The sequence below is a fragment of the Lytechinus variegatus genome, chromosome 15, assembly GCF_018143015.1.
Source record: "Lytechinus variegatus isolate NC3 chromosome 15, Lvar_3.0, whole genome shotgun sequence".
Classification (NCBI taxonomy): domain Eukaryota; kingdom Metazoa; phylum Echinodermata; class Echinoidea; order Temnopleuroida; family Toxopneustidae; genus Lytechinus; species Lytechinus variegatus.
Window position 1 is genome coordinate 12,789,774 of NC_054754.1, and position 67,730 is coordinate 12,857,503.

Sequence of the window (67,730 nt, forward strand, 5' to 3'; positions counted from 1 at the left end):
ATGAGGCATCTTTCCCATCAAACGGGTCTTTCGTGATGGAAGTGCATGGATCTACTGAATCTTTGAAGCATCAAAACCAATTCTCCCGTCTCAACAGACTGAACAAGGTGAGTGATGAACCTACAGCTATGATCACCAGTAAGAAATCAATATCTATGAAAGATGCAGAATCAAATTTACCAGGAGTTCTGAAGAAAAGGAACAAGATGCCTTTTGTTTCACCTGAGAAGAGGTCACTATTTAAACCAAAACATGGTTCAGATAGAATCAGTCAAGGCCGTACAGTGTCTATGACAATTGTGGATATGAAGAAGTTTGACAAGGCCATCAAGAGTAGGGTAAAGAGAAAGATCAATGAAACCATAGACAGAGATGCCCAATCACTTGAGCTAGACATTTCAACTGACAATGATGTCTCTTGTTCATCTCCAAACAAGTCTGTGGGGATGAAAGTGGATGTCCGTGATTCCTTGTACAATCCGAAACAAGATGACTTTCTTCAAAGAATTGATGAAATGTATCTTGAATCTGATATTAAAAGAAAGAAGCCTTGTATGAAAATGTCTGAGGGATCTACATGTAGTTCACATAGAATTCATAAGCAACAGAAAGGGATGTCATTTGTCTCACCTGAAAAAAAGTATAGGCAAACAGCATCGGTACCATCTAAAGGAAAGAAGAAAATACAAGAATCCATTAATTACAGTGGGACAAATATGAAGAAACATGACAAGATCAATGTTCAGACCAGACCAGACAATAGTTCATTAACTCCAAATGACTACGATGTCTCTAGATCGAGCGGTTCACCAGGGCTGGAAGCAGATAGTTTTTTGTCTGGTATAGCATACAAAACTAAAGATTCCACTCGAAATCTGAAACATGATCATCCTAGGAGTGAGGACAATGTGGATTTATATGTACAGGAACCAGAGCCAACTCTGCAGAATGAAGCAGTGTCACCCAAAGTTAAACAAAAGATGGAAGCTGTCACTCATCAATTTGGTTTTGAGATACAGAGAAAAAGTGGAAGAACTCCAAATTTGAACTTCAAGATATTGGATAAAATGTATGAGAGAAGATTCAACCCAAGCCAGAGAGATAATCAAGAAAAGAAAAGCAGTGATCAAGAAAGATCTCGTGCTGATTTGAAGTTAAAGAGAATGGCTGAGAGGAGGTTCAACTCTACTGAAGACTGTCCTGAAGCAGTGGTGAACATGGACACAGTTGCCAGGATCAGAAGTTTTCAAAATGGACAGACAAACTCAAGGAGCTCCAGCCCACCCTCCATCCAGAGATGTGCTTTTGCTCGAGATATCATTGCTCCAGAATCAGATGACATGAGTGACAGTACTGTTGATGAAGCAGACAGGAGTCTGTTAGAGAAAGAAATCAGTAACTTCTTTGAGGGTAAGAGGGGGCAGGCTTGTCTTGATTTCAGAAAAGGTGCAATGACCTTTGATGTGACACCAAGCTGTGTCCGCCAAGACACCACGTCAGCAGGAAATGGGCCTGTCACCAGCACAGGACAAAATGTGCAAGACCTTGATGACGTCGTAGTCACCGATGACAGCAGCTGTAATACAACTCCAAATATCCTTCAAGAAGTGAAAGATAACCAGACATTACTCAAGAGTGCATCACCGGCAGTCCAAAATGATGCTTCAGCTTCGACTGAATATAACTTTGGCGAACACTTGCCTATTGATGTTGACACGGATGAACCCCTGAATGATGCATGTACACCCTACCAGCATTCAACTCCTACTGGTTCTAACCATCATCATGAAGCAAAACCAAAGATCACATCCAGCAATTCACCTGTACCCTGGGCTGCAATAGAATTGAATAAAGGAATGTTTGTGATGTATTGCCATGAGGAGACTGCACCGTGCATTCTCAAGGACCTTGAAGGTTACCCAAACATCATACAAAGGAGCAGTTTGACAATGACCTACCTCAGTGATAAATCCTTGGTGAAAGTGCAAGGAATGGTGCTTCTGGAAGAACACAGATTGATCAGACCAGATAAAGTTCCAATAAAAGAAGGTAGGTAGTCCAATATTTTCCCTTCTGAGCGATTGAGTTTATGTTTGACCATTTTGTGAAGGAAGTATTTTACTGTAAAGGTATTTGTGTAAAGAGCAAATCAAAAACATCAATCAAACACATGTCATTTCTTTCATAAGTATGTTTTTGGTAGAGCATGATGACAAACCACACACCAAATTTCACATGAATTGGTTTATGGTAGTCCAATGTATGGACAAATTGGTATAAATTTGCTCTGTTCATGAACTGTTTGGAACCAGTTATTCACACTGGTTTTTCAGTTGGGCTAAATTGGTATACAGCTGCATCTTGGGCCCCTATGAATAATTACTCATCAACCATGGGTTGTGTACGTTTCTATGAAATATCGAGATATGGTATCATCAGGTATGCTGAAAAGAATATAAAAATCACTTCGATAATCCATTCCCTTATGCTAACCAGAGCTGAATATTGTTGGCAAATGCAGTGGAAACAGTTCATGATTAATGAACCGCATGCATCAATGGATGTATGAATCATGGCTTAACCACACATCGGAGACTGAGCCTGCATACATTCGTGCTGGGGTCTGTATGTGTTCTTGCATAATTAACCATTCTTTAAAGGGGTAAAGATGTATTTCCTTTAATAATCTTGCATTTCTTTTTTTTTATTCTTTTTTTTTTTGCTGATTGTAGACAAAGCTGAGAAAAGAGAGAAACGTAGCAAAACAAAAAAGAAGACCAAAAAGCAGACAAAGAATAAAAAGGAGAAAAAAATTGCTAAAAGTGAAGCAGAAATGAAAGAAAAAGAGGCTGGAAATGAGACCAAAATGACAACATCAAATGGGAAAACGGGAAATAAGGATGCAAGTATGGAGGTTCAAAAGAAGACCAAAAAAAGGTCATTGAAGAAGACACAAATGAAGGATGTACATGAAACTCTGAAAGGAATAAAACAGAAGCCAATTAAAGTGACCAAGAATAAAAAAGGCAAAGAAAATATGGAAGGAGTGACTGAACAGACAAAAAGTGAAACAATTAAACATGAAAAAAAAATGGAAACAGGGAACAAAAACAAGGCAATGAAGAGCAAAAAGAAGACTAGGGATGATAAGTCGATCAAAAAGAATACGGATAAACACACCAAAGAGGGCGTCACAATGGATATGAAAAAGAAGACCAAAAAGAGAAGTAAAGACAGGCCTGAAAAGGAGAATACCAAAAAGGATTCAAAGCAGAAGAAGACCAAAAGCAAGAAGAAAGTCACGATAAATCAAGATAGTGATACTGGGAGATTGACAATTATCGATGGATCAGTTACAAAAGGTGCCAGAAAGAAGAGTACGCCCACTGGGCAAAGCTGAACAGTGAAATTCAACCAAAGTTTGAATAAATACAGGTCAGAGCAATTCTCATACTCCATAAATCTTGGATTATAAAGATAAATTTACATGTAATCAGAGAATTACCCTGGGGCAAAGGATACCCCAACACCCCCCCCCCCCCCCATATTCCACATACACCCCCTGTATTAAAGAAAATGAAGCGAACGCCAGCTGATGAAAGTTGTTCAACAGAGACAGATTGTATGATTACATGACAATATTGAATAGGGCCTTATTTGTAATTGATGTTATCTGGATCATCAAAGCCTTGTTTATGCATGCACATAACGCCAGTTCGTAGTTCCTTTCTGCGCATGATCAAAAGATTCTACGCATGATCAGAGGAAGGTCATTTGTACTAAAGTGACTTTGTGGTATAAAATCTAATGAGATAAGTATCAACTTTGATGTCTTGATTATTCATATATTCTTTTGAATAGTGGTATTCATGTACATCCGCAAGATACAACAATGTGTCCACTAACGACAGGTATTTCACAGTTTGTGAAGGTCATTGTGCAACATACTATGATATGCATTCAAAGTAGGAATGCAACAAATACCTTAATAAAGTGTTCATTAGTGTGCTATTCTAGTCACCTGGTCTATTCAATTTCTTCATCCTGCTATGTAAGGCAAGCTTACGTAATATCTTGCTTTGAAATCTGCTCATCATAATGAAAAGAAATGAAAGGTCATTTGACCAAAATTGTCTAGAAGCAACTACAAACTGGTCTATTGACATAACCATACTGTTTTTGTATTTAATTTTTGGAGTGGTTTTGGGTCGAGAACATTAATGTACCTTGTGCACCAGAAATATATATAATGTAGAAAGGCCACACCATGCTGCTGCTGTTGAGACTCATGAAGTCCATCTGTGATTTATTAATTGTACTTTATAATCTCTAAGAGGCAGATTAGAGATGACCATTCAGTCGTTTCGTGAAATCAGGGCCCTGTAATGTAAAATACACTATCTGATACAACTAATCGTTCAATGAAGAAAAGCTGTATATTAAGTCTATGGAAAAACAATGTGCAGAAAGTTCCAATTAATTATTGTAAATATTAATCATATCTTTGTGTTACACCGCCCGCAGATCTTTGTATGCTGTATCTTCTCTGAGAATCATCTTGGACACTACTTCAGCAACGTGGGAAGGTCCACAACCATCATGAAAGGCAAGGATAATCTGGGGGCTGTTTCATAAAGCTGTTCGTATGTTAAGAGCGACTTTAGGAACGACTGATGCAGAGCTGGCAAGTAGTACGGATTTTCAGTATCTAGTACTGAAAAATAAGAATACTACTGATGGTTTCATGCAAAATACTGATTTCTAAAGTTTCCGTTTTAAGTGTTGTCTTATGGTATTTCATTGAAAATACTGATGTCATCATCAAAATACTGATTTTCAGCTTTAAAAATACTGATTTTCAGCTTTAAAAATACTGAAATGTTCTCTTTCAGGTTGGCAGCTCTGCTGATGAACCTTCTCACGTGCCAAACCATTGGCAATGAATATACCATTTACCACAAGAAAGGATCAACAGTCATTCTTAAAGTCGCTCTTACCTTATGAACAGCTTAATGAAACACCCACCAGGACCCTGTTACATGAAGCTTAGTGATTAATCTAAAGGCAGATTTTTATGATTGATCATGCACAAAACTTAATAGAATCAATTGTAGAAGTCGCCCCCACAATCAGTCTCTTAGCCTTGTGTTACAGGGCCCTGATATTGATTTCTAATGTGTGGGTCCCATTGCAGGACTTGCATTTAATTTGAAAGGACAAGTCCACCCCAACAAAAACTTGATTTCAATAAAAAGAGAAAAATTCAACTGGCATAACACTGAAAATTTCATCAAAATCGGATGTAAAATAAGAAAGTTATGGCATTCTAAAGTTTCGCTTCATTTCACAAAACAGTTATATGCACATCCCGGTCGGTATGCAAATGAGGAACTGATGACATCACTCACTATTTCTTTTGTATTTTATTATATGAAATATGAAGTATTTTGATTTTCTCGTCATTGTCATGTGTAATGAAGTTTCATTCCTCCCTGAACACGTGGAATTCCATTATTTTAACATTTTGTGCTTCAGGCAAAGGGGAATTAAATCTTTGGAATAAGTAGGCTTGTGTCGAAACAGAAAAATCAAAGAACAAGAACAAAGAAAGTTTGAGAAAAATTGGACAAATAACAAGAAAGTTATGAGCATTTGAATATTGCAATCACTTATGCTATGGAGATCCTCCCATTGGCAACACGACAAGGATGTGTGATGTCACATGTGAACAATTTTCCCTTTGATGGACTATAAAATACCCTCAAAATGTCTCTTTCTGCTTTATCTTGTGGTGATACAAACTCTTTATCCATGATGTATTCTTTAAAAATCGGTATTACATGCCCTCCTATAGAAAGAACACATGATCTACTGATAGATGTGATAAAAGAGGCAATTTAAGTGAAATATGTACTAAAGAAATAGGGAGGGTTGTTCATCAGTGACATCACACATCTTTGTCTAATTGCCAATTTGAGGATCTCCATAGCATTAGTGATCGCAACATTCAGATGCTCATAACTTTTTCATTATTTGTCCGATTTTTCTCTAACTTTCGTTGATCTGTTCCATTGATTTTTCTGTTTTGAAACAAGCTATCTTGTTCCAAAGGTTTCATTCTCCTTTAACATACGATTTTGATGAATCTTTCAGCATTGTGCTTGTCTGATTTTTCTCTATTGATTCAAATCAACATTTTTCTGAGGTGGACTTGACCTTTAAGTAAGAAAAATCAAACACAAAGTCCATAGTAGACACAGTTGAAATTCAGGTAAAGATCGGTTTCTGTAGTTGCGTTGGATCGCAACTCTCTCTCTCTCTACAAGGAGTGTTGTGACCCGGTGGATTAGTCTCCGGACTTTGAAACAGAGAGTCGTGGGTTCAAATCCCAGCCATGGCATAGTTTCCTTCATCAAGAAATGAATCCACATTGTGCTGCACTCAACCCAGGTGAGGTGAATGGGCGGTGGCGGACCGTGACCCGGAGGAGATAAAGCATTGGGGGGGGGGGCACAGCATCGTTCACAAACAATACCTGGCAGGAATTTAGTCCTTGAAATGCCGAGCGCTGGAAAGCTGCTTGACCTACAGCCGGGTTAATAATATCCAGGTCCTTTGGAAGCGCATAGAGATGTTATTCATTATGTGTTATGCGCTATATAAGAACTATTATTATTATTATTAGGCCCCTTCAGTACAATGGTATTTCTAACTTGTCATACTCAATTAGGAACCCAGAGCAATGTTGTTCACCCTGATCTATGACCATATGCAAACATTTTCTTTTTTGTGTGTCAGAGGGCAAGTATTATGTAACATGTTGAAGTATTACGTATACCTGAATTAAAAATCAATGGAGCATCACGATTAAGATTGCATTTCATAAATGTAAACATTAATATTGAAATATCTGGTGGTCACAGGATTTTGACATAATTTGCTGTATAAAAAGTAACTTAATAATTCCCAGGGGGAGAGCATTCCCTGCCCCCCCCCATGCTTGAGTGCTCCCCAAAGAGGGAAGATTGTCCGTAATGAAATGTATGGAAATCAGTATGCGATGACTGGGTTAAAATAGACTGCAGACCTTTATACCAGGGGCTGCGGAACGGTTTTCAAAGTGGGGGTGGGGGGCTGACCATGCAAAAAATCACAATCAAATGATAATTTTAATGTTTTTGTATATATATTTTTTTTAGAGTGGGGGCTGAAGCCCCCGCACCCCCCCCCCCCTGCCCCTGGATACCATTTAAGAGATTGGGAGGGTGGGGAGGGGGAGGAAGATTTTCAGATAGAGTGAAATGTCAAGTATACCGGTAGTCAAGTTTAAATGCAGACACGCATAAGATTTGTATCACACAATCTTATTAATATACAGTAGCTTGCATCCTCTTCACATGAACTGACCAACGCAATGATGTCTTTTATTCTTTTATATTGCATGCAACTGGGAATTTAAATCTTTGTGAAACACCCCTTCCTCGGTAAGGAAAATGGTATTACGGCTACCCACTGAACCACTCATAATTTTGTAATTCTTTTTATTATTTCTTAATTACAGGGATTGGAGCTCAAGAGGAAAATTGTTTATTAATGGACCTGTGTTGATCTTGTGCTATTCCCAGCCATTTTTAAAGTGAAGAATGACGAGCCTTTCTTTAGGAAAAGCGCCTCTAGTCAAGTACAAACTTCGATCAATTTACCAATGTGCACATTCAGACCAAATTTAACAAAGGCAGTGTGAAATATATGTGCTCTAAACCATGCAATATTATATCACTGTTTTAATGAGCCCCTTGTTTATGTAAATGAGTAGTGGGATCATTAAGCCTTTTACCTGTGAAAAGCGCCTTTTGATAAAAGGATGCAGTGAATAGTGGACTATCAAAATAGGAGCTTTTAGAATGAATAATTAATGCATGAAATCATAAAGCAAGGTTTAGCCCAGACTCACCATTGTGACTTCAGACCATGAATCCATTTCATTAAATAGATCCACAAATTGTGCACTCTCCAGCAATTGATAATCACTTATAAATCAAGCTGAAAGTGAGAATTCAAAATCCTAAACTAAGGATTAAAAAAATGAGTTATTTTGAACATTGTTTTTCTTTTTAATGTTATTGTTTACAATCCAGAAAGAAAGGCAATAAGCTAATAAACTACGCAATTTCTCATTTCAGTTTATAACATTGTCCTTAAAAAAATAAATAGGAAATGAAGGAAACTGTTGAAAATTAAGCGATAGTTATTAATGGTTATATTTTATAAACCAAGTGAAGTTCCTCAAGAGGGGGCTCTTTTACTACTGAAATCCACTGGCCTGAATTCACAAAGCTGGCTTTTAAAACCATCAGTTGAACCCATGTATTGTGCAGATTTCCTGTTATATTACTTTTATTTACCGCGTATATTAAAAAAGGTCAAATGCTGATGCGCGCTTTTGTCACAGTGCGCCAAATTGACACCTATTGTTATAGTTCAAACAGTGGACTCTGTAATAAAATAGCGTACTTGACCATGGCAACAGGCATCAATTTAACACAAAGTCACAAAAGCACGCATCAGCACTGGACATTTTTTAATATACACGGAAAGCGTAATTTATACAGGAAATCTGCAAACCATGGGTTCAACTGATGGTTTTAAAAACCACCTTTGTGAATCCAGGCCATTGAGTTTGTAAGGAGACCAACTGGTTCCCGTAGCCAACAGGTTAGACAATATTGTTGAGTCTGCATTTAAGTTGATCTTCTTAAAGTCAAATTATCTCCCAAGTCAAAGCAGTTTTTCAGACCACATAGTGCAAATAGGTGTTATTTAGGTACCATGTCAATAGTCTGTGTCGCGTCTTTTAGCATGAATTTCACTATAAAGGCACTTGGTATCTTTTCATAGCGGCTTTTCTGCATTTCCCATTTTGTCTACTAAATATATATATGTGTAAGAGTTGGTGAGGTCGCTTGCAGGATTCCTCCACAAAAGGCATGGCTTTGACCTTCGACAAGGTCTCTTTTTTATCAGTGGAATTTCGCCAAAGTTGAACTGATTTCTGTGGCCCCAAGAGCTTTTTCTTTTCTTCTTGCCTCACTTGTATTTTCATAGTGAAAGACAAATATTTTGGACATAATATCTAGATAATCACTGTTTGAAAATATTCCCAAGAGATTTGACTGAAGAAGACTTGCTTGTACTTTCGTAGTGAAACACACAATTTGGACATTGTATCTAATCACTGATTGAAGATATTTCTAGTAGCATCTTGATTGGTTACATTTTCAGTACCCATGAGGCTTGTGACACAAAGCTTGGCTATGTATTATTTAGTTTATTTGTATGTTTGATTTTATATAATGATCAATATAATCAGTCATGGAAATCAAAGAGTTGTGATTGATCCGATCAGTCGCAACTATGGAATGCCAGCAACAACATCATCTAAAAGACATGTTTGTTCAAAACATTTTCTAGAAATGACTTGTATGTTCATGCATTTACTGATTTTTGTAGACAATTCAGTACGCTTCCCTTTGTTTTAAAAGGACATTGAGCAAATTCCTAGAGAAAAAAATTATGGCATTGATGGATTTCCATATAGTTGACATTTATCGGATCAATCGTAACTCTTTGAAAGACGGGTCCCTGCTCTACAATCAGTCACAAAGCTTTGTGAAACAGTTCCCTGGAGAAGGATTTTATTCAGTCACTGAAGATGTGTAACTCACCACAATCATTATTCCATGCAAAATCATTATCTAAATAAGACTGTTGAAAGCTGGCTATTTTGCTGTACTACTTAATATTCCATATTAAAGATTTGTGGATGTAATGTGGGACCCATTGCAAATTGTTGGCTTACAATAATAAATTTGCGATAATTGATTTAAGCTACTGAAATCATTCAATTTAATAAGCTGATGGTAAACTTGTTTTTAGGAATATATAAGGTCTTAATGAAATAGGACCCTGATGCTTAAATTTCAGCTTGTAAAGAGCACTGATTCCATTCTGGACTTGGGAATAATGCAAAGTGTTCTTTTGACATTCAGAATAAATCATATGACTTCACGATTTGGAACACTGCATTTACTGAGTTAAGGAAATGTAACTGTTTGTAAGCATTCTTTCTTTTTCTGAGTTCATATTTAGGTAATATACCAGGGAGGTATATTGATGTGGATGATATTAAGTACCTTATCGTCAGAAATCAGAATACTTCACTTTTTGTCGTTTATCCAGTTTCCTTGTCATCCATGTACGGGTAAAGTTGTGTATGTCGACATTCTCTCAGTTGAATATTCAAGTCGAATCACTTTCTTCGACCAGAATCATTTGATTATGCAAAACCTGTGGTGTAAGCATCCTTTTCTAAATAAAATTTCTAGAACAGATTTCTGTGGTATGTAGAAGTGTTGTGGCTCAGTGGAGAAGTCTCCAGACTTTGGACCACAAGGTCAGGGGTTCAAACCCTATCACAGCACTCACGTCCTTTGGCTAGGTGTTTATTTACATTTGCCACTCTTCACCCAGGTGTAGTAAATGGGTACTCAGTAGGAAGGAATTCCTTGAATGCTCGAGAACCCGATCAGGGTAGCCGTGCTAAAGCCGGAGTAAAAGTATGCAGTGCTTAGAAACATTTGTAGTGTTATATAATATTTGCATATTATCATTATTACTAGTCCAAAAAGATTGACTTAGTCAGTCAGAGTGACCTGTATAAATTCCTAGGATTATGCATTGCTTTGATGATTGAGATGAAAAATGGAGCAGATGTAGAGGGGCAGAGGGCATTGGAAAATGTGTGTAAGAAGGTAATGGAAGAAGGGTCTGTCACATCATTCCATGTAGGCTTATCAGGTGAGTTGCTGGCTATTACCCGCAATACGCACGCAAATAGTTTGAGCATGTTCAAAATTTTCTGCGAGAAAATCAGACTTGCGCGCACTACTGCAAGATACTTTCAGTGCGAGCGATCTGCCGGTAGCAAAAATATTCACCTGCGAGTCACATGCTCGGCTTGCGTAGTATGTGACAGGTTCTTTAAAAAGGTAGTGGAGAGGGGGCAAGAGACAAGGGATGATAGGAGTAGAGATAGACATGGGGTGAGGAAGTGTAGAGAGAGGGGAGAAACAGATGGAAAAGAAAGAGTAAAGCAATTCCATGAAGTATTTGGTCACCTATATCGTCGGCGGTCTTCCGAACCATCGTATCGCACATGAGGTGGTGCAAACCCATTTCAGAGAAAATCGACTTCAAAGTTTATTATAATCTATACATCTAGTTCCCCAGCCGTAAAACATATTCATTGCTAGAAAAATACATGGTTGGAAAGACCAAGACAATTACTTGACGATGGTATCCTTATTTTTACACAAAAGCAAGGATCCGAGAAAATGTCGCAAAAGAGCTACATGTACTTGCTTGTAATTTCGGTTTGAGCGGTTTAGATTCCCACTGTACAAACACGCCATAGGGAATTCAACAACCCTGTCCGCGATTTCAATGTGCGCAGTCAGTCAAAATGTCGTATTGCTTTTCACGTGCAAAGTCAATGCAGTGCAGGTGGCTGATACGACATTTTGGCTGACCGCACGCATTGAAATCGCGGTCCGTCAAAACGTATCGCTCTGTTAATGTACACGTTTCCAATGGGATTTTCGCATTTTGTTAAAAAAATGTATGGCATCGCCAAGAAAATTTCCTCATCTCAGAAAATAAAATAAATTGCTGCCTATAGAAATTTAGTTATGAATAGAGTAGGACTTGTACTTCAATTTTCTGCAAAAATCTCAAAATCGAGTTTTTGACAAAAATTGACTGATAAGACGGTTCGGATGACCGCCAACGATATTTAGGACCTTCCTGATGTTATTTATTTCCACTCCATATGAAAACATTTAATAATCTTAAATTATCACGACTTGTGTTGTTCTTGAATTTTTGAGAAAATACAAGAAAAAAAAGGTACAACAAAATTATAAGTATATTCAAAAGATGATTTTATGGATTTGCCCTGAAGAAAGAAGAGAAAGAGATGGGGAATGGAAAAACATGGAAGAGATTGTGTGAAGGGGGGGGGTCAGGATAGAGGTTGAGGAAGGGAAAAGAGAAGTGATAGTCGAGGTGAATGTAAAGGGGGTGGGTGCAAGGAAGACAAACGGGAACCTAGCCTGAAGGTTTACAGGAACTACAAGATTGCCATCATTCAATATTGTACAGTTGAATAGTCAAGGAAGCAGCGTCGCAAAGCTAGCTGTAAAGTTTTGCACATTAAATGGACAATTTGTCAAGCCAATTTCAATTGCAAACATGAGCAGATGATACTCAACATTCTCTGTCTCTTGCAAGAATCCGATTAAAATGATTTTTTGGAGTAATGCATAACTTTACAAACGTTTTTTTCCAAACTAAGCTTCCTTGCGATATTTCCGTTGGCATTTTGTGACTTCTAGTGTTCTCTTCTCTAATTTTTGTTTCCTCACATTTTATTGTTATTCTTTAATACTTATTTACTCTATGCCACTCCATTGACAAGTGGATACCATGCGCAATCATGGGGTCCCCAAAAGCACCCTAAACACATATTTTCCATGTTCTGAAAATGCACCCCTTAACAAAAATTGGCATGTGAAACCCTACCCTTAACAAGTATAGAAAACAAAACGATACTATTGGCAAGTATTCCCTGAATTGAACCCCTAAACAAGTATAGCGATATTTCAATTGTTACGTCAAGGACGTCGGTTTTACCTTTGCCTACATTATTGGGTTAAGTGCAGCCACACCTCGCGCAAATCGTACTGTAAAAAAACACAGTGTTGCCTCTTGGGGCAAAAAGTATATCCGCTATAAAACAAAAAAAAATAGTCTTAATTTTTTATACCCTCGCAAATTTGACCCTAAACACGGAGTCTTCCTAGCGAAAATAGATACCCTTTTTTCATTATTTTAGTGTTTTTTACACCCTTATTACATACGTATCGTGCCCTATCTTGAAAAAGACATCCTTTTTACGTGTGTTTTTTTGGCCGCACATGGTATCCACTTGTTCACTCATCAATGTAAGTGGCCCCCCCAGGCTCTCAGTCAACCTTTTCACCACCTCCCCTCTCTCACCCCTCCAACTCTGTACCTCTCTGACGTTTCCTGAATCACTTGATCAAATGCTGCAGTAAAGCCCCTTTCACAATTGGTGGTGCGACTGCGTACAACCATTGAGATTGTGTGTATCATATTGTGACCAAATGATTGCAAACAAGCAATTGTGAAAGCCCCTACCAATGAGGCTGCTCTACCTAACCTCAGTGCATCTGCACCTCCTACTGGACCTTGTTGCATATAGAAGTTACTATTATGGTAACTTTGCCATCCAATGGCAACTACCATGGTAACGCTGATCAATGGCCAATCAAAATCAAGGATTCCATGCATGTTGCCATTGCATAACTTTTATGCAACAGGGCCCAGGATCCCAGCTTATGCAGACTCATCGTCTGAGTTTTCACTCATTGTCTTATTATATAGACCTTATGCATGTATGACATAATGCCATAGCGCCCTCCTTCAGAGGATATATATGTGTAGAGTGGTCAGAGACGTGCTACCTACAGAGCACAAACTTGACTAGGAAATTGGCTTCAGCCTCTAAATTGCAGCACAATGACATCAATGTGTAAGGACTATACTTGCTACCACTCACCATTCTTAACACAGTGTCACTCTACCATCAAGCACAGATATATCCCAGTTTGGTTTTAAGATGACTTGCAAAGATTATTTCTACAAACTTCTATATAGCTTTTTTCTTGCTCCAAAGGAAAAAAGAAAATAGAAATGTGATTTCCTGTCTGTGAATGTGCTTGATAAGAGTGAAAGTAAGTTCATAAAGAACAATACTAGCAAAGAAATACAGGTTAGTTTAGGATTTTGGTTACTAGTAGTATAAAACTTTATTCCTAATAAAATTACAAGTCTCTCCATAATTAGAACAAATACAAATTTCCATCTTTTGACAACAGGTCTCAGTTTTGATGCCACAGTGCACAGTATGAACAAATCCACAGCTGAACTGCTAATTCCATGCAACCAGTTAAACATTCCCTGGTTATAGAAGATTGTTCATATAATCTGGCTATAAACTTCAGCAAAATGCAAAGGACTAAAGGCCACTGCACACTTTACGATTGCTCTTCGACCCAATTTGGGAATAAAACGTAGTAGAATTTGATTAAACATTAAGGCTTGCAATCATCCAAAATTTTTAGATTAGTATTCTTTCAGTTAATTTGAACCTCGAATAAAAACGTACTTTTCATTCACATTTTCAGAAAATGAGCAAAATGCAGATTTGTTCCAAAATCGAATCGTGAAACGGCCGTAAGGTGTGCGGTGGCCCAAAATCTTGACATCTTGAATCTGTTCTACTGCGAATACTGTATGGTGTTAGAGGAAAGGAAACAATGGGATAGTCACCAGGGCTGCGGATAAGGTGAATGATTTCTAATATGGGCCAAAGATTTGCATGACTGCTGCTCAATGTCCACAAAGATGAGAGACTTGTGGTCAAAGAAGAAGTGCGGTCCAAGAGATGTCATCTGACCGATTGTCCGTTGGGTGACCGTCTCTTTGACTTGGGGACCTTTCCATGCTGTTCCTGGGGATGTCAAAAGAATAATGAAGAGAGGTCATTATATTGGTCGATGAATGAAATCAATTGTATTTCATTCCTATAAAAAAGTAATGTAAGCAATAAGAAATAATACAATGATGAGTAATCAGTCCCACAATCTAAAAGGCTGGAAGGGGGGGGGGGGGGTGCCGGAACTACTGCCACTACAAGATGGAGACAAAGCACAAAAACATATAAGAGTTGTTTTTCATGGACAGGTGATGTATGCTCAAACAATGAAAAGGGTAAGGAAATTGCAAAATCAGGGGAAAAGGGTACACTTTCCACAACCACATGCATAATATTTGTATTATGAATAATGAACAGAAATATTTGACACATAATCTAGATAGGGGAAATCATGACAACATACTTGTTTAGGGTATCCTGTGATGAAAAATTAATTGATTTTTTTCTTGGTCTTCTTCTCACAAAGTCTAACATGGATTAATTCCATTTGTTGGGTCTCCTATCTATTTGGTCGAATTGCTGACAATTGGTCTCATACCCACTTAGTCAAACTGGCATTTTGTTTATTCAAGTTTCTAACTTCCACTACAGGGCAATTCGATTAAATGATCAACCTTTTTGTACATCCGACCCCCATTTTTCTCAAGCCTTACTTCACTTTATAAACTGACCAAGTCATGGTCCTTTGAGAACATATCAGAAGAATCAGAAATCAAGAGACTGAAAACTTCATGAAGGTCCCACATATAGAGGGTCTCACGTACACATTTTATGGAATTGCCCTACATCAACCAATTTAATTATTTTCCACTTTGTCAGAGGAAATTTTGATTCACAAAGAGTTCATCTAACCATACATTAAATGATGTTAGATATTATTCAAAATGGGTATAGTCAAATTAGACAAAACAGTGAATGCCATGGGCTAATAGCAATTGGACAAAATAATTTGCATATAGACCAACTAGAATTAGTCCATGTGAGATGAGACAAAATGGAAAGTAGACAAAGTGGTCATAGACCAATCAGCATTTTTCCAATAATAACAATAATAGCTGGATTTATAAAGCCTGAAGATACAAATCGCTGCTTTTATAACCCCTACTTTAACTCGAGCTACCATCACCAGCGCTCAGTGCATGCAAGGAATTAACCCTGCTGGCTACCTATTTACCTCACCTGGGTCAAGTGCAGCACAGTGTGGATCCATTTCTTGCTGAAGGAAAACACGCCATGGCTAGAATTCAAGCCCATGACCATCTGTTTGAAAGGCGAGAGTCAACACCACTAGACCACAACACGTGCAATGACAGTGGTATCCAGGCTAAAAGTACTTACCGATGAATTCACGAGACTTATCCAATCAGGCATTGTAACCTACCTTTATACTTTCTGTATTTTTTATGCAAAGGTGACTTATCAATGACAAACAGTATTGTTAGAAAACTGTTTATGTGTATCTCTATGAAGATCCTACATTGCACCAATGATGTGAAAAAAAAAAATTAAGTTACCAGTATGCATATCACAACTTATAATTATCTTATAACTACACTGTAAAGTACCATGTCTAATGGTTCTTAAGTTCTTGTGAGCACCAAACTGGGATGGATAGTAGACTCTAATATTTAAAGCCTACAGCATGCATATATGGTGGGCAGAGAGATAAAAAAAAAACATACCTTTTGGCTCTTTCCATTCTTTGGTTTAGGGCTTGGTGATTCTTGAAATTTCTTAAGATCAGCACTGAATAGGACCTGGAAGAACAGAAGTAGCCCTAATTGTAATCACATTCCTCAAATACATGTATAAAATTCTACCAAGGGAAATTGTTCAAAATTTAATTCAAAATTTAATTCAAAATTTTGATAATTTTCATTTCTTTCTTATGAACAATTCTTAAAATGTTACTCTGAAATCTCACTGGCTACATGAAGTTAATTTTTACCATCAGAATGGTTACGGTAATCTCTGTCTGTATGCCTCAAATTTCACATCTAAATGTAGTGTTACAATAAAAAAAAAACAAGTGGAGCGCCTCTGGCAGTCTCACCTGCATTACGTGATTCAATATAGCAGCATTGCTGAACTAATATAAAATAATTATTCACAAAAAACACAATTCACAAAATGATACAATACAAAGTTCATTGACCATAGATGAAATGCGACCTTGATCATATGACCTTAGACTTGTCAGTGATACATGATTATCCCTATGACCACAGTCCACAATTCATAAACTATATCCATAAAGTTTGAAAGTTATAACAGCAATTTCATAATTACCTCCAACATGGCAAAAGTTCATTGACCTTTATGACCTTTGACCTTGATTTGATGTATCAAACCAAATCAATTGATTTGATTTATTGGTCAAGTGACCCGAAGCTCGCACAAAATGTTCAGTGACACTTGATTAACCTTTTGTCCAAGTTTCATGGATTAAGTTCATATACTTTCTAAGTTATGCTGTCACTTCAAAAACTTAACCTTCGATTAAGATTTGATGTTGATGCTGCTGCCGCCATCAGAAAAGCGGCGCCTACAGCCTCACTCTCCTATTCAGGTGAGACAAAAAAAATCATCTACAAAATAATTTCTTTGAATGACTCTTACTTCATATTTATATTACTGTTTCTATCTGTATGCCTCTGGTATTTGAGTTGAAGAAATATTTCATGTCCATCCTGTGGTTGCTGTGGCAATATGTTGAGAAATTTTGACCGAAAAGAGGCACGCATTCGGGACATGCGTCTGATTTCAGAGGTTGTGCTAAAACACAACTCTTTCTGCAATGGCCACTAGTCTAACAATCACAGCAAAACTCGTCAGAGAGCAAGGTATGCAATGTGAAGGATTTTCCCCCAATATTTAAGTTTATAAACATTTAATAGTCTTAAAGCTTATGAAGAAAAGTGGTAGTTGTAAAATAACTGGGATAAAACTGATTACAATTGAATTCCACAAAAGCAAGTTGTGAGATTATCATTTGACATTCCAACCACGCAATCTGGTGTTTTTTTTGTAAATAAATTTAAATTTCATATATCAATGATCCCAGTCCTGATGAATTATGTCAGGTGCTTCCTGTTTATTTATTATGAACACATGGATCGCAATCATATTGACATGAAAGTAAATCCCATTAGTTCTTCACACAAGACCTACGTACAAGACTATTTTTTATGTTTATATTTTTAAATATTTTAACCATTTCTGCACCTGTTCATAATTTACCATTGCAGTCTGTATCTCGCCATTTTCATTCGAGTTGAAAAAGTTCTTAGACACCCAAAAACAACACCTCTCCCACTTCTAAATAATATTCTAACACCCAAACTAGATCATTCCCCCAAAATAGGACCAGCAGTTGATGTGATGTAATGATGAAAGAATTCTCTGACCATCCAAGATCTCCATTCTCCCTGGTCTGGTTTGGCTAACATCAGATGGAAACACCTTTTCCAAAGCTCAACATAGAGGGAGACACATAGGACTCCCTACCCCTACCAAGCACCAATCCCCATAGTACCCCAAATGGACTACCATGCACAATATCCCATTCCTACTCACCGAATGAGCCCAGCCAGCATATTCCCCGAAGAGTTCTCTGAAGAAGTCGCCAATCTGGCGGTAAGTGCGATCTGTCAGGGTCTTCGTCTTCTGCAGGGTATGCATGTAATCCCTGGATGCTATCTGCCAGACATGGGTGTCTACTGGTATGGCTCCTCTCTTGTCTAAGGACATCAAACACACACAGTCTGCAACCTGGGGAGAGACAGAAGCATCAAATGATATTCCTCACTTGATAATTCACTTGAAAATATGACCAAACTTGAAATACAGAACGTAACTGAGACATATGATTCATATCTAGCATCTAAATTAGAAACAGATTGTATAATTCTTTTACTGGCCGCTAAGGAAATTAGTAAAGATTTTTTTTTATTCTCTGGTTAAAGTTTGGTTTGACTGTCTAAGCCATATTCTTTAAACTAGCTTACCAAGAGCTGATATATACCATTGAGGCTAACAGTTTACATACACCCATGGAATTCAGTGAAATTTGTTCACTTGCCAAACATCGTAAAATTTACTACATATGTATATCTTCAGAAATACAAATAACATGACGAATTTTGTATCAAATGAAAGAGTGTATTAAGCTATTTCACATGATTGGGATGCCGTTGGGATTCAAGAATATTTGAGGTGGAATTTTCTTTGATGAAAAAAAGTAACATTCGTGCCAAATTAATTATATTGTTTTGTTACATTTTAAACATTGTTTCATAAAAATATATAAATGTTAAATCTATGATTTATATTACATTTTCATCATGATATGTCACCACTGAACAATTGTAATCTGAAATGTTTCTGTTAAGTAACTAGCACAAATATGGAATGTTTTTGTCACGTCTTTATTTTTAGTTTGTCTAAAATATGAAGATTTTAGGGGGAAAAATGACACCTGAATATTTTTCAGCTCCTGATGACAAAGCAATGTGATGTAGGGGCGTGATATACTCATTTGTTTGATATCAAATTCGTCATGATAGCACAAATATTTGAGATACAGTACATTTTGTTTGGCAAGTGTCAACTTCTCTTTAAATTTCCTGGGTGTATTTAAACTTCTGGCCTCAGCTATATTTTCCTTAGCAGCTGCAAATTGGTAACCATTTTCATGGGACTGTGTATATTATAAAAGGCACAGTATTGAGATGCCTCAGACTGAGGGAGTAATCTAACGAGCCGTGTGCAATTTACTTAGGACTTTAAGGCATGAATATGAAGTACTTAAAAGTAGCCAAAATGTTTCCTCATGTTTTTTATCAATATGAATATCCATATTTGTTTTATTGTTCCAAATAGACATGAAATGCAATGGGCACGGCAGCCACTGTGCAGTGCCAGATCGACGAGGCTCTATCCCTTTAATCATTGAACGCCAAACAGGGTAGCAGCAACACCCATCTTTTAACGTCTTCTGGTCTGACACGGCCAGGTTTTGAAACCCGACCTCCCGGTTGTGAGACACTCTCCCAACTGAGCCAACACACTGGTCAATATGGTCTATGTTTCAAATATTTCAATCTAAATTATGGCTAATAACACACTAGAATTAATGTTTACATTAAGAATATGGATCAACTTCTGCTCATGTGACTGAAAATGATCCGGAAACCCACTTTGGCTTTCCATACCCCAGCAAATTCATATGTTGCACAGTAACAAAGTTGGTGATACTCTATAAATAAAGCATACTGAGAGTTGACTTTATTCATAAAGAGAGACACTATGTGCAGTCTTTTCAGCTAAAAGGAAGAAAGGTCAGCCTCTTTTTTTTTAATTGTTCAGGGTCTTGAGTGCTGTTTTATAAAGACTTGATATAATAAGAAATGCACAATTTCTATTCAAGTTTATTATCTGCCAATGAGACAGAAGGATTTCAGTAGCTTTAAACTGTCATTGTAAATTTGTGATTAAACAAGTTTTATGCCCCTGATGAGTAAACTTTCACTATCAAGACAACTTTGCACTGATTTCAAAGAGTGCTAGGTATTCATAGTATGGCCACATCTTTGGCCTCTATTCAACCGAATCCCACTAAATATTGGTTGTGGGTTGTTTTCATCATGCTCCACCAAGAAAAACATGTAGCATAAAAATGCTGATATGCAAAAAGGGTACTTTGTAGGACATCATTCCTTTGGATGATAAAACTGATTTGTTAATGAACATTGATGGCAAGCTCTGGTGCACATGTCTGAGCATGGACCTACTAGTAGGTCCACGGTCTGAGCAAAACCCTTCTATACCCCTCACCTTTGCCCCTACACCAGGAAGTTTCATCAACTCAGAATGAGCCTCCAGATAGGGCTGACCTCGTAGACCCCTCAACCAGTCTTCACCTCCAAGGTCTCTGGTCATCATCTGAGCTGAATGGCTGATGAACTTTGCCCTGTATCCAAACCCCATCTTCCGCAGTGCTTCCTCCACCCCCTTGCCGCTCAAAGCCGCCAGGGACGGAAAAGAATGCCAGGATACACCTTCTAATACTCCCACCTGTCAAGGTATAGTAAGATTGATATAGAATTAACAATCATCAATGCCGACCATTTGTCACCAAAAATTCTGCTGTCAATATCAAAATGATATTTTATTGTTAAATCATCTTGAGAGGTAATTATGACCTCATAAATGAAATTCGTTGTTAATTGGTAATGCCTGTAACCACTGACACATGTACATGTAGACGAAACTCACATCATTTCAAGGATACATACAAATAAGAGAGACATGGAGAATAATAGAATGATAAAAAGAGTAGGGGAGGAAATATGGAGAAAGCATAATAATAAAATGGAAAAATTGGATTTTTAATTTCACAGGACAAACTAAGAGAAAAAAGTAGAAAGACAGAGAGTATATGAAATGTCATGGAGAGAGAGGGGAGATTCAAATGCTTATAACTGCAGTAGCCATGTACAATTAACCAACAGGCTAATGCATGGTGCACCAGATTTTGGTGGGTGTTTCATAAAGCTGTTCGTAAGATACGAATGACTTTACGCATGTCTGGTGATCCTTTCTTGTGCTATGTGGTATAGCCCTATGTAATTGAATTATGACCTAAGAACATGTTCCAGTCGTGCGTAAAGTTGTTCGTAACTTTACGAACAGCTTTATGAAACACCCACCTGTATTTGATTCACCTAGTGAGGATTGAATATCAAGACGCCACCTAACAGTGCAACAAAACAGTTTGGATAGCACATGTGCCATGGCACAAATGTTGCACATTCAGTCTCTCATTTGCTTGCATATATAGGTATTGTACAATGAGCAATATTCCTCACCTCATCTCCAAATTCCTGGCACAACTTTTCCACCATCCCAGTGATCCTTGCAATGTTGTTATTAGATGAACAGATGAAGGAGATCAGGTTCTCCACAGGATCCTGTCTCAGGATACGAACTCCAGGAAACCCCTGGGACACCTTGGAGAAGTTCTTGTCCGCTTTCTGCCACTGGGTGTACAGCTCTCCCAGGTTCACGTCAAGCTGGAAATAGTCTCGTAAAATCTCCCTTGAGGATTTTTCATCATCCTCTTCCCCTTTGGCGCTATTACCACGCCCATCTTCTCCGCTGCCTGATGTAACCTTTGCCCTTTTCTTGCTCTTGAAGGCTTGATTCTGACCAGCTCCTCGCTTCTTCCGACGGGACTGCAGTGGATCACCACTCTGATCACAGTTCTCTTCTTCTTGACATGTGCTATGATTGTGACGTTGGTAGAAGATGTGAGTACCGGTCTGCTTCAGAGTCCAGATGCTGCCTCCTAGCACACTCCTCCATATTCCTGGTTCAACCTCCTTCCATCTGTTGGTAGACAGATTGAATAGTTTTCAAAACAGATAAGAAGGAAATTATATGGCGTTCCTTTACGTGAAACTGCAGTGTACGGATCCTAATATTTATGTGTGATTGCACTTTTGCTATAGGGCTGCATGACTCTGTGTTGACATTCGCAGAGTTGTAATTGACGCTGTAATGTACACATTTTTTAAATGTCGCATAGAGACGGCGTGCCCGGGGAAGTCTTTAATCTAAGCTTTATTTAGTCAGTATGCTATTGAATTGAAAACACAACCTATAGAGTAGTATGTATTTCTCGTGATAATTTTAATTATGAATGAAAACATAATTTTGTCCGTTAAAAGTCTAATCAAGCATTATAAATCAGAAACATTGTTGTTTATATTTCAAGACCGACACCCTGCAAGCAGTATTCCAACTGCTAACTTAATAGACCTATATGACGGAAGTCAAGATGGCAAATGTATAAAGTCATATACAATGTTTGGGATTCGCGAATGGGTTTGCTGTTATTTGGCCCTACGAGTTTGCTGGATCGAGGCACAAGCATTCTATTTTCACTCAAATAATGTTGTGATGTTTATAACGGATTAATTTGCATTATATGTAATAAATAAGAGTTTCGAAAGTTCAAGATAATCATATCAATCATTTCTGATGGAAAGGTCAATATTGAAAATCTCTTTCTGACAACAATTAATAGTCTGATAAATGCTATAGCATATCATTTTTTGTGATTCATGTTCAATGAGTGGGAACTTTTGGTATTAAACTTTAAAAAATGAAAATATACTTTTTAAATATTTTATGTTCTTATTAGTGACATTGATGTTTTTTGCTGCAACATTGGTCAATGATGGTAATCTTATGTGCTGATTGCTTAGAAGTGTGAATAATTCACTGCACTTAAAGAGTCTGACTTCATGATCTTTGCTCTGGTGGAGCATGCTTTCAAATGCCAATTGAATGAATATAAGGTGCATATTAGCATATTAGCAAGCCTTAATTTAGTCGTGAAATAGGAAATCAAAATCATAATTTAACAAGAGTAAACAAGCTTTAATATAGTCGTGAAATAGGACACCAAAAGAAAACAAATCACTAGTTAACAAGGTTTAGCAAGCCTTAATTTACCCGTGAAATAGGACACCAGTCTGTAGAAACGCACGGAGAAAATCTCCGTAGACTTGTACACAATGGACACCTCTTTCCTCACGTAATTTCTCATTGTCATCCAACCGCAAAATAACAAGGGTTAACAAGCCTTAATTTAGTCGTGAAATAGGACACCAAAATAAAATTTAAAATAATTAGTTAACAAGGGTTAACAAGCCTTAATTTAGTCGTGAAATAGGACTCCATTAAATACAAACTATTCACATAATTTAATTTCCTTTTTCAAGACTAGTCTATAGATATAATTCAGAAGTCAATTGAAAAACCGTCCCTCGCTGTAAAAGTCGTTCAATAGAATATTGTGTGAGGAGCAAGGAACCAGAAGCGACTGCTCTGTCATGTCTGTGTGGAGAGTTTCGCATCCGGAACAAAAGGTTTCGCATCACTGCCATCAGATCTTTTGAAAATTGTTGAAGCGAGGATTTCTTTAGAAAATCATGGTAAGGACTTGTAGATCCCGGTTCAAATCATAAAACCTCGTTCATTGAATGAGTGGTTCAAATAAGTGTCCAGTTTCCTAAAGCACGGAATGGCCATATTTTGTTAATTTTAAGGGACAAATGAAATATGTTTGGAGATGATTTATTTAAAATGCGTTTAACATGGCGCATCATAAAAGATGGGCGACACGAAAGACGGTCCTTGCAAAGTCAAAGTCAAAGACCCTTTCGTGCAATCGGCTCTAGGCTAGGGCTCCCCCGCCCGCTACGCGGGCGGGAGTTCCCTGGGTTAGATATCTGCATGATCTGGGAGCTGTGGCAGTGCGGGCAGGCAGCTACTGCGGTGAACCGTGTGCGTTTGTCGATCGGGTGGGCAGGCGCAGGCAGCCGGCAGGCTGTTCTATTATTCAAAAAGTAACATACAGAACAAGAAGAAAGTTAGTAATCAACAATTCACCTCACCTAAAACTTTGCCCACATGCAAGGGTAATGTCCAAACGCAATTCAGATATGTGACACGGGATCATTCGCCATTGTTTTGACATGATTTTCTGATCCTTGTCCGTAGTTCCCTCGTCGTCAACATCTATAATATGGTGTCCTAAAAGAAAAGCAAAAAGGAAAAAAATGATGTGGCTCGAAAGGCCGCGCGAGGGGCAACCTTGAGTGGATAACAGGTACAAGGGGGGTGCAAAGAGACCCCTCCCTGTTGGAGGCGCAAAAATACAAATAGTTATAGACCAGTGAGTTCAACAAATACAATTGGCAAAGTTATGGAACAGATTATTCGTAAAAAGATGATTAATCACATGGTTACAAATCAGCTGTATAGCTCACATCAACATGGATTCAAAAAAGGCAAATCATGTGCTACTCAATTTCTGGAAGTTATTGAGGAATGGACAAAGGCTTTGGATAAAGGAAAATCAATTGAATGTAGCTATTTGGACGACAAAAAAGCGTTTGATAGCGTCCCCCATCGAAGCTTCATTCACATGGAATCAGAGGTATAGTGTCTTGAACTGGATCAGATCTTTCTTGAAGAATAGATAACAACGGGTGGTTGTTAATGGAGTATTCTCAAATTCAGTTAGAGTCAGTAGTGGAATTCCCAAAGGGACTGTTATAGGTCCGGAGCTATTTCTGAATTTCATAAATGATTTGCCAGATGTCCTAGCTTCTCAAGCAAGTGTTATTAAGTTATTTACTGACGATACAAAATTATTTGCTGAAGTTAACAATCAAGACTAGGAAATCATTAAAGCTGATTTACTGAGGATTCAATGTAGGGCAATTTTATGACAATTTACATTCAATACAGGAAAGTGAAAAGTACTTCACTATGGCAGAATGAACCTGCATGTACTATGACTAAAAGTTGAGTTTAGATGGCCCGACCATCGAAGTGAGCCACAGTGAAAAGGACTTGGGAGTAATTTACGATGATCAGTTATGTTTTTCTCAGCACATAGACGGGCACATAGATCAGACAGCAAAGGCAGGAAATAAGAGGATGGGGATCATCAAGAGATCTTTCTCATACATTGAACCTAAGAGCTGCAAGCTACTTTATAAGTCCATGGTTCGACCTGCTTTGGAGTATTGTTCACATATTTGTCATCCATGGTTAAAGAAGGATCAGGCGAAACTCGAGAGAGTCCAAAGAAGAGCTACAAAAGCAGTTCCGAGTATACAGGTCAAGAGTTACCCGGAAAGGTTGGCTCAGTTAAAGTTACCTTCATTATCCTACCGACGTCACAGAGCAGATCTTATCCAAGTGTTCCGAATAATTCAAGGGACCGACGATCTTGAGACTTCAATTTTTTTTCGAAATCAATGAAGACTCCAGAACTAGAGGACATATGTATAAAATAGAGAAACCCAGAGCAAAAACTCGAAAAAGACCAAATTCTTTTTCACATCGAGTAGTATCTGAGCGGAATAACTTGCCAAATCAAGTAGTGAAGAGCACTTCCATAAACTCTTTCAAGTCGAAATCTAGAGAAATCTTGGGAGCTCAAAAAGGAAAAGTTTAACCCTGACCAATATTTTACTTGCCCATGCTCTCATTAATACCTTTAACTGCTGAAGCCACTCATCGCCAAATAACCAGTACCAGTCTATCTTCCACTATACTGACTTCAACAAATTGGAAGGAGAAGGGCAAAAACAAGTTTTATAGGTAATGCGAAATACGCATCCTTGTCATTATTAGGTTCTACAAAAAAAATCTGAATATATACTTGTATATTCCAATAAAAAAAATCAGCTCGCGCTACGAGCTCGAATAATTTAATTGGAGATCAAGATAAACCTTCGTATCCTTTCTATGAAATCCCCAAATAGTCCGTGAAATGCTCTTTTTTCAGGCCAGTATATCAGATATTTTCAGCCTGGGCTTTGCATTCGAATCAACTTTGTATTTTTAAAAGGCATATTCATAAAAACGAAAGTGCATAGAATTTGTTGTAAGTCTGATAGTCGAAGAGTTTCAGCTTGCGCTTCACGCTTGAATCATTTTTAGTGAGATCTATATCCTCTTCACAATTTTTTCCACACTTTAAACAGATCTTTAAACGTTCCCTTCCGGAGTTTCGGGACAGAAAAAAAAATAGCTTTCACTTCGTGCTTGCAATTTTAATTGGGATACACAACTGTTCTGACCAGTTTTCAGATCAGAATATGATTTTTTTACTCATGCTTCACATTGGCATTATATAGGCCTATCAAATTCGGATTTAAAATATGAAAAATACGACATTTTAAAGTTTCACTTAATTTCACAAAACAGTTACATGCACATGCTTGTTGGATTTCCCCTTTTTATTCAAATAAACATTTTGTTTGGGTGGACTTGTCCTTTACATGTAAATGCATGTTGGATTACCTTATTTTATATTCACGTGAAAAAAGGGCAATTGAAGACCACTTTTATTATTGATGTGTTCAGGAAAAAACATTAATGAATATGATCTATAATAACACTTGTAGAAAAAAATACGACCAGAAAGCATTGAATTTTAGGCACTCTGGGATTTTGATTTAATTTAAGTTTTCATAAGAAAAGGTCCTGCTATAGAATTATGCCTAAAAGGTCGAATATGAATTTGGCGCCCCCGGTCAACATCAAATTGGCGCCCCAGCCCCTTTATTAATTCATTGCTTCTCTCCTATTCCCCTTTCTTCCCCCTTGTTTCCGTTCTCATTCTCTTTTCCCTCCATTTTCATTCTCCCCTTCCCCCTTTCCGTCCTCTCTTTCTTTTCCATTATTTCTCTTTTTCTTCTTTCCCTCCATTTTCTTTCCCTCTCGTTCCTTCCCTTTTGGCACCCCCTTTACGCCTACCCAGGCCCGCTCAGAATAAGCGCATGCCTATATTTTCGAAAGCTGGATCCGCAACTGATATGAATCTTATCAAACAGAAAATGCCAGCGTGAAGCGCCAGTTGAATTTTTAAATGTTAACTGGTCTTTGTCAATTGTTTTCCTCTTACTTTTTTTTTCTTATTTCTCTTTCTCATTTTCTTCTATTTTTCTTCCATTTTTTGCCCCCTCTTATTCTACTCCCTCTTATCGGTGCCTCCAATTCAGTGTGGTGGAAAACCAGCCCCTAAATTCACCGATATGGAGACCCTTCCGTACGTTTTTACTATTATTTGATATGTGTAAGGGGCATGTTAAAAAGGTATGACGCTTAATGAAGTGGAAGTAATAATTTCACTTTTATCGCTTTTATATAATCTGATTTTGTTATTACCCCATGTGCAAATCAAATACTCCTTTTCAAATTTGGCTATTTTTTTAGAGTGTAACCTCTCCAGCGCCCGGCTCCCCGCCCCCGAAATTCTTACGCTCTCTCCCTCTTTCTGTCACTGACTGTCACTACAATAATGAACTCTATTAGCTGATAGCTTCCTAGGTGGCAAACTTGATCAGACAATAAACATATCATGATTAACCTGGAAACCGACTGTCTTCAATTTTATATTAAATATTCACAGCAAGGTTCTCTTTAATAACGGGTTTTAAATTTGTAGCTCGCCATATAAACAATACCCCTAACATCTTTTTTTTTTATCAAGCAGAGCATTATTTAAATTCCGCCGTCAGTTTGGGGAGGGGGGTACATTACTACTTCTATGCCATGCATGAAGAGATGAAGGGCCATTCATTATCTTGTACAGTACAATTGATAACAAAGAAGACACATAATAATTACGCAGTTCTGTAAAGTTTCAAGTGTGTACATAATTTATTCCAGTTTCATATTCATATTTGAAAACAAAGTGCCTGCATTTATTCTGTATCGAGATGCAATAATCAACACTGTACAAACACTTTTCTGACATTGCACGACTTAAAAAAGCAACATCATGATTCAAGAAAATTATCATTCCTACAAACATGTATTCATTTTGGGGGCTATAGAGAGACTATAGAGAGAGGGCGGGAGACAAGAGAAAGAGAAAAAAAACCCAGAAAACATACGTATAGGCATGTGGGATCCGGAAGAGAGATCGAGAGATATACATTACTTTAATAATATTGTGATTAAGACACACCACACACTAGTATACATGTTCAGCATATATTATTGAAAACTTTCTCCATCCGGAATGCGCGGGTAAAATGTTGAAAAGTGACAATTATTTTTGTCTCTTTATTTTTTGGTCCAAGTACTAAACAAATATGCATCGCTAAAAATGTCAAGTTGTTACATTTCCCAAAGAAATCTATTTTGATTGTGTAATTGAAAAGTTAATAAATCGACAATCGCAAGAATCCTGGCTAGCGTGAACATTAATCTCAAGTGCCTCATGCCTTAATATTTGATAGACCTCAATACGAATGAATGCTAATTCCTAATTTGCAAAATTAAATGTCATTGCAAATGGAATGAACACATAATTATATTTCTAAAATGTCAAATTGCACGTCATGCAATTAAACATTGTGTATTTTTTTTCCAGTTCCATCAATTTGTGGCTTCGTGGATGATAATCACGTGTACTACTGCAATGTCTTCTATATCTACAAATAAAAAGTGTCATTAAAAAGGTAAAAATGAAAACTTGCAAGTCCTTTACCTGTAAATACACTTCTAATTTCTTCTACAATCAGTTGGGCGTTTCATAATCCTTTCTTGTGATAAATGCTATGGTTGAGAAAGGATCACCAGTCGTTCTTAAAGTCGCTTTGAAACGACCCTCTGACCAAGATCCCTCGGCCTTTGCGCCGTATTTCACAATAGTTGTTTACAGCTCAGAATTGTATTTAATGACTCCCGAATGATAACTACCACGTCGAAACTGCTCTGGGGAGCGTTTCATGGCAGGAGTCTTGTCAGACGGTTTCTCCGACAAGTCCCATTTTATCCGACAGATAGTAACAGTGCTTCTCAGCCAATCAAGATCAAGGAAAGATGTCAGGAGCCTGTTAAAGAAAGAGTTGCGTTTAAACGCAAGTCAAAATATCAAACGCAAGTCTCAAATGCGCGCTGTTGATTGGTTGAAAATCAAGTTACACATGATTTTTAGAGTTGCGATCGATTGCAACTCTTTCTGCAACGGGCCCCAGGACTTAAGTTTATGCAATGGCTTGCTGAAAATCCCAATCCATTACATTCGATCAGATTGATATAAAGTGTCTGTGTACCAAGCATTTTAGGGACATTATTTAGTTAATTAGAGCAAACTTTTGATTTTACGCATATTAAGCAATGAGATTTTTCACAGAATTTGATCTCGGATAGTTTTGTAGATTATGCTATGGGTAACGCGCGGGCTAATTTTCGTCGCGATCGCACGATCGATGACCGAGATCATAGGGGGGAGGGCTGATTCAGCATGGTCGAAGACGACGACTGAACCCATTAGCATAAAAAGATTGTATAAAACGTTGTTAAAGTTTAGATTGTTTTGTTCCGTTTATCCCAGGACTATCAAGATATCGGACAGATATCCGATCACAAATTCAAACCTTCATGGAGGTGCCGTGGCCGAGTGGTCTAAGGCGCCTGGCTATACCTGGAAAGTCCGGGGTTCGATCCCTGGCCGAGGCACCTATTCCCGTGAGAAAGGCATTTAATCTACAATGCTCTTTTATCTTGCTTTCAAATAAAATGGAAATGCTATATGCATTATTGGTAACTAGGTGTGCAATTGTTTAAAAAAATTGAATTGAATCAATTACAATTAGGCCTACTTAATTACATTTAGGCCTACATAACGTTGTCTCACGTTCTATGCAATTAGACTCCTGTTTCATGAAAATGATGATAAATAAAATACTACTAGATTGCTGTATCAAATTATAGCTCAACAATATATCAACATGTTGGTAAACAAGACTACAATGGAATGCTTAATCTTGGTCCCGGCTTCACATGAAGTAGTTCCATCTTTTACTTCTTATGATATGTTATTTTTCCTCCGAATATCAACATATCAAAACACATATTAACAGATGATTTTGTAGCAAGTTACATAAACTTAACAGACAATAGAACATGAGGAAGTTTATGGCCAAAATGTCAGAGAACCTTGTGCTTTCCTAACTTTCATTTAACTTTCTTGAGTCTCAGTTACTACAATACTGATTTAAGTAACTTACATCGGTATATGGTTAAAAATATTGATAGAAAAGAATGTGAAAAATATCACACTGCCCCGACTATAAGGAGCCGTTTCCTACATGGCGATTCCATACATGTCGTACGGGACATTTTGACAACAATTTCTAGTTTCCTAGCCGAATGCTTGAGCAATAAAATATTCTTTTTCTGTCAATGATAAAGCTATAGTGGGTAGTCATGTGAAAAAAACTAACCAACACAAAAAAAAATGATTATGGGTAAATTATAGGTGAAAATGTTGTGTGTCGTACGGGCCGCAGAAATGTCCCGTACGACACGCAACATTTTAAGTTATAATTCACTTATGGACAACATGTTTTTGTTGGTTGTCAGTTTTTTGCATGTCTACCCAGTAGTACTCTAATATTACAACTAAGCAAGTTCTTTGTTTGTTTGGACAGCAGGTTGAAGAATGTTGTGAAAATGGCTGATTTTTCTGGCATGGAATCGCCCTACAAATTTTTCGCCATTTTTTCCAGTTGGTATATTTTTAAGGCAGTGTAATTTCTCACATTCTTGTACTATCTCATCATTAGTCTAAACATAACAGGCATTTCCTCATAACAAATATACAAGGTTATATTCAAATATAAACGACGATCGTGATTGGTTTAAACCGTGAAGCAATTTCAAGCTGTACAAGAGTTAGTGGCCAATATTATTCTGCGTGTGATTACTAGACAGTTACAGACAAGTACATGCCTTCATACTTCACAATAATGTTAATCAAATTTTGACAAAGTAGTTTACTATTATTTTTCATATCTTTTTCATTCAAATGCTTGTGAGGAAACAATGATTTAATTCTTAAACATTTTACATATCATATTATAGTGTTCGGAAATCATGAACAATGAGAAACAACTTTTGAAACTACTGCAGGTGTAAGTATTTCAATGATGAAACAGCTTCCTGACTCTCAATTATCACACGGTAGAATTATGCCAAATTATCTTGTACAAATCACACCGACACCAAGTAATTAAATGACACTTTAAAATTTGACGTACGTGTAGTATGCGTTTTGATTATTTGTGTTAATGCGAGAAAATCCTTAGCTCCAGTATGATATCATCATATCAAGTAAATCAAACGTTCTTAGCTTAGCTCAGAGTTTTCTGCTGTGCGTTAGCATGGTCAGGGTGCTTCCGCGCGAAGTAACGCGTTAAACTGTGGCGCTTCTGTACCTATATATACTCTTGATAATGCATGGATACAAACGCGGTTACAATTATCATAATTCTCGTGGTATATCGTCGGGAAGAGGTAGGAATAAAGATTGATTTAGGTCGTCCAGCCGAACCCGACTAGACGTCTTCCTATAACCTAATCTTTCCATAACATCACCACACAATGTCTCAACCTGTGAAGTTTCTTCTGACGTCATGGCCGTTCTCCACTTGAAAGCTGCTTCCGAAGAGTTTCTATGTGATCCGTAAAGTATGTCGCCTCCTACGACGTTACCTTCCGTATTGTTCGCTACCCATCGTCGTACTTTATCGTCAAGGTACATACCGAAGTAACGGTAAACGTCTTCAGTGACGCTTAGTGGTGATGCCGCGTAGTCTTCATAGCGGATCAGCTTGTATCGACCTTCCAGCCAATCAGGTTTCTTCTGTGCTAATGTGATGGTAGAATCCAACCATTTGCAATAAGCTGGAATGGTGTTAAGGAGTGGAAACACATCAGAAGTATCCATGAGACCTAAAATATCTAGTCTGGTCCCTCGCACCTTTGGCGCCGGTAACTGGTCGTTGTGGAACGGCAATGGTTTCCTGGCTTGAGCGGTAAGCGGGTTAACCGCAGGGTTGTCACGGAGGACGCGGTGGCGGTAACCGCGTGCAGCTAACCGCCGCTGCATGGAATTACTGTCGACGGAGTAGACCTGACGCCGTGAATTCGCTACTCCTCGAGGGTCTCGTACAAGATGCAATATCTTGACATCCACTTTGCCCTCTTCAATCAGTCTATGTAGCAAATTCAGGTCAGCACGGATTGTCTTTATCCCTCTGTACTTCTTATACTTTAGGCACTGATGGCGAAGCATGTTTGACGATGCGTGTCGACAGGAATTCGTTATTGCACATACAGGCTGGATGAGGGTGCTACGGAACCCTCCCCCGACTGTCCACTTGCTGATACTAGAGATAAAGCTAGGTGGAAATTCACAAGAACTGAGTTTTCTTAAGAGGGTACTAGCTGCTGTAGTAAAATGTGATTTATGGATAACTCCTCTCTTGCTCCAATCACACACGGCGTGCAGGGGCTCGTAGAGGAACCCTATCGATGGGTTCTGATTAAAAATTTCACCAATCAGAGTTGAACCTGTGCGCATGCGTCCCATTAAAACAATAAAAACAGGTTTCACGGTTGTTGGTCTAACATTTTCTTTAGTTTTATGGCTCTTGCCATCAGTCCTACTTACAAAATCATTCAAACCTACAGGACTAGTCCTTTCAGAAAATATTCTTGAGATATTTGTGACAACTCTTTTTCTAGTACGTTGGCTGGTATGTTCTAATTGCATTTGGTTCAGCCAGTCTCCATCGGAGCTGTCATATTTCTCTAAAGAAGTTACAGATTTCGAGGATGAATTACTAATATCATGAATGATTTTACGAATTGGAATGAAATTATGAGTTTTTGTCCTGGCAATTTTCTTTTTATCATACATAGGGGTGAAATAACCTTCCAGAGGTGAACTTGATAAAAAGCGTGCCGTGTTGCGGGATCGATCCACTATTTTCTGCATTCGTGTCCGAGCTTTGCGTTCACTGGTATTTGCATACATCGTCCCGATGCCGATGCGTGATGTGAAGCTACCGAAGGCTAATAAAGACACGAGAGTCAAAGCGAAGAAAGCGATAAAAGGTTTGACCCATTTACGAGTCATGAATTCCCCAAGAGCCATACCGTTGACAACCAAATCCCCCTAAAGGCTACTTGCCATCCACTATTTCGGCCACAAATACTTTCGGGAATGTACGAAACAATGCGGAGGCGAAATGGATCTCATAGTTAGAAGATTACATTACAATATCATTTTCTGAGAACAAAAAAAATGGCCCAGAAAAATAACTCATTCCATTCCAAGTGCGAAATCAACTTATAAACAGATTGACGGTTTCGATGCTGGTTGAAATAAATGAAGATTCGCTTTTATCCAGAAATCGTCTCCAGTGTATAATATCGTTGGCTTAAGCAGTTGAATGTCTGAACACTATCGATAATAAACGTAAATACAACCACGTATTTCGCTAAAACTTGAGAAGCATCATAAACGGTAAATCATCTCAAGGTCATTTAAGCAAGGATAACTTTCCCCTGAACTTGAAGGCGTGCTTCCATTGCTATATTGTGGTTGCTTTCATCGCCTCCTGTGATATTAATCTCTTTGATTGGCAATGATGTGGAATGGCACAGAGTTCACCCGCCGAGAGCAGAATTTGGTCCTCCTCTCCGGATACCACCGTCACTAACTCGATGAACAATCAATCACGGGTCATGGGTAACATTAACTTTAAACACAGGAGTGAAAGGTTAGCTTAGATTTTAGCTGAGATTGTAATTTCCCCATGTAATCCATCCGTTCATTGCTGAAGGGGGGAAATGGATGTAGAGCAGAAAGAGGAGTGCCCGTTTCGATTCAACACTTTCACCCCTTATAATACACTCGGGCGGTTGTCTAGACGAAATTATACATCCACTTTGCAAATCAAACGACGAAGTTATGGGTAATGTAAGTGATGATTTGAACTATACAGCCTTTGGTGGTCTGCCAAACAACGATATCCAGGTGATCATACACAGCTGCTCCTTTTGAGATGCGGGCATTCTAATTACAATAAAATTGAAATTAATCTAAAAGGTTTATTCATTTAAAAATGTCTGACGACTCGCGCTTTCTGCGGGTTGTTTTAAGGGCGACAGAAGATAATCAATTCCCGATCATGACTCTAGAAAAACACGAGTTGAAATTCAGCGATGCTCAAGCTTTAGATGAATAATTCAAACATTTACAACTCGCTTCGATAACTTCCTAGAGATAGATCTATCCATCTCCCATTGACCAGTGATGTGGCTCAGCCAAAAAGACTCGTATGCTATATCAGACATTGAAAGGTTGGAGTGGTAAATGTTACTTGGTGTGCATCGTGGTGCACATCGAAAGGCCAACAGGTGGTAGTTAACCTCTCTGTGCTTGTCAGTACTGTGTCATTGTTTCTATGAATAACATCATCAGGTCAGGCCACTACCCTGGAAGTAGAAAATTAATGTTATGAATTCAAGGACTTCGAGAATTAATCTATTCCCACATTGAACTACATAAGATGCGTATAATATTGGAGCTTTGTCTGCTTCTGAAGAATATATCAGAAAAGAAACAGACGTATTAAAAAAATATCCAGTCAGTTGACTGCACTCTCAATACGTTTCCATAGTATTGCTTCTATTAGCTAGGAGTTTGATTGACTTGAATATACACAGTCAGGAAATCCAAGGCAATGAGAGATGCAAATATCAACACAATCTCTCTGGCTACTTAATCGTTTCCGCTTGTTTTTATGATTTCCTTTTGATACGGCAACACAGATGAAGCACACATGATGAACAGCGGTCCTCGAAGTCGAAAGGGCAGAGAAAACAGTGGTGGATTGCTTCATACACTCCTGTTATATATGAAAAATAATATCGCAACTATAAACCTTCGTTGTCATGACATCCATCGTCTGCCTTTCCTGTCGCCTTGCTGAATAAAATCTTTCATATCCCGCCCCTATCTCGAATAAACCGTCAATACGGAGACCGGCTCTGTCCGCCTATGATCCACACAAGATGATTCTATTTTGACACAGTAGGCCTATATGTCATCTGCTGGCGAAGATAGCTCAGTATGTTGTGACTGTATCGAAATGTAGACCGTCAAACGCTTGGTAATCGCATCAGGCTGTTCATGGGTGACGTACGGGAAGCGCGGGCCTCGAGCCCTCGATTCTATATTCCTGCTTTTGACGCATTCAGCGAGGAAGTCTGTAGAGCAGAAACAAAAAAGAAATATTCATTAATAAACTATATAATGATCAAATCAAATCTTTAAAAGATCATTATCTGCCATGGTTCGAATATATTTTTAATGTAAAGATTCCTTAGAAAAGTATGAAATGTGATATATAGATTGAGGAAGTATTAATTTCGTTTTAACAAAATATAATTTAAAATGTCTCAGTTTCTCAGAGTAGATTGCCTCAACACACCGACGGGAAAATATCATGATAGAACATATAGCTTCTTTTCACCCTTTCATCCCAGTCAATTACAAAGGGGAGATAACAATAAATAAATCGAGCAAGCAAAATTAAAAACCAATTTTTCATCATCTAATCATTTATCTTAATTCATGTTATCTGCATTTCCAACGTTACTAAGTGCATGGTACATGAATGTCTAAAGTAACATGATTTTCATTTTAACCAAACGTTGAAACCCGTTGACAAGGAGCCGACGGAAAAGCCTGGTCATACACCTAGCAAACCACTTATAAATCATCACTCCAACATAAAGCCTGAAAAATACAGAAGCAGTCAGACTAAGATTGGATAGCAGCAACGAAAATGAACTTGCCAGATGGTCATCTCGTTTCATCGTTGATTGCCAAGGAAATTGATAAATGAGAGCCCTTTGAAGGTCTACTTCATGGCATATTTTGTATTTAGACTGCAATGCATATTCGGTAAACGGGATTTGTTGATTGTTGCAGGAAATATAATGGGACTGAAAGGAATTCGGGTCACAGAGATATCAAATGAGATGGAAATTCTGTGAAACGCATTCCCATCATGAACCCCTACCTTCTTACGAAATATTAATGCTAATTGCCTCGCAACTTTATAGAAACCATCATAGTCCTAATCGGCGCATTGTTATCACGATTGTCACAACTTAAAGGACAAGTCCACCCTATAACAAAAACTTGATTTGAATGAAAAGAGAAAAATCAACTAGCATAACACTGAAAATTTCATCAAAATCGGATGTAAAATAAGAAAGTTATGGCATTTTAAAGTTTCGCTTCATTTCACAAAACAGTTATATGCACATCTCGGTCAGTATGCAAATGAGGAACTGATGACATCACTCACTCACTATTTCTTTTGTATTTTATTATATGAAATATCTTTATTTTCTCGTCATTGTCATGTGAAATGAAGTTTCATTCCTCCCTGAACACGTGGAATTACATTATTTTAACATTTTGTGCTTCAGGCAAGGAGGTCCTAAACGTCAAAGTCGTAAAATTGAAATAATGTATAATTCAAACAATACAAAACAAAAGAAATAGCTGTAAAACTTGTAGTTAGAAAGTTTATTCTATTTCCATAAAAAATGACGACAAGACTACACCTACTATACAAACACGACGAAATACATCTCCATCCATCTATCTCTATGAAAACTCGTTACTTCTACTACTACTACTACTACTACTACTACTACTACTACTACTACTACTACTACTACTTCTTCTTCTTCTTCTTCTACTACTACTACTACTACTACTACTACTACTACTACTACTACTACTACTACTACTACTACTACTACTATTTCTTCTTCTTCTTCTTCTTCTACTACTACTACTACTACTACTACTACTACTACTACTACTACTTCTTCTTCTTCTTCTTCTTCTACTACTACTACTACTACTACTACTACTACTACTACTACTACTACTACTACAGCAACAACTACTACAACCACTACTATTACTACTACTTTTATTATACTGTTGCTACTGCTGCTACTACATTACCAGTATACCCATGCAAATGCATACTGTATACATGTACATCAAAACATCAACACTAAATAATATTGCCCATAACCATGGAGCAGTCGTCAAAATAGGCCTACTACTTTTTTTTCTAAACGACTACTTTACAATTCTGCTGGCTGTAACTCCTTCCAATAAGCGTTTACATGTTCATACATAAGCTTCATACATAAGCTCGTCATCATAAAAAATAAAAATATCAAAGTAAAGAGCTAATCCTTTACATGTTCACACACCATCAAAAATAATAAAACTATATTAAAGAGTTCCATATCTTCATTAGATTGTGACAGTTCATAAATTCTGCCTTCATAAATCTCTCTTTCTCTTCAAAACGACACACATACCATCCCATACATCCTCCCCTCCCATCTCCCGCTCTCTCTTTCTCTCTCACCCTTCAACCCCCTCCCCCATCGCCCTGCCCCTCTCTCCCATAGGTCCACATTCCCCCTGTCCTTCATTCCCTCTCACTTCCCCTGTTATCTCTATCTCCCACTCTCTCATTCCATCTTCCCCCCTACCATTCCAGCCAAATATTTCTTACTGCTGCAATATAGGAGATGAAAGCTTATAATAAGCCACGCATCACGACTGCCATGACAACGTAATCCCATAGTTTATGTAGTATTTCGATCCTCTATAAACATGATAAACAACATGATAAATTAGTCAAGTATACGGCTCCCGAATGCTTTTAAGTTTTGGCATACAATGCGCAGATGAGGTGTTAAGATTTGAATTTGTGGAGCGTTATGACCCAATGGAATAGTTTCCGGAATTTGAAACAGAGGGTTGCAGGTTCGAATCCCATTCCAAGCCATGGCGTCATTTCCTTCAGCCAGAAATTGATAAAAATGAGCTGCACTCAACCCATGTGAAGTATGGGTGCCGGCAGGAAGTTATTTTTCAATAAGCTTTGAGCCAGGGTGCTACATAACTTTTTAGAAGCACTTGCCCAGTCGGGCAAGTACATTTTCAAGTTGTAGGAATATACTTGCCCCAAAATCTGTTACACTTGCCCGAAAAATTCCTTGAAAAGAAAAGTTTTACCTCTTCAAAAGAAAGTTTAGCAGTTTTATAAACCATTGACCTTTTTCTCTCTTTTGACATGAACTGATCTACCTGCCATGGTCATTCTACTGTGAGAATTTTGCTTTCCCAATTTGGGCAAGTAGTTTTGGTCTTTTACTTCAAAACACTTGCTCAACTCTAACATTTACTTGCCCCGGGCAATCGGGCAAGTGTTTATGTAGCACCCTGTTTGAGCACCGGAATCGGCAGACTAGCCGAGGTAATAATAGGACCACCTTGAGCACCTAACATAGGCCGAAACAGGCTTCACTTTCATTTCAATAAATCATGTTTTCCCGGCATTTTTATTGATTAGTGAAGTCATTTATTTTCTCCCTGAATAAAAACTCGTCAAATACTGCGATATCACAATCATGAAATTCAAACCGTTTTGGTAAACTTTTCCCTCTCTCAGAGACCTGTGTTGCAGGTATTTGATTTTCGAAATAAATATAAGTTCTATCAAAAGGGCATTTTATTGAGACACGCTGTATAGGCGTCTCGTCCATTCGATATCAATGACAGTTATTATTTTTTAGAAGTCCACACATGCACAAGCTAGAAGCCTTTGCTTTTAACGGATCCTTCACTTTTGTTTTATTGATAATGTGTGAAAATTAACTCTTACATATCATTCGTTTACTCCTGGAAAAAGATACTACAAAGTTAGAATAGATACAAAAGTTCAAATTTTTAGTGAAAAAAAATATGCCGCATTGAAAACGCCACGAGTGATTATTTGGTATTTGACAAGTCGCTCGTCGTGCTACACGAGTAAATGCGAACATCTTCATGTACCCCACCCCTCCAAATGACTCCTGTCGAGGCCCTGGCGAATGCTCTTGGTGTGTTGATGATGAGCGAGCGAAGCGAGAGACTCCCTGACTCGCATTAGGTCGGGCGGGTGCAGGCCTACTCGCTTTACGAGTTAGAATATAATTATAATCCGTAGCCAGGGCCTCGAGAAGAGGCTACCCCTCCCCCTGACAAATGAGATCGATTAAAGATAACGACAAGATGGGTGATTTCGATTTGTTCCACTCCGCGATCATGATCCAAGGTTGGCGCCTTTACGATCTTAGGTGTGAATAATTACTACTCGATATACCACACGCGCACGCCGATGAGGTATTGGTCCAGAATTATTTATATAACATCGCTCATGGCTTCGTGTCTATCCTCGTCATCATGCTCATGTTTGATATGAACATTTTGCAAAGTTAAATAGATCAGGTGCCGACATTTATCTTTTAAGAGAACATATTCACGTTTCTTGTAAAACCCCTCAAATAATAAATAGATATACCCTCATTCTTTAACAAAAACATAATTTATATCAAGACAAATGTTTATTGAGCAATAGTTAATTGCTAATTTTGGCCAGCGTCACATTAATTTCATCAAAATAAAAGCAACAAAAGAAAAAAATGGTAACTTCCAATTGTCTCAATCATATTCCCCGTTTCATGCTTTTAGGATGTTGATTTCCGTTGGGATGTAGCCAGCATCTAAAAGCGTATCCGATGTGTTCCACTTCGCCCTACCACCACGGTATCACTCCTCCCCCCCCCCCTCCTCTGTCTCTCTCATACTCTCTGTACCCTGGCTCATTTATTTTCATACCATCTTATTTTATATTTATAATATCATACTTCAGAAGATGTGTCTGGTACAATAACGTTCAGGATGGGGGGGGGGGAACATTTCACTCCTATAAATTACATTTGAATGGTACAGCTTATGAGCACCATCTCATTGTAAAAAAATCAAGGAGAATTTCAGAAGTCGCCTTGTCCAGTGATCCAATGATCCACTCAGCGGCTTGAAGCTGTCATCTCTGTCAATATACCAGCGATATAACCAGACAGGGGAAAGATTACAGGAGGTTGCAAGTATGGCTAACCCACTGCACGTGGTGAAAATGTACAATAATTTCCAGAAAACAAAGCAAATTATGAAAGTTTTAATATGAGTTAGAGCATGAAGAACGTGTAAGATATGCCAAAATATTTCATTAGTCATTTTTGCAGATCCCTTTTTTACCTCTGCATAAGATTTTAATAGACTCAAGATAACTGAATAATAAGAATTTTTATTGTGATGAATACCGAAAATCTGTATTTCAGAAAAACATCCATTTTTTTTCTAATAAGGCGATTAATGGGCATTGGTGCGAACACGTATAAATTGTGAAAAACTGTGCCAAGGAGTATGAATGTGACGGGGGAAAGCAGAAAAGTAAATATCTTGAATACGTCATATTAATTTTATCGCCTTTAATTACTCAGGTGTTCGGATTAACATACTGGAAATAATGAATGTGATAAGCACCTGGACACCAAGACGACATTATCAGATTACAGTCATAATCATAATCTGATTATAATCAGAAATTCCTTGGATAGATAATGTTACCAGCATATAAAAACATATATTTTAGATCAGGCGCACGCTACAACTGGGCGTTGTGGCATGCGCCTGTAATCGAAGCTGTGGGGAAGTTACAAATTGATGCAGAGGTTCGAGGTTCGAGCCCGGGTCACATCTTTCGGATGGTGACATTAAAGGTCGGTCACAGACGTAAATAATCATATCTGATTAATACACGTCTGACAAAACTCAAATACACACACACACACACACACTCATTAAAGCCCGGTTACATTTTTCCAGTGTGAATGTGACCGAAGGAGTAAAGAAGATGCAAATTTTTTTAATAGATAAAGGATGACATGTTAAGCATAGCATGCGAGTTTGTCATCTTCTCTAAACATATGCATTGTATGCATCCCTACCGTTTCTGACCAGCCATGTGCCCGCATGTGATTGACAATACGCCGACAGCTGACTGACGAGCTGGTGATACGACAATTGCTCCGGCGACAATAATTGGTCCGAGCTTAAAGGCCAAGTCCACCCCAGAAAAGGTTGATTTGATTAATAGAGAAAAATCCTACATGCATATACCGCTGAAAATTTCATCAAAATCATATGTAAAATAAGAAAGTTGTGACATTTTAAATGTCCACTTGTTTTTCACGAAACAGTGATATGCACAACTCAGTGACATGCAAATGAGACAGTCCATGATATCCCTCACTCACTATTTCTTTTGTTTTTATAGTTTGAATTATGCAATATTTCATTTTTTACAGATTTGACGATAAGGACCAACTTAACTGAAACATATATTAAACAATGCTTAGATCCACATGTTGAGGGAGGAATTAATCGTTGTTTCACTTGACAATGACGAGCAAATTAGAATATTTCATATAAATAAAAAAAAATAGTGAGTGGATGATGTCATCAGTCTCATTACATACCGACCAGGATGTGCATATAACTGTTTTGTGAAATTAAACGAAACTTTGAAATATCATAAATTTCTTAGTTTACATCCGATTTTGATGAAATTTTCAGTGTTATGCTTGTTGTATTTTTCTCTTTTTATTCAAATCAATTGTTTGTTGAAATAGATTTTTCCTTTAATGTAGGGTAAGTGTTACATTAAAATTTTATATGTTTTAGGGTTAGGGCTGTAGGATACAGTGCTAAAACCAGTGTTGAAGTAAGTCATTCCATATTCCATTAGTGTGTGGAATTTCGATCGGAGCAGTTGTCGATGCAGCAAATGTCACGGAACCAACTGACCAACTGACTGATCACGCATAGACCAATGATATTCTTCACAAAGATGATGATGAGAAGAATGGGCCAAGTTGAAGGAGTTGCTATTATTTGGTGATGGTCACAACATGAAGATACAATTTATATCCCTGACAACAGCCGACGACGTAGACATGATTAATATATATATATATATAGTTGAGGCCAAAAGTTTACATACACCCATGGAATTCAGTGAAACTTGTTCGCTTGCCAAACATCGCAAAATTCACTAATCTTCAGAAATATGAATACCACCATGACGAATTTGGCATCAAAAGAACGAATTACGCTCTTTCACATGGCTGGGATGCTGTTTGGATTACAGTATATTTCAGGTGGTATTTTCTTTGAAGAAAAAAATAATATTCGTGCCAAATGTATTCTATTGTTCAAATATTTTTCATAGAAATATATAAATGTCAAATATATGATTTATATTACATTTTCTATCATGATATGTCACCACTCAACCAAAAAATATAATCTGGCATTGAGAAGTAACTAGCACAAACATGAAATGTTTTTGTCAAGTTTTAAACTTAAATTTGCCTAAAATATGAAGATTTTTTTATTGGAATAATGACACCTCAATATTTTCCAGCTCTTGATGACAAAGCAATTAGATGAAGGTGCATGACATACTCATGTGTTTAATATCAAATTCGTCACGACAGCAAAAGTGTTTGTAAGATACAGTAAATTGTATGAATTGTTCGAAAAGTGTCAACTTTTCTTTGAATTTCCTTGGTGTATGTAAACTTCTGGACTCAACTGTATATGAAAAACAGCGGCGTCTTTTGTAATAAATCGCTTTGTAACAAAAATGTATCTCCGCATCGCACCCTTTTTAACATCTTCAAAAATTAGGACTCTAAATATAAACTTGATAGAAGTGAATGTGGAAACTTTATTGCACTTTAACCTTAACTGGAGAAAATATAAGCATATTCGATGCATGAGGTCACTCAATATCATGAATAAAAGCGAAAAAAAAGTAATTGAGGTTCACACACCTAATTTCTGCCCCGTCCATCCGTGACACTCGACCCTAATTAGAATGCGAAAGTAACCATGGTAATTACACCCTCATGCACTTCTCAAAACAGTAATAAAGGGATACATGATACTTCCCTATGTTCATGCTCTTCTATATCACACATATGTTGGGATTGTTGAATGTAAAACTCATATCATTTTTCTATTGACCCTGAGAGATCATTCCTGCGGGGTTCATAATAGTTCATAATTGGAAGTTCTTTCTTAAAGGGGTGGTCCAGGCTGAAAGCATTTATATCTTATAAATAGATTAGAATTCACTGAGCAAAATGAAGATTTGATCAAAATCGGAAAACATAACAATGTAGGCTAATTGAATTTTAAGGTTTAGGTGGGCTGATGATGTCACACCCCTACTTGTTTTTTTTTGTATGCAAAACTGTGGTGTTAACCGGTGTACATAGAGGACCACACCAGTTATTTTACACCGGTGTTAAATTGGTGGTGTTAGTTTTACACCTAAGGTATTATTACAACACCTTTTGTTGTTACATTTACACTCTTTGGTGTTACGTTTAATCTCTAGGGTATACTTTTAACACCTCAGGGTGTGGTCTTCTATTAACACCAATTAGTGCAGTTTTAACACCGCAGTTTTTACAGTGTGTTATTATATGAAATTAGGTTTATTCAATTTTTTTTCCTCAAAGAACTAGAAAAATATGATTGACAACTGATTTAGTGCATTAGATATTTATTGTTGCAACTTATTTCATTTTAAGTGAAAATGAAATATCGTACATTCTAAATAGAGGTCGGCATTTTTGCTTGCTCGCAGGTTCATAGAATTTTCGTCCCATATCCCTAAAATTTGGGGCTCATTATACGCCATTGATTTTTAACGATGGTCGTTTTAACTACTAGTACTTGAATTCTTCAGCGATTCTATTCAGCGATGGGAACACATGCGATATGACGCAAAACATTAAGAATCATTCCATAAATAAAAATAAAAATTGGAAGCGGCCGCGTGCATCAACTGTTATGTAACAATGATGAAGGAAATTATTCCAATATTAATGAATTTGAGCTCATCATCAACGCCATAGATACCGAAAATTAACAGGGGGAAATTTCATGCACAAACAGGCTTAACAATACCAATCAATCTATTCAAACAGTGCAGAAACTATCCGAACAATATGATAATTAACCGTGACAAAATTATTTCGAGACTACGCAATCTCCTAAGGAACTGTTTTATGGTGAAACACCGCAACCAATGATATATGATTTAGGAAGTTATTCCCTTCCGCGACGCAGAACTAATTTAAGAAAACAGTAAATGTATAGATATGCCTGTCAAATGACAATGAACAGCTGAGAGGCCTTTGTCGAATATTGGTGAACCGGAATAGCAGTTCCGTCCTAAGTTTTGGAACTGATGAAAATTTGCAAATATGTAGTTTGTCCAGAGTCCAGGACGAAACTGCTAATTTTTTTGGTTCACCAACTTCCGACAAAATCTTCTCGGTTGATCTCTGTTATGAATTTGACATTTTCTATGTTCTTGAAAGCGTTCGGCATCTAGGTGCGAATACACCCTATTGTTTTCAAAAACAAAAGTGGAACTCTGAGTACAAAAGTAGAGCCACACAGAGCGCAAATAATTAGGACTACATCTATAGATTACTTACCTCGGCATATACGCCTTCATGAATTTAGCCTGATAAATTGATGATCATAATGGTCTTGATTTTAAAGAAGACATTCTTTCAAATCAAATGAATCTATTGATGGTTTCCACAAACACAAAATCCTAGAAAGCATTGTTATATTTTTGGTCTATTTAATTTGGGGAAGTCTAGTAATAATAATTATGGAATCACTTCATACATCAAAAAACTTTAATTGTCAAATAAATTCAAACGAAATCTGGATCTCGAACGCATAGAGATGGATGAAGCTTCATTGTTACCCTGCTACAATGGGGTTACTATAATCTTGATAGATACACTGAACGAGGAGCATGAATTTCATGCATAATGTTGCTTGAAACACTTACCTCTTTGAAAAGATACCGCGTTTGCTTCTGAAATTATCTCAATATGGACAATGCATTACGACTCCATGGAATGAAGACGATAGAACGCAAATTCGCCGCTGCCGACAGTTTCCTCCCGAATGCGACGGCTCCCTCCTATTCTCTGATCATGCGTGTAAACAAAATGGACTCTTGTGGATGTTTGCTCGCTCAGGGAGCGCGCGCAATCAATTTCGAGAACAGAATGCTTCCCCCTCGCTGCCACGATTGTCGTTGTCGGGCGGGCTCGTAGTTCATGGTCGTATAATTACACACCGTTTAGTTATCATATTAAAATGGACGCTGCATGCATGCTCTGCCAATTTCCCCGAAATTTCACCCCTTTGCAAACATACTTACCGCGTCATTCAATCTCCCCTTCCTTGAGAAGCTCAGTTTTCATCACAGCCTTTTGATGCTTAAAGGCTAGAATAACTACATCTGATAGCTTCAACTCTACAGTCCTGAATTTTGTTTTCACCATGAAATGATCTCCCATTCCTCAAGTAACAGCCCCCCCCCCCTCCCGCCACCGAATTCGTATTCTGCATTCCCGTTTATTTGCTTTGTTGTTTTGTGGGGGGGGGGGGGGTATATACAAGTAGTGCTCGGTTCAGGGCCAAATGCCAATATTGGATCTGTAAGCATTTCATCCCTTAGTTATTTTTAGTTAGGTTTGGTTTACAAATCTTCCTGAAATCTATCATGGGATGATTTTTATCGTTTTTTCTTCTAAATACGTAAGATAATGGTTATAATGTAATCATAGGGAGTGAAAAAATGGGTAAAAAGTGGTTGTCTCTACAAATCATTACTTTATGAGCATGAAAATGAGACGAACATGATTGAACATGAGGAAACTTCAATTTTGAATACGGAAGAGATTCATTCTTTTATGGAAAAAACAACAACCGTGATATGAATCATAATTACCATTTCCTTTCATATTGGCATCTGGTTTATCTGGCTAATGTTAAAGAAAAAGTGACACAATTTTGAAATCATGTTTTTTCCAAATTTTGGTACGAAATTTCTGCAAAACGGTTACTTTTTTGCTCATGTCTTGGCAAGACAATCGTTGTTTGTGAACAAAATGAAATACGAAAAATGTTGAGTGAGGTATATGGAAGATTGATTCGATGATTAATTTTATTCTAGCTAATGTTTCTGTTTGTGGTAACTCCCGCAGGAACTCGGCAGGACAGCATTTTGCTGGTAAACGCCAAGCTGGTATATAACCAATTACCTATGAAAAAATTTACGTCTAGGTTAATCAGTCGTTGTGGCTGGCGTTATAGACGACAGATATCAATCTCGGCCTTTTTTATCAAAGTGGAGACAATGGCAGGGTTGGGATTCGAACTCACAACCTTGCTATTATGAGTCAAATGCTCTAACCACTGGACCACACGACCCGATTATTATGTGGGGATCGACATGATATTGGAAAGTCCGACACCGTTGTACAAATTGATGAAGACCCTGAAAATACATTGATTGTATCCTTTTAACTATATTATTTGTCCTTAATCGTATATACAGGGCCCCATCTTACAAAGAGTTACGATTGATCCGATCAATCGTAACTCTATGGAAATCCATCAGTGTCATAATTCTTTCTACGAAAAATTTGCACAATGTCCTTTTTATGCAAAGAGAAGCGCAGTGAATTTTCAAGAAAACAAGGAATGCATGAATATGCATCATAGCTAGAAAATATTTTGAACAAACATGCATAATAGATGTTGACGTTGCTGGCCGTCCATAGTTGCGATTGATCGGATCAATCGTAACTCTTTGTACGACGGGCTCCTAAATCTTGTTTACCTTACCTGATCTTGAAAACGCGAGGGTTATATTCACGTGGTCAGGTCGACGGAACGTGAAAATTACTGACACATGAAGATGTGAACTTATTAGCATGTGGATGTAGTGAGGTTTTCCCGCCTCCACTCTTAATCGATATCATCAAATAACTCTCCTCAACGTACACCAAGATGACTCATCCTTACAGTTATATTATTTGTCCAATCTCTTCTTATCGAGACGGAGACTCTCTCTCTCTCTTTCTGTTGTCTCCCGCCTTTTCTCCTTTTAAATGTCCCTTTTAAAAGTGTTCCCGACTGTCTCGTAGAAGAGAAATCCTCTTTTCTGCATGTTATGACTTATTTTCTCTATATTGTTACATTGATGTAATTATTTATCCTCATCTTTCTATATTTTTCATTTTCTCTTACTCATTCCCCCTCTCATTCTCTTACTCATTCCCCCTCTCATTCTCTCCCTCTCTCTCACACACACAAACACACAATCACTATGAAGAGCCGGGGTGGTCTATCTGATTTGTTCATCTGCATGCGATAACATTTTCGAGCTATTACACAAGCAAATATATAATAGCTGCCGCCATACCGTGGATCAGAAGCTTAATCTAAAATGGCAAACAGTGACATCTTTACCTCGCCTGTTTGACATCCATGTGAGTATACTATACGAGGCGCCAAATATTCAAAACCTATTTCCGATTATTCTAAGCACTTTACAATAATCACCATCCACCATCCTTTCTTGGCATGCTTGGTATTAAAGTCACTCGAGGAAAGCCGGGCATAATGACTCCTCATACGCTGTCTCGATACAGAATATCTTTCCCGGATCTTAAGACATCAACATAAATTTAATTGTCTCTTTTCACCACATCTCCCATCCAGTGGCGTACCTAGGATTTTCCACAGGGAAGGGAGAGGGCAAATTCGTCCGCCAAAAAAAATTTGACAAGCCAAAAATATGGTCTTCAACCACAAAAAAAAAGATTTCGTACCAGAAAAAAAAATTGACAAGCAAAAAATAAAGGAGCAGGGCACTTGTGGCTCGTCAGTGTTGTAATTGTTGTGACTCGTCAGGGGGGGGCAGTCTGCCCCCCTGTAGGTACGCTAATGCTCCCATCATCTCTCTCTCTCCCTGTACATTCCCGTTTCTTCCCTTCCACGATCCCTCTCTGTTTTTTTCTTCTTGTAATGGATTCAAGGTTGTGAATCATCATCACAAATGAACCACGTATCATTTTGGTTAAAAGTGCAACCAGTTGAAGCTCCTCCGTGCAACATAAATCAACCCTTGCTGCTGGTGCAGAAGTTGAGACCCTTTGCAGATCTAAGATTCTTAAGTAATTTTAATTTAAATAACGTATCTCTTGATTATGATAATTCTTATGGTATGAGGACGCCGGGCGAATCATTCGTGACTTTGGGTCCGCCATGGGCTTGGGGGACGAGACGACTCATTCCGACAGGCTGCTTTAAAAAAATTCGAAGGGGTGGAACCTTTAGGGGCATCCCCCGCGTCCCCCTGGCATCGCCGCCCATGACTACGCGTATGCACCATCGTTGCAAACATTAAAAGTCACATGCCTTTGAGGCTTTGAAGGTTTCTGACATTTAACTTAGAAATAAGAGAAGGGGGTTCCTAATGCGACTGCACTGTAAAAACTGCGGTGTTAAAACTGACACCAATTGGTGTTAATAGAGGACCACACCCTGAGGTGTTAAAATTACACCCTAGAGATTAAACATAACACCAAAGAGTGTAAATGTAACAACAATAGGTGTTGTAATAACACGTATAGGTGTAAAACTAACACCACCAATTTAACACCGGTGTAAAATAACTGGTGATGTCCTCTATGTACACCGGTTAACACCACAGTTTTTGCTGTGTGGTTTCTAGACGTTATAGAGAGAGTATTTTATGTGTAGGAAGGGCAATAAAATTAACACATTTAATACGAATACGACGGAACAAGCCCAAAGCTTGTATACCATTATCAAGTTCACTTGAAAAGAGAATAATAAACAAGAACAGATTTCACCTAAATCGGATGTTAATTAAGCAGTTGCGTTATAAGATTTACTACATGATTGTCACAAACAGCAATAACATTATGTGCCCATCACGCAAGATAAGAGTAGAATGTAGAGCCATACTCTATCATTGATGTCACATACTCAATATTATATGAAGCTAACCCCCCCCCCCCCCCCTCCCTTTCCGATCATGCAAAATATGGGTTGACTTCTCCTACACTCTAAACAATATTGGGTAAAAATGTTCCATAAGCGTAATTATGTGTCCATCCAACCTAAGGCATTTCTGTTGGGCATTTTTTATTTATCCAGTGTGATGAAAATTTTGCATATTCTAAAGTAATTGCTGCTTACTTTTTTAACCTTACTGGACAATATGCTTCCCGCATTGGGTAAAATCATGGACCTATTACTGCCCCAAATTGGTTGGACACATAATTACCCTCGTACTGGTTAAAAATTTTCCCAATATTTCATACAGTGTAGAACACGAATAACTGTCATGGTTATAATTTCTTCAGACCTTCTTTATCACACGGAAATTTGAACAGAAAAACCCCAATATAATTCAAGAGAGAGGTTCGTGTGTGACGTCATCAGTTCCTCTTAATTTTCATTTCATCTAAATTGTATTGAACCAGTCTTTCCTATTTCACATTCAGTTTATTTTTCTTAGTGCAATACAAATTTAGTTTTGTCTGTGTTTATTCAAATCAATATCATTTAAAAATACTTTGATTTTATTTGCTCTATTACGGGGGTGTAAGCTGTTCGCACTGATCGCAGAAAAGTGCCCCAATTCCAAGTCCATCAGTTTACTTAAATTTAGGTGTTTGTGTGCCATCGTTCTTTGAGGATGAGACGTGGGGCCCGTTTCACCAAACTTGTTATAATAACCAGTTAAAAGTTCTGATTGGTTGATAGAAAATTTGTAATAGAAATCTTGCAACTGCTATCATGACAAGTTTTCATGAAACAAGCCCCTGAATAGAGAAGAGAGAGTGCAATGCTACTTAGCGATAACAGTCGGAAATTGACGAGGAAGTTAAGAAAATCTGCCTTGTTTCTGGAAATCGATTTCTGATAACGGCCGAGCAAGGCCCCATTTAGGCCTCGAGCTAAAAAAGTAATTATTCCAAACCGTCTATACAGAAATCACCTTGTCGACTCGACTTTCCTTCTCGTCATAGTTTATATTATTAGTTGATTAGCAAAACAATCTTACGGCATTAGTTAATTGGGAGGTACCTCCATGCTCTGTAGAACAAGCCTCAATGCCACTGAAGATGAGTGGAGTGGCATTCGAAATTCGTTGATTAACAACCTTGGGTGGTTTCCCAGAAAGATGCAATAAAATCGATACAAATGAAGCGTGCAGTATATAGAAAAATTATTTCAAAAGTCAGTGGTGTATAACCAGGAAAAAACGCCACGTCACAGGGCATGCGCTTTAAAATCACATGCACTCTTCTTACAGACACTGCTCGTAATTCAGAATAACGTTTCATCAAGACTTGTTACAATAATAAAAGGGAACATTTTTATAACAAGTCAGTCAATCAAGTTCAATTATTTCAGTTGGAACGTTGTTATTGTAACAATTTTTAGGAAACACCCAGTCCCCAGGATCTAGCACTAAAATCGCGCCCTTCCAGATCGTGCCGCCCATGTATATTATTCGGGCATTCATCAAACACAATTTTAAGTTAGTGTTTTCATTAGTTATTTCATTCATCATTTGTTTTATTCCTTTGCATGTGATCGTGAGCCAGTCACAGTGTTAACCGCTAACCTTCTTTATGATCATCTGAAGCCAAGTGTTTATGGATTTTAAAAATACATAACGAATGAGATAAGATAGCTACACTGACAGTATGATGGAGGGAGGTCTTGCTAGGACTGGCATGAAATCTGTCACATTCTGTCTGACCTTTGCTTCAATGCGAAGCGATATGTTACAAAATATCACCAAGATTTGGAATTATTTAACAGGGGATGAAGTTGATACAAAGAGGCACCATGAAATGTTGACCAGTTTTAGTCGCAGTTGCCTCTGCTTCACACATATCGCAAAAGATCGAAGAAAGAAAAGATGGAAGACTTGATCAAGAAATCTGACAATCTGTCAAGATAAAAAAAAACAGTTACCTGCCTCCGGTCCTTTGACTAGCGGTTGCAAAACATCACCAACACTAAATATATGGAATTATTTAGCACTAAGTGAACTTTGATACGAAAAATTATATACAAATGGGGAAAGAATTCTGTTCTCGTGTTTCTCGATCACAGAATAAAAATCAAGGTGTGACAAGATGGTGTAATTGGCTTCCTATCAAAGGATTTCAAAAAGACTTTCTTCTGCCACTTCATCGTGTTCAAGAGCTGCAAATGAAATGTTCAAGCTGTAATGGGTGGGGGGTAATACTGATCGTACAAGGACTAATTACTGATCACAGGTTACATCACAAAATTGCCTCTTGTGGGTGGTAATCAGTATTCATACAGAATTCAAGTACTAGTTTGTAATTACCGGGTACTTGTAATCGAATCCTCAATATACCAGCGCTTCGGGCAAATTCAAATCGACATCAAGTAGCTTTGAAAATAGACAAACAAAAATGTTGAGATTTCTTCAAACACTGGATGTAAAGTCGTAATTTTGTGAATACAATAAAAGGTGATATTTTCCTGTATACTAGATCCTTTTACCAATCTAATTTCGATAAAATCCGTTTAGCTTTGTAACTCATTTTTACACCATTTATTAAAATCAAGAAGATGTATTCCTAAGTGTTAATATTTTCCTTAAACATGGTCCCCGTAATTCCATGTTTTAAATAAATCATTTCACCACTTTTGAAGAGAAATGACCATCAAGCATATAGTCAACGGAAACCAAAAACCAGTCGTTTGTCATCATTACTTGATACCCGGTGGCCAGTACTTGAAGCAGAATTGACATGTTTATAAACATTAGCATTCCGGGTGCATCGTTTTACGATGGGCAGTCTTCGGTTTAAAGTCATCAGTTGGGGGGGGGGTCCAAAATCCTGTAGCAAAATTGTAGAAAAGGGAGTTATAAAATATGGCGGGAAGGGTGATGATGTCTTTGGAGGTTAAAGAAAGTATCAATCAAATATGGTATTTCATTTGGAATGTCAACAAGAGGGCATTGTGTGAGAGGTTCATAAATGATTATGATGGGTTTTTTTCGAAATGTGCTGGAAAATTATGGACATCGTTCGACGTCTTGTTGAATTTCAGTCGTCTCCTCTGCATGGTTCTCTGTTCGGGTATCGCGTTATCATTCAAGTATGTTTATCTAAATTTCATATCTATATAAATGTCAACTGGTCAAAATGCCTGTAAATATACAAGGCATACAAGAGCCATATTTTTTTTTCTTCAAAAGCTAACTTTTATGAGCCTTAAAAAATATATAGCTCCGTTAAAGAGGATGAAAGATTTGCCTTGATTGTTTTATTACTGGAAAGCCAACAGATAAACATGGTCATGATGGACTTCTTTAGCACAAGTACTGAAGAAAATCGCTGACCTAAAAGAGGAAATATTTAACAAAAACCTGGGCAAAATCATAACCAAAGAAAGAACCACGGATGTAATTCTTTATGAATATAAAGATATCGTATAGGCTTACGATGCAAAAGCCACGACGTCCTGTATGGATTCATAAAACTGTCTACAAAATATAAGGTTTCTCCCCGTAAGATGAAGATATCTCATTTTTTCAGCATGATTCATGCGAATGGTTACCATGGTAACATGGTCGTTGAATAGGTGAAGAATAATAAATCAGGAGACAGTGAAGGAGACAGGTACATTCGAAATGGGGATGTCGAAATGGGGATGTCAGTGGAATGTGGCGCCATCTTCACCAAGGAGGTTGGGGTTAATCTCCCTGAAATGTGAAAAACGACTAAAGATAATCAAATTCGATGGAAATCACATTCTTCAGATATCAGCATACCTTACCCATCTTTTCACATTTTGGTTAATTCCCTGAATTATTTATTCAATATCTCATCAAATTAATATATTTTTATTTTCCAATGATTGGAATTTATCTATAGGCCTACAATATGTACACTTACGATCTTTGGTGTGTGTTTTCTTTTTGTCGTTTGTTGGAGGGTTTCTCTCAGCATTGCTGTCCTTAAACAAAATTTCATTACAAACAAAGCCAGTCATCAATCAAGATCTAGCTCCCAGTACTTCCAGGTCCACCAAGTTCAAGATTTTACAAACTAAAAAAAAAAACGTCAGCAATCTCGTTGGAATTCCGCCATCCACAGCTGCAGGAAAAAAATACACATGGTTCAAAGAACAGAGCAACGTTACAGTCTCACCCAGGGGCGGATCCAGGATTTCCCAGAGGGGTCATTTTTGTACATAAAAAATAACTCCCTCCCCCCCCAAAAAAAAGGGTCTTCAGTCTTCACTCCAAATTAATAGTGATTTATGTCATGACAAATTTGACCAGCAAAAATCAATACAAAAAAGGCCTCACGCGTGCGTATGCACGACATTCCCTTCAATTTTTTTTCTGCCTCTCAAAAGGGGGGACACGAACCGGATGAACCCCTACCAGTCATGGATCCGCCACGGTCTCATCGGCGAAATCGACTCTCAAGACCGATCAAAGCTATCACGTTATCCCCTTGGTCGGTTTGGAGTCGGTTTGGATTGTGTGACTGGTGCATCCGTCAGTTACTGTCCAAACTAACGCAGAAAGTAGAGTAGAAAAGAAAACTTAGAACCTCGGAGGAAGGGGGGGGGGGGCACGGAGGAAGGCAGGGGGCAATAACCCCCCCCCCCCTCCGCCCCCTATTTGCCTTTTTCTCAAGGCAATCTTTATGTCGTCTAGTGCCATTCCTGGTAGTAGTGTCCCGTAACGCAAAGGTTATCGATTAATCTTACGCTTGATTTTGACGACTGATTGTACATTGTAGTCTTTTCAATCAATCGCAGAACGTTATTCTTCGATGTTACGAGCCCCTATACTGGCATGGTGATTGTAGCGTGATATAGGGAGGGAGTATAAACATCGCATGGAGGATTCCCCTTTAAAGGGCGGCATATATACCTTACAAGGAATTTGTTGAAACTGAGAGTTGTTTCAACACATTTTTACAATATGGAATATAGTTTTTACAGACGTTCAGATCAGAAATAGTCAGATAATGATTATTTACGACTGGGCCGGATATTAAACGTCAACCGAATGGACGTGACCATTGCTCGAACCTCTGAATCACTACACCCCCCCCCCCCCCTTCGACTGGACTGCAGGCAATACACGCAACAACGCCCAGCAACATAAATTGATAAAGTTGATCACGTTATGTTTAAAAAAAAATTAATCCATTTATTATTTAGGAAAGTACTTTTTCCCAAATATTGAATAGTTTCGTTAAGTACCGCTGCACTATCCATCAGTGTAGTTGGAGTAATTTTTCTTCGCTTGCGTTTTCATGAAAAAATGACTGTGCCAAGTTTTATCCCTTCGAAGTTTTAACTCATTATACAACTGAAAGTAGGATAAAACAGGATCAAATGACCATCTGAACACGCTGGGCCAACTGAGAAACTTCATTGGAGACAAGTCATCAAACAGTGCAAGGAGTTTGCTGAAGCCTAGTGGATAAAACAAATCTGGCGGTTAATTGCCCATTAGTGACATACTCGACATGTCAATACTGGGAGTGAGAAGATCAAGTCGGGTATGTAAGTGGTAAGTGCCCCTCAAAAAGATGCCACCAGCAAAACAGAGGCCGCGGAACCGGGGGAGGGGGGGGGCCTTCCCCCCCCCACACTTATTTTTCCAAAACCGTGTATAAAAAAAGTAAAATTGACAAATGATTGCGATTTATAGCATGGTCAGCCCCCCCCCCCCTTTGAAAACCGTATATATCGCGGCCCCTGCAAAAGAGCTAGCATATAGAGATATCGCACCTCTCTGTAGACGTCAATGCCAAGAGACGAATTGCATTCCAAGACGGAGATTTGTTGATTCTCTCACTCAAACAGGCAAATGGGAAGTAAAAGTATACTTATAGGCCCGTATTCTGAAGTCGGGTTTAACTTAGACTCGGGTTTAAAGTTGTGGTTTAAGTATGGCGAGCCAATTGTCACATAAATCACTAACAGTAGAGTTATCATACTTCAGCACATTTGGCTCTTAAATCATTCATAATTGTCTAGGAAGTATAAAAAAATATTGGCTTCACCATTGATGAATCAGGAAAGAGCACAGTAAACATAAGAAGCATGCAACTTAATAACAAATTTGATACGTTTGGCTTCCCATACTTAAACCACAACTTTAAACCTGAGTTTAACTTAAACCCGACTTCAGAATACGGGCCATAATGTGTAATCATTTCAATCTGGTAAATATGAAATTATTTTCATTCATTTCAATAAAACATAATAATAATAATAATAATGGTATTTATTTCGAGCAAACAGATACAAAATGATTTACAAAGTACTGGATAAAATGATTAAAATACAAAACATTATTACAATAGCAGAAATTCTGAATTGAAGTAACAATGTTTACACAATAGGTGGCCTGTAACAAATTTCAAATATGTTTTACAATTAACTATTAAGAAGTATAGGTAGAATAAGCACTTACAAGAGAGAAATAAATTGAGAGGGGAAACAAACGAATGATCGTGAAAGAGAGTCGGGAGAAAAATAATAGGAGAGGGGGGGGAGATGAAACAAGATGGAGTGTATGAGAAAGTGTGAGAGAGCGGGTGAATCAAATAAATAAGAAAAAAGGGTAGTCAGAGCTATACAAGGTATAAGAAGATAAAGCGAGGGAGGCAGTCAATTGCGAATAGAAAACATAATTCTCACAACTGGTAATACAATATACATGTCCATTTGATGGGTTAGCTCGTACTTAAATGGATTATTTTTTTAAGATGAAGGTCCAATTTATGGGTGAGTTAGTGAGTACATTAAAAGGATCGAGAATTGTTGGATGTATGTATATATTATTAACTGTCCAGGGGGTCTAAAGTAAGTAAAATAGTTGTAAACATTGACTTTTATATTTGACATGTTCAGTTAATAAAATGCAAACAAATGACATAAATATAAATACAATTTTGCAGAATCTTAGGATTCAAAAGGAGGAGGTGGCTCAATCGAGGACAATACAGACATTGTGTTTTATAGTCAACGGACCCCTCTGTATTACTATTCAGTTCATTTTATTTTCATTCAGAATTGACACAAGGAAAGGAATTGGACTTGATCTATATCGTTCAGTGCGACATTTGAATTGTGTCAACATATTACTACTGTTATTCCGCAAATTCCATCTAGTCTCCCCTCTTTTCTTAGGGAGCCAGTGACGGAAAGTGTCAGACTTCAAGAGGGATTCGCCAAATTTGAGACAGGTTTCATTGCGTCTTATCTCTAAGGTCTCGAGGTTGGTTTGCTGGAGTGCGCTTTCGTATGATTGATAAGAATATCCTAGGATCAATTTAAGTACTCTCTTTTGGACTCTTTCAATGGCAGAAGTGTGTGATTTTGTTAGGCTAGGATGCCAAACGGGTACGCCATATTCTAGTAGCGGGCGGATGTATCCTTTGTAGATCAGGACAAGATCTTTGATTGGTAGTTTGAATGGTATCAACGATCTAAGGATGTACATTCGTCTATTGGCTTTGCGAATCATATTGTTCACTTGGGCATCCCACTTCAAGTCTGACTGAATGAGGATACCTAGGATTTTCATCAGAGATACCTCAATCAACGTTTGGTTATCTAGAGACATTTGCACTGGGACATGATCATATTTTCCAAAGTCTACCAGCATAACAAAGCATTTCCCTGGATTGAGTTTCATACAATTACTCGTGCACCAGTTTGATAGTGAATTCAAGGTAGACTGAACTTCACTGGCCGCACCCCGCTTTCTCGATTCTGCTAGTGTCATGTCATCTACATATTTCCAGTACCTTAGGCTGCTGTCTGAGAAGGCATCATTTGAAAGCACAAGAAACAATATGGGGCCAAGTTTTGTGCCCTGTGGCACGCCCGCCTTCAGTGTTGTCTCGTCAGACAGGTGACCACGGTATCGGGTGCGTTGGGTGCGCCCAGTGAGAAAGTCGGTTATCCACTGCACAATATGTTTCTTAGGGTTCATTGCTATCAATTTACTGATTAGATTCGTGTGATCTACCCTATCGAATGCTTTCGAGAAGTCCGTAGTTACAATTGTGGAGGTTATCTTTTCACGCTTGTCTGCATTGGACACAAGGAAGTTAACAAGATCAACTAAATAGTGTGTGGTTGATCGACTTTTCCGACTACCATACTGGTTTTTATCAAGGGATGGTTCAATGTCAGTAAGCAACCACTTAACAATGAAATGTTCTGCTATCTTAGAAAAGTGGTCAGTCAAGGCAATGGGGCGCAGTTTTCCTAGTGTTGGCGGATGTTCCTTGGGAATCGGGACAACGGTGGCCTTTTTCCACATTGTTGGAACAGCACCTTCTGAAAATGACAAGTTCAATATGTCACACAAGGGCGTGCTAAGTTCAACTGCAAATGTCTTAATAAGCTTTGCTGGGATTCCATCGGGACCAGCTGATTTCCCAGGAACCACCTTCTTGAGCTCATTATAGACTTCCCATGGCTGGAGTCTAGGTGGTTCCCTTGCAGGTAAGAAGGCTGGTAACTTGCTGCGGTCTAGAGGAGATAAATCAGCTGCAACACTGACAAACTTCTCATTGATGATATTGGCAACAGTCGTTGATGTAAGCTCTTCTCCATTAGGGACGTCAATTATTTGTGATGACTGTGAAGATGACGTCATCAGCTTAATGTGCTTGTACCACGATGCTGGGTTGTCCTTCTTCAGACGTTCAACCCGGTGTTCATGGAAATCCTCCTTGGCATCTTTGATGGCGCGTTGCACTTTATCCCGGCACTTCTTCCATTCACTTGACGGGCCGGCAAGGAAAAGGGTTTGTCGCTCTTGTATGAGAGACTTGACATGGGGTGTCATCCAGGGCTTGTCTCTCTCGTGAATATTCACCCTTTTCAGTGGGAAGAAATGGTCCATAGCAGACTTGAGGGTTCCACAGAATGCATTACACTTGACCTCTGAGGATACTGCGTCATGGACTTCAGTCCAGGAGTATGTCGAAATCCATCGACCAAATGCTCTTGTGTCCGAGTCCTTCATGGGTCGCACAGTACGCCTCATGGTAGTGTTGGGGCGATGAGCAAACGATGGTAGCGGGCACCAGAGGATGGCATTGTGGTCACTGGTACCGACTGGACACTTTATTTCACATTTCTTGTAGTATTTCTGGAGATTTGTAATGATTTTATCCAGAATGGCATCGTTCCTAGTAGGCTCTTCTACAATTTGTTTGAGAGACACGGCGGTGCATATTCCGTCAGTGTCCACTCTGTTGAAGTCCCCTAAAATCGCGATTCCAGCGTAAGGGTGACGAGAACGGATAACATCTACTGAGTCGATGATGTGGTCAATCAACTCGGTCTCAGAGTTAGAGTTAGGGGGACTGTACACTACAGCGACAAACAGGCTTGAGACTTCACGTGGAAGTCGGCGAGGGCGTAGTTGTATCCATATAACCTCTAGATTGTCTGGAACTCTTATGTTTGTAACAGGAAAGGGTAAAAAAATAGAATTAGAAAAATTACGTAACAAATATATGTGATGTTCTTTTTTAATCAATTTTTGAGGGCTGCAAAGATTCAAACACTTGCGTATCAAGCTCGGGGTTAGGGAGCAAGTCTATATGCCTCCGGCGACACTTTGAGGGGCAAGAAAATCGCAAAGGAGAAAATGGGAACAAAATGGGAATAAGCCTGTAAACTAGTAAAGAAAAGTAATTATCTACCCCACTCCCTATAAGATTAATGTACCAAAACTAATTCTAACAAAATGTCAACCTTAGTCACTCTGCTTTCTAGAATGATTAATCTCATAATTTTGCGCCCTGTAATCATTATACTATGTTCTGAAACTTTTTCATATATATATATATATATATATATAGACATGATCGGGATTCAGTGTTTGTAGCACTTTTGAAATGATTGAACTTTAATTTGATACATAACCACCGCTGGTGCATGCTGGCTGAAATTTGAGGGTGTGCGAAACCCCGCAAAATAGATAAGGAAAAAGGGGAAAATGAAGAAAAAAAATCAGAATTTCTTTCAAAACACTATGTAAACTTACCAGAGATTACATTTTTAGCCCTTAAAATGCCACATTTTTCTTTTTAAAAATCTGATAAAAGTAAAGCATGAATTTGGAACAGGTTAAACATTCGTGAGACCAGACCACTTATTCATTGCAATACCTCATTTTCATCACCCCTTCCGTTAAATTTTATTACATTTTTTCATGGGTAAAATACTAAATAAATTACATTTCACAGAATACGATCTGATGTCATTTCCACGCTCGATCGCTTTGTCCCTTGCTTATACCATAATAGAGATACATGTCAAATAGGGGGCAATAGGGGAGTCAATACACGCCGGTGCGTTCAATGCAGATTTAAATGAATCTCTGTAACGACAGAATGGGGGAAAAGGACATAAAATACGCTCAATATTGTTTTCGACATTATATTAACAAAAGCGACAGGAACAACCAGGACATTATATAAATTTTGGTATTATTTTTAGTATTGGATATTATCTTGGCACATCGATGAGGCATATCAATAATGACACGGTGACCTTTAACATATCTGCGCATGATGGAATTCACGTAAACATCTTCCAAAATAGTACATGATAACACCGTGATCACTTGGTCTACTATCTACTTGGTGTAATAACCGTTTGGTGTACTGTACACTTTGTCTAATGCCCATTTATTCTTTTCTCATATAGTCATTGACAGTTTAGTGTAATAACCAGGTCTAATGAATGTACACGTTGTCTACATTGTCTATTGTAGGGCCCCTGGGCCCCCTGCTATATTTTTTGCTTCTTAGGGGTCCTGACCATCAAGTAATTTGTAACCTGTTATATTTTGTATTAATTTGTTTGTATCATGTTATTTTTGTAAATAGTTTGATGTCTTTTTAATGGTCAGTAAATTGAATTTAAATTTAAATTGAATTGAATTTAAATTGAAATTTAATAAAAATGAAAATTTGATTCAGAAACAGTTAAGACCAAGTGGAAAGCAGATATAATAATGGCCTCATAATAGGCGTCTAGGCCTACATTATACATGTTATATCTATTTTTCGCTCATGCAAAATGACGATTAGACCAAATGGTACATGTACATAGGATTAGACCATGTTCGTGGGGTGAGAGTTGAGACCATAGGCGGCGGAAGCGGGAGGGATGGGGAGGACATGTCCCAAAAATATTTTAGGTGGCGGGATGGTCCCCCTGAATTTTTAGTTGATAACCTTTTTTTTGCTTGTCAATTTTGTTTCCTGCGTCCCCCCTAAATTCTGGTGAACTCCCCTCAAAATGTCTCTTGTCCACCCCCCCCCCTAAAATTTAGGTTGATGACCTTTTCTTTTTTTTTCTTTTTTTTTTTTGCTTGTCAATTTTTTTACATGTGTCCATTACAAAATTTCAGGTAGACTCCCCCCCTAATTTTTTTGGCTTCCGCCGCCAATGGTTGAGACAAACGAAAAGTAGACGAAGCGGGCGTAGACCAAATGGCAATGAGAACTTCTTTCCTTGTGCTCGCACAGGGGCCCGTAAAACAAAGTTTTAATGATCGTATGACATGTTTACGATTGATTGCATTGACAGTAATTAAATCAACCACAGAAATAAAGAAACCGCAGAATCATGAGTTTACGCGGAATTAAAACAATTATTGGAAATAAACACAATCACAGATTTGCGTGCTTTTGCAGGAATAAATGTTATCAAAAAAATAATTTACTTCTGAGAATTTCTGTATATTTTAGATTGTTAATTTTGGCCATTTTGGTGGCCCATAACTTCCCTGTCATGTGCCTGTCGTTGCTGCACAATTACGGAATCATGTACCTACTGCAGTGAAGAGGGTCTCCTCTGTTGACCACTTCAAGAAACTCATTAAAGGACAAGTCCATCCCAACAAAATTTGATTTGAATAAATAAAGAAAAATTCAACAAGCATAAACACTGAAAATTTCATCAAAATCGGATGTAAAATAAGAAAATTATGGCATTGTAAAGTTTCGCTTCATTTCACAAAACAGTTATATGCACATCTCGGTCGGTATGCAAATGAGGTACCGATGAGTGATGACATCACTCACTCACTATTTGTTTTGTATTGTATTATATAAAATATGAAATATTTCTATTTTCTCGTCATTGTCATGTGAAATAAAGTTTCATTCCTCCCTGAACACGTGGAATTCCATTATTATAACATTTTGTGCTTCAGGCAAGGAGGTCCTAATCGTCAAATTCGTAAAATTGAAATATTGTATAATTCAAACAATAAAAAACAAAAGAAATAGTGAGTGAGTGACATCATCGACTCTCTCATTTGGATGTAACTGGCTCGTTCATATAACTATTTTGTTAAAAGTAAGCGAAACTTTGAAATGTCATAACTTTCTTATTTTACATCCGATTTTGATGAAATTTTCAGCATTGTGCTTCTCTGATTTCTCTATTGATTCAAATAAATATTTTTCCGAGGTGGACTTGACCTTTAAAACCTATAAGGACGACCGGATTGCATGGACTAAACTGATCATTCTGAGGTGTTGAATTTGTGTTTTAGTGGCTCAAACATGGAATAGTGTGTGTGAAGCGCTTTTTAACTGAATAGGTGCTTTATCAATGGATTCGATTGGATTCTTCAACCATGATCATTTACATTTCAGCAGCAATTTGACCCCCCCCCTGTATGCGACAAGTCATTGTTGCAGCAGACTCCATCCCCTCAAAAAAAACTTTAATTATCGATTCGCTGAGCATTTTCTATCACGCACGGATGAAAATCATGTTTCATTTTCCCTTCTGCTCTCTCCATGGTTTTACCGAGATTTCTAGAATAATGGAGAGAATATTATTTCAAATAACATGCAAGCTCAGACTCTGACGAGGCACATACCAGCAATTCCATCCAAAGTTTAGCTTTCATCATTAAATATGAATTGTATGTAATTGTTCATGAACTGGTGCAGAATTTCAACCATAAGTGGAAATCAATATCATATCCGCACGCACACTTAGAGTTGAATAACCCCCTCCGTACCCCACCTGAAAATTAAAGGGAATTTATATCACATGACCAATGGGGAGCTGCTTGCATGTGACGTCACAAAAACATAATTCTGTCAATCTTTGATGGATTTTGTCCGATCTTGGGGTTATTTTAAATCCAAAACCAACGTAGTAGCATTGGTGGTAGTATTATAGTAGTAGTAGTAGTAGTGGTAGTAGTAGTAGTCGTAGTATTAGTAGTAGTAGCATAGGCGGCGGAAGCGGGGGGACAGGTCCCCCCTAAATTTGAGGTGGGGGGACGGTGCCCCCTAAAATTTTGGTTGATAACTTTTCTTTCTTTTTTTTTTGCTTGTCAATTTTTTTTACCTGTGTCCATCACAAAATTTCAGGTGGACCCCCTAAATTTTTCTGCTTCCGCCGCCAATGAGTAGTAGTAGTAGTAAGTAGAAGTAGTATAGTAGTAGAACAAGAAGCCGCTGTTGTAGTATAGCCGTAGGAAAAAAGTTTTTCCTCCCTATCCCCCCCCCCCCCTCCTCTCTTTCTCTCTCATTACACACCAACGCTTCTTTTTCCAGCTCCTCACTAAAATATGCAGTAGAGGCTGCATGAGTATTATTTCATTTCCAAAAACGTATACAATATGGATCAATAATTTTTCTAACACATTTACACCTGCTACGGCATACAACTTATCTTTGATGTCTTGCCTGAAATAATCATTACCTCATGATGGTGGCAATTATAGTGTTAAGTCATTACAATATCCAGAGGGGTTTGATGGGGTATCACTCTTGATCAGTGATGATCCGGAAATTGGCCACATGAGACCAATCTTTGTCTTCGTGTAAAACCTCTCGCATCCATTTCAATAAAACTCAAATTGCTTACTTACATCTGGGACCCCGGTTACATCATTGAAAAACAGGCTGATCATATTCCAGGGACCTCCCTGTTTGAATGATTCCTTCCAATTTCCCATACGTCACAGTAAAAAGACGACACTTTCTCGTTTATGTATAACTCCGTTCATTTACATACCATGTACCATTTTGTTGATTTACATTACATTTTTTAAGCAAAAGGGGTAAAAACAAATAACAAACAAAATCAACTCTCAACTTATATAAGCCCATGATGACTTTCATAAAATATGTTTAGATGTCGATATCAATGTTGGTGTGTTTTTATTTTAATTCGGAGATAAATAATCGTATAATACTCATCAAATTTGCTCATGTTATAAGCTCTTATTGAGTTCAGTCAACCACGGTCCATATAAAAGGCAAGGGCTTATAATCTGTGACCCCTTGGAGAAGGAGTTGTAACGCAACTCTAAAAATCAAACGAAAATCGATTTTCATGAAGAACACACATATATTTTGTTGGATAGTTTCAAACGCAACAATCATGACAATTGTCCTCCTAAACCCTCCACCCATGACTATTTGCAGCATTAATATTTGAACCAATGTTGACGTAATTTTGAATAACGTATATAAATTATAATTTGAGATGGAACAACTTGAGGTATAGGTGATTTCGTGTATTATTGGTCCCTCGAGGGGGCTATATACGGCCTTCTCCCACAGGCTCCTGTACAAAATATGAAACTCGAAGTGGGACAAGCCCCCCCCCCCCCCGGATCGCGACCAATTTGTGTCAGGAATCTCAGAAAAAATATTTGCTTTTTATTTAATACTCTTTCACGAAGGAGGGATTCTTGAAATAATAAAGGTCTCTTTTGCATGTTAATAAAAATGAATAAAGAACAAACTTATCTGTTCCATATTAAGTTTCGGCATCAACCGCTAATAACAAATCTGCATTTGATTTCGGGTTCATATCACAGCGGGGAAGAAGTGATGTTTAGAAGGTTTCCTGCAGCTGTGATGTACAGAACGGGGCATTGGGGCGCTTGCCTCCTCCAAAACAAAGTTTTCAGGACCAAAAAAAAAGAGGATCGAGAAGAAAAGGACGAGAGATACTAGAGAATGGTGAAATATCAGTGAGATTATTTTCTGAATATTATCTCAAAATCTATCACAAAATTTGATTTTTGTAATCAAAATGTCGAAACTTTTTTTCGCTCGCAACTCTTAATTTTAAATAAATGTTGATCGATACGCCATATCTGGCCCCTCAAAATTTTTGCTCATTGTGTCACAGGTTTCCAGGTAACAAGGGAAAAAATGATTTCGAAAGTTCTGTTAGATTTTAGTTGTTGCCCTATTTTTCATCCTCATCCACAGGGATGGAGACAAATATAATCAAGAATTGGTAAAGAAGTTGGTAGATTCATCATTCTGTATTTTCAACAATTTCCAAATGGGGGACTTCTCGCGAAGAGGATTCACACATTGGCGCGTAAATCATGTGCCCCTACACAGCAAAAATTGTGGTGTTAACCGGTGTACATAGAGGACAACACCAGCAGTCATACACCGGTGTTAAATTGACTGTGTTAGATTAACACCTATGTGTTATACAAGACCTTTGGTTGTTACATTTACACTGTTTGGTGTTCTGTTCAATCTCTAGGGTGTAAATTTAACACCAACTGGTGTCAGTTTTATCACCACAGTTTTTACAGTGAATCTACCCTGACCTTGATCCGTGATTCCGTGTCACAATGGGTCACTTGAATAAAACTCCAATCTAGCTTCCAATTATAAAGCCTTCATTATATAGAATCGTTTAAATACAATTAAAATAAAGTCATGAGATAACTATTGCACCTACAAAGTGAAAACATGGTAAAAAATCTAATCAAAACATTCCAAATACTACATAGGAAATAATGATCATTCTTTCATTTCACAGCGATTTCTATACATTATATAGAAACAACAAGATGGATATTTAGTTTCAACTTCACGTCTCGTGAAACTGAAACAGTTTGTGGATGGATGATTGCAAAAAAAGCATTTCAGGAAAGGGGGGGTAGAAGTTTATGGTAAGAAACAAAACAACAAAACGGTATCTCAGACATGGGGGGTGTGTTTGTGGTGGTGTTTTATGATGTTGCGGGTGTAAAGTTGTTGTTGTGTACTCGTGCTGTATTGACAATAGTTGTAATGATGTTAGGAGCTTTTTGCGACGGTGTTGGTGTACGTCCGATTTCGATTTGATTCCATTTATTTCCACATTCCAATAACAAAAGTATATACAAGTGTAATCATATTTTCTTGGCATAACATAACAATAAGCAAATGACTAGTGAATAACATAGACATATTATATACATTCTAATAATCTAATTGAAATATATTTATACCTGATAAATTTCTTTTTATTATTATTAATAAAACAAATAGCAGAAAAAAATTATATATACATCCGACTAACTGTTCGCACGAGTTGTGGTAACATCCGAAAGCATGAGTGCCTGTGATCCCGGGCCTGCTGTGATATTGGTGGCGGTTGGAAGTTTTTATTCAGTTTAGCGAGTTGTCTATTGCACGTTTCAATGGGGGGGGAGATAGATATTATATTTTATATACATAGCTGTAGCTATATTTTGTGCAAAAGGATAGACAGATATTGAGAATTGTATACTTACCACTGTCTTGCAAGAGATGTGAAGAATCGAAACAATCTAATTGACTGGTTCAAAACGGTATATGATAGGGTCCATGATAAGACCGATGATCCGAGCAGAACAGTATTCACTTCATTGTAACCATGGTAACAATCATTGATGTCGTCGCTTTGTCTCATTCTACACCGAGGGGATGCATGAAGCCGTGTGTTTGCAAAATCAAAATAAACTTCGCATTATCTGTCAGTGATGAGCCGGTGAACTGAAGACACACAGTATGTTGGTGCTGCGCCGGTCGGCAACCCGGGACACTGAACCATGGACCAACCATAGAGCTATTAACAGAATAGCTCCATGGACCAACTGTATCTCCTATCTGCTACATCTACAGAGTATAAATATTGTAACGGGGGGGGGTATAGTGGGTCCTACACGTGAATTATACCAAGAATACACCTTAAACGCTCTCTTGTAGAGATGGAAAGAATTATTTGTCTCAATGGTTGAGGGTAGAATTAGGTGAGCTTATCAGTCTTGCCTCGCCCGTGCCTGCCTTGTCCCAGCTTTGTTGAATAGATGAGGGCAGCGCGTGGAATATTGTCTGAAAAAGCAGCCGAAGGAGAGTGCGATGCATGCATTCTCATGCACATGACTTCATTCACCCAAGATGTAAACGTTGTTGCATAGAACTCGCACGCGCGACCTCGACCATAGAGAATTCCCGAGGGCCTCTTGATGCTTTCCTTGCTCGTGCTGTCAGCATGTCGACCCATGCTGTCAGTAAATTCGTGGTCGCTGAGAAGTACGAAACCAGATATTCAAATCAATGCCCATCTTGTTCTTTCAGGGATTCGATTTCAGTTTCTTGTCCTCCCTCGCTCTCTCAGACAGTATAATGCCCCTCCTCATTTTGTGCGGATTAAAGAGGGGTATGGCGGAAAAGAGAGATAAAAAGTGGAAAAGGGGAAGGAGAGGAGCTCAGAACAAAAAAGAAGAAGAGAAATCAAGGAGGAGAAAGTGAATGAAACAAGGAAGGAAGAATAATATTGTGAAATATTATCAGTTCATTATGCCTGTTGATCACTGTTGAGTAAAATGATAATCTGTTCAAGAGGATAACATAGGGCTTGAAATATTCCGATTTCTATACTCAATATGCACAGATTGATTATTATGCTCGCGATTCGAGATTTCATTATTTCGTTTTAGCGAGAAACACATCTCGTAAACATCGGACAATTTCAGCTTGAGAAATATAAAGTTTGTTCTTTATTAAAAAAAATCATGGATAAGAAAGAGTATAAAGAGTAGTAGTAGTAGTACTAATAGTAGTAGTAGTAGTAGTAGTAGTAGTAGTAGTAGTAGTACTATAGTAGTACTACTACTAGTAGTAGTAGTAGTAGTAGTAGTAGTAGCAGTAGTAGTAGTAGTAGTAGTAGTAGTAGTAGTAGTAGTAGTAGTAGTAGTAGTAGTAGTAGTAGTAGTAGTAGTAGTAGTAGTAGTAGTAGTAGTAGTAGTAGTAGTAGTAGTAGTAGTAGTAGTATAGAAGTAGTACTATAGTAGTACTACTACTAGTAGTAGTAGTAGTAGTAGTAATAGTAGTAGTAGTAGTAGTAGTAGTAGTAGTAGTAGTAGTAGTAGTAGTAGTAGTAGTAGTAGTAGTAGTAGTAGTAGTAGTAGTAGTAGTAGTAGTAGTAGTAGTAAACACAGCAGTGGACTATAGAGATGGCAGTATTCGAATACAACGTGCAGCTAGCTGTCAAGGTATAGGCGCGATTACGGATCACACATCGTCGGTTTCGACGGAGCATGGCGGTTCGGCAATTCACCGCGCTCCAGTGGCGTATAGCAAGGATTTTTTTCTCGGGGGGGGGGGCACTGGGGGTCCTTGCGTTTTCGGGGGGGGGGGGCACCGGCCATTTTTTCCGATGTGTGTGTATGTGTCACACGGGCGGATCCGACTTTCGCCAATAGGGGACGGGGCCCGAAACTATCTTCACCTATATTTTCTCCGATCAGTCACTTCTTAGTTTTATTTTATAAAACAACATAGGGTAAGTGTAGGTAATTGGAGACCGTTAAGCTCATTTGCATAATTAACATGAACATGGAAAATGACACACACTTAAAAGGTTTTTTTTCCTCTTCAGCAACTTCTACTCTAT

General features: G+C 38.0%; 3 protein-coding genes across 3 annotated transcripts in view; 1 reads left to right on the forward strand and 2 right to left on the reverse strand.

The window, feature by feature from the left end:
• The window catches only part of LOC121429029, a gene marked incomplete at its 3' end in the record, with an annotated part of 4,050 nt that extends 1,283 nt beyond the window's left edge, over positions 1-2,767 (forward strand). Inside the window, exons 2-3 of the mRNA XM_041625923.1 lie at positions 1-2,049; positions 2,733-2,767. The exon at positions 1-2,049 is cut by the window's left edge and continues 610 nt beyond it. Of these exons, the coding sequence (XP_041481857.1) occupies positions 1-2,049; positions 2,733-2,767 (2,084 nt within the window). The remainder of the gene's footprint in view (positions 2,050-2,732) is intronic.
• Positions 2,768-13,939: 11,172 nt separating this feature from the next.
• Positions 13,940-24,240, reverse strand: LOC121428892 (N-glycosylase/DNA lyase-like). The gene is made up of 6 exons (XM_041625768.1): positions 24,103-24,240; positions 21,508-22,027; positions 20,474-20,713; positions 18,215-18,409; positions 16,321-16,395; positions 13,940-14,653 (listed from the first exon to the last, which is right to left on the reverse strand). Exons 1-6 carry the CDS (start codon positions 24,183-24,185, stop codon positions 14,591-14,593), a joined length of 1,176 nt encoding a protein of 391 aa, XP_041481702.1. The 5' UTR covers positions 24,186-24,240; the 3' UTR covers positions 13,940-14,590.
• Positions 24,241-31,248: 7,008 nt separating this feature from the next.
• On the reverse strand, positions 31,249-45,048 carry LOC121429124 (carbohydrate sulfotransferase 1-like). The gene is made up of 2 exons (XM_041626038.1): positions 44,914-45,048; positions 31,249-35,302 (listed from the first exon to the last, which is right to left on the reverse strand). The coding sequence occupies exon 2, from the start codon at positions 33,180-33,182 to the stop codon at positions 31,506-31,508; it is 1,677 nt and encodes a 558-aa protein (XP_041481972.1). The 5' UTR covers positions 33,183-35,302; positions 44,914-45,048; the 3' UTR covers positions 31,249-31,505.
• Positions 45,049-67,730: the final 22,682 nt, after the last annotated feature.

Coding starts and splice junctions, on each gene's coding strand:
- LOC121428892 (XM_041625768.1), bottom strand. CDS start 24,185: ATGTCAAAACAATGGCGAATGATCCCGTGTCACATATCTGAATTGCGT. Junction 20,714..21,507: donor GCCAGGAATTTGGAGATGAG/GTGAGGAATATT, acceptor ATACCTTGACAG/GTGGGAGTATTAGAAGGTGT. Junction 18,410..20,473: donor TTCCTGGTGTAGGGGCAAAG/GTGAGGGGTATA, acceptor GTCTCTCCCCAG/GTTGCAGACTGTGTGTGTTT.
- LOC121429124 (XM_041626038.1), bottom strand. CDS start 33,182: ATGGCTCTTGGGGAATTCATGACTCGTAAATGGGTCAAACCTTTTATC.